This window comes from Rhinoderma darwinii, chromosome 6 (assembly GCF_050947455.1).
Source record: "Rhinoderma darwinii isolate aRhiDar2 chromosome 6, aRhiDar2.hap1, whole genome shotgun sequence".
Lineage (NCBI taxonomy): Eukaryota > Metazoa > Chordata > Amphibia > Anura > Rhinodermatidae > Rhinoderma > Rhinoderma darwinii.
This window is the reverse complement of record NC_134692.1, coordinates 133,232,578-133,295,622: the sequence shown is the minus strand read 5'-3', so window position 1 is coordinate 133,295,622 and position 63,045 is coordinate 133,232,578. Positions and strand designations below refer to the sequence as shown.

Genomic DNA, 63,045 nt, shown 5'->3' with positions numbered 1-63,045 from the left:
GGCCTGGAGATGAGATCTACACCTCCCCGGGAGAGATTCTCGAGCAATTTACACAGTTTTATGATCAGCTGTATGCATCGAAAGTTGATTATAGGATGGAGGAGATGGAGAGCTACTTGGACGGAATATCGTTTCCTTCATTGACAGCGGAGGGGGTGGCAACGCTTGAGGCTCCATTTACGTTAGATGAGGTTTTGGAGGGAATGGCTTCATTGGCTAAGGGGAAGGCTTCAGGGCCGGATGGTATTCCTCTGGAGGTATATTTACAATATGGAGAGCTGCTGGCCCCCCAATTGCTGGCCCTGTTTGAACACAGCTATCGGAATTCCGCTCTTCCGGAATCCATGTGTGACGCCACCATAATTGTGTTGCTGAAGCCAGACAAAAAACCAGAAGAATGTGGTTCATATAGACCGATCTCATTGCTGACAGTGGATTACAAAATCTTGACTAAGATGTTAGCTAGTAGGCTCTGCAGAGTGATAAAAGAGATCATCCATTCAGACCAGTGTGGCTTTATACCTGGCAAGTCCACCTCAGAAAATATTAGGCGGGTACAGGTGGTGACACAGATCGGATGGGAGGAGCAGCAGGACTGGGCAGTGGCATCTCTGGACGCGGCAAAGGCATTTGACTCGGTAGAATGGCCTTATCTGCTGGCAGTACTGCGAAGATTTGGGTTTGGGGAGAGATTTATCAATTGGGTTTCCTTGTTATATAAATCTCCACGAGCACAGGTGTTGGTGAATGGGGCCCTGTCCCCTTCCTTTGGCCTCCATAGGGGCACGAGGCAGGGGTGCCCTCTTTCGCCACTTCTCTTCGCTTTAGCCATTGAACCACTGGCTCTTAAAATTAGGAAGGATCCTGCATATATGGGAATTAGAATAGGAGACAGAGAGGACCGGATAGGATTATATGCGGACGATATGGCGTTGTTTATGGCGAACCCCAATGCCACCCTCCCCAGAGCTATTTCCCTTATTAACGATTTTGGAAGATACTCAGGGTTACTAATTAATTGGTCTAAATCGTATCTGATGCCATTGAGACAGGATAATTGTGGATGGGGCACCCAGTTTAGCGGACTGCCGGTAAGATCAGAGTTCAAGTACCTGGGGATTAATATTGCTAGAGATAGCACTAGATCGTATGGGTTAAATATAGCGCCCTTGGTTACGTATCTAAGGGACAAAATACAGGTGTGGAAGGGCCTGCCTTTGTCAGTAGCAGGACGTGTCAATCTATTAAAAATGATAGTAATGCCAAAGTTCTTGTATGTGCTGGAGCACATGGATGTGTTGGTGCTTAAAAGGTTCTTTAAAATAATAAACTCGTTGTTTGCGCCGTTTGTGTGGGGGGGAGGGGAGATCTAAACTCAAGTTGTCGATTCTACAAAGACCTAAAGATGAGGCTGGGGCTGCGTTACCGGATGTTTTTCTATATTATTTGGCGGGGCAGCTAAGGTATTTGATCTCTTGGGTCTCCCCCCCCCCTAAAGACTAATGCTGAGAATCATCTAGCCCGAGTACTGGGCTTAAAAACTCTATGGCCGATACTGGAGCCGCATGATTTTAGGCACCGCTCTCTGTTACCCTTACATAAGCTGGCTAGACGAGTCTGGCAACAGGCTAAAGATGTACTGGGATGTGTGGGGGTGGTGGCGGAGAGTCCGCTGTGGGATAACCCGAGCTTTTATCATTTGCATGGGTTGGTGGGGAAACGTTACTGGTCATCTAGAGAGGTAGTTACTGTATCACAACTGCTAACGGAAGAAGGGTCAGTGATGACGGTGAGCGAGATTCGGGCAGCATTCAATATACCGCCAGGGGATGAATTATATTGCATACAGCTTCATCATGCTCTAATAGCACAATTCCCATTGAACTCCGTGACATACTCTAGCTGTGACTTGGTGGTGAGGCTGTGCACGCCGTTTACAAGGGGTGCTATTTCCCAAATTTATTCTTATCTAATGGAGGCTAAAATGCAAATGGAGCCCCTGGGGGTGGAGGATAGGTGGCGTGCATTAATCCCACAACTCACAGCAGAGGAATGGAGGGAGGCGCAGGGCTCCCATCTGCTGGTTTCACCAGCTGCAAATAATAAACTTGTGCAACTGTTCATCATCCACCAATGTTATTTAACGCCCGTAAAGTTACATCGTATGGGAAGATTGGAGTCCTCACAATGTCATAGGTGTGGAGAGATGAGGGCAGACTTTATACACCTAATGTGGGGTTGTCACCGGATTCTTCGTTTTTGGGAGGAGGTGGTTGCATTATTAACGGCAGTGATGGGGAGGACGATAACTTGCAGGCCGGAGGTGTGTTTATTGGGACTGCTAAATGAGGAGCAATGGTCAGTATATGAGAAGATCTTTCTCAGAGAAACACTGTTTATGGCAAGAAAGGCGGTGGCCATGAGATGGATGGCGGATAGGATCCCGACAGTAGCGCAATGGCGCAAAATGGTCAATGACATGCTTCCATTTGAGAAAATAGTGTATAAACACCGGGGAAAGCCAGCTAAATTTGATCTGATCTGGGATTGGTGGTGCTCATCGAGCCTCACTCATTGTACAGTCCAAGGGCTGACAGCTGCTCTGGCGCAAGCTGGGGGTGGGAGAGGGTAAAAGACTAGGGAGGATGACATGTCCAGGTGCTCCAGGGTATGATGTACAAGAGGATTGGGGCGGGGTGATAGAATATTGAAATGTGGGAGTATTCCTATTCTCATGATGTAATGTAATAAAAGTCGGGGTGGAATGCATTGAGAATCCTGTATTATGTGTGTGTGGTCTGCGAACCACGGGTTATTATGATGGATACCTGCGAGTAATCCCTTTGTATATATTGAGTCTTCTGACATATGCACTATTGAATGTATAATGTTCTCCTGATGTATGTGATGGATTGACTCTGACAGTTACTTTTAATAAAACGAGTTTAAAAAAAAAAAAAAAAAAGAACAGTAGGACCTGCCCTACTTTTGACGGAACGGCCACACGGTTCCGTTAAAACAATGGCCCGATTGAAATGAATGGATTCAGGGTGCTATCAGTGAAACATCTGCCGATTGAATTCTATGGGTCTTACGGTGTTCTGTGCAGACACGCTTTTTTTTTTTTGTTTTTTTTATTAAGCGCCCGCTGTCAAAAGACGGCGCATAAAAAGACACCCGCTTCAAAGAAGTGCATGTCGTTTCTTGGGACTTAATTGGAGCAGTTTTTCATGGACTCCAATGATAACCAGCTCCAATTACGGTCAGTAAAAGACGCCACGAAAAATGCCTGCACTTGTCAAAATGTCGGAAATTCAGGAGCCGTTTTTGCCTGAAAACAGCTCCATAATTTCAGACGTAATTGGCGTTGCCGTGTGAACATACCCTTAGGGAGAAGTCTTAAGAGGGCCATAAACACAGTTTAGTCCGCAATATTCTCCTAAGGCTCTGTTCACAGCTGCGTCCTGGTTTTCCACTTATAACTGAAACCAGGACACAGTGCCAGATTCATTGTATGGTGGACCCCATTGACTTATATGTGGGGTCCGTTGCGTTACGGGATCTGCGATGGTGTCTCCAAACGGCCCCTCCAACGGCAATGTGAAAATAGTTTTACCCTAAGGCCTTATTCACACGAATGTGTCAGTTTTGCGCGTGTAACAAACGCAGTGTTTTTCTTGCATTGCAGTTCCGTGTGGCATCCGTGTACGTCTGCACCTTTTACGCACATATGTCACGCGTTTTTTATGTCAGAAAAAAACGAAGGCGTTTTATTTTTTCCTCATCATTTTTTAGCAACTGGTGCGTGAAGAACACGGACAGCACACGGATGTGCGTCCGTAATTTTCACGCTGCCATTGACTTCAATGGGTGCACGACGCGCAAAAAACGCACAAGAACAGGAGATGCAGTGAGTTTCACCCAGCGGACACACACTGCGTGAAAAACACAATGTCCGAATGGACCCATTGAATTGCATAGGTCTGTGTGACGTCCGTTGTTTTAACGCGCGTAACACGGACGCAAAGTACGCTTGTGTGAATAAGGCCTATGAATAATCAGCTAGAGCAGGTGCAGAGCCAACACTCGCACCCATACCAATGGCACCTACGGGTCCCTCTGCCACATAAAATAACCCAAGTGGCACATGGTAGGTGGTGGTCCCCATTACAGATTTTACATTGGGGCCCATGAGCCTCTATGGAGGATGGAGATCTCTAGCAACAATCATCTGACACAGAGAGCAAAAAGAAATGGCTAATAACAAACCCCATATTCCGACACAACCTGTGACAGAATGGGCGATGGGGTGTTTTCTGGCACTCCGACTTTAGTCTCCTCTGCAGTCAACAGATATCAGTTTGCGTAGCATGGCGGCTCTGTGGTTAGCACGGTTTTGCAAAACTGGGGTCCTGGAACTGAATCCGCCCAGGCCCAACATCTGCATGAAGACGTTTGTATGTTCTCATGTTTATATAGGTTTTCGTCAGATTACTCCCACTCTCCAGGAATATGCCGATAGGTTTATTGCTTATAATAAAATGGGCCCTAGTAGCTGTATGGGGTAGGGAAATTGGATTGCAACTCCCGAGACCGGCACTAAATAACAAAAAGGAAAAAATGTGAAGACATCTACAGTTCCATGCACAGAAAAGACACGGACAAGAATATTTCTTTTAAATGACAAAAATATATATATTTAAGTATTTCTTTATACATGGGGGTGAGCAAGGGGCTATTTACAAGACATCTGCAACATTTCCATCGCTGTGCTGTGCTTGGTTTTTTCTTTTCACTTGTCTTCGAACAGCTTTGAAATTTGAAGGACTTGGTTGGGGGAAAGGGATAGGAACCAGTTTGCTGTTGGACAGTCCTGGTGTTGGGGTGCAGGGCACACCATTAGGAGATGAGGTAGGGCTCCCCGCACTGCTTACGGAGGAGTAGCCGGAACTGTTTTCTGCACCTATTTTCAAAGGAGGGACAGTGAGGTTTGGTTTTGTGGTCGGCAGTGCTGGAACTTTCTTTGTATCCTCATCACTGGAGTCCTGGCAGAGCGAGTGTTCAGCATGGATGACGGAGAGGTCCAAAATTCCACTGGGTGCGGTGACTACAGCAAAGAAGAGCAGAAGAGACATTGTTATTACACACATTTGGGGAAGTCAAAGAACAAAATTGAAACCAAAGCAAGAAAAAGGACTTACAGCTTACCAAGCAATAGAATTTACCAGGACGTTACTGAAGGACGGGGGAAATCTAGAACTTGTAAAATCACTGATGCCCATGATGGTAACATTACTGTTAGAAAACCCACGGCGGTGCCATGGTAAGGCTAATGGAGCAGCGGTCTATAGGGATTCATTTATAATAGTCTGTTATGGTCTCTGTATACGTTCCAGTCACAAGCGACGTAAAAACACACCGCAAAATTACTTATGCAGATTATACGGCGAATTCGCTAAGTGTTTGTGTTGAGTATTTCAGTGCGGAAATTCACAAAGCATTGAAGTCTATGATAAAAATTCTGCATCCAAAATCTAGCACACATACAGAAAATGTTGCGGAAAGTATTTTGGTAGCGGAAAAATTCTGCACAAAAATTTAAGCCATGTATGTGCGTTGGTGGTTTTGTTTACCCCCCCGCCATAGGAATACAGGTGTAAATTTCCATAGTGGGGCTCCCACTGATCAAACATTGATGTCTTAACGTAAGGATAAAATCTCTACTTGGAGTACGGATTTATAAAAATAGTAATCATCATCGACCCCTGTGTATTAGGGCATGTGGATGTTATTGAGGGGGTTTCTGAGCCAGTGTGGCTGTTGCTGTGGTGGACTTGGCATGACCATGGATTACTATGGGAAAGTGGCCGCACTGAATAGCCCTTAGCAATTTAAGTTGATCCCAGGGACCAGGCCATCGCCAGTCGGTGTAAAATTGGGCTTTAACTCTTCATTAACGACCGTCAAGAGATATTTGTGAATTAGCGGACATTATCTCTATGCTATACGATAGACACAATAGGCCAAAAAGAGAATAAACCCTTACCATCTCCTTCCCGTTCTCCTTCGCTTTCCCGGTCACCTTCATAGCCTGTACAAGAAGAATCGAGACTCCAGTCCAAGAAGTCGCCGAGCAGCGCTTCCTCTTGATTGGACAGCTCTGCAGTGGGAGTGGTCACAAAGCTGCCCCGATCATCTTGTAAGCCATCTTCTCTGCGTCTGTGAAATCAGTTTCGTTATTAGACTAGAGTATTGTCAAACATTAACGCACAAATCCTAACTGTCCTTATTGACCCTCAGTATTAACGGCAAGATCAAAATTAACAGAGCTCTAAAAGTTTTAACAAGTATAAAAAAAATAATTATGCATTATGCATACCGTAATAAAACAAGAAAATACCAAACTTTTTGGGTTAAAAATAAACATTACTCTGTACTATTCACTGCTGTTTGGCTCCAATGTTTGCAATGCTGAGCAGCTCAAGGTGTTACTGCAGTGTCGTTGTCAGCTCTGTTCTGGAACAGTCCGGTGTTGGGAGATTACTGCACACCGTCATCTGTAAAACATTTTTAACCTCTACATCCTGTCTTCTGTCCATGGAGATCTATATATGGCCATTTTCAACGTTAATTGGTTTTCTGTAACATTTCTTCTAATTTTTATGACGGATCTCAAACTTTATTGAGTATAACCCCAGACCACCCTTTAGGATATTTAAAGGGGTAGTCCGAGCATGGGGCAGGTTTTCTTACTGATGACTTATCGACAAAATAGGTCATCAGTATAGGATTGTTGGGGGTCCGACATCCGGACCCTGCACCGATCAGCTGTATTCAAGTGAGTAGGAGCAGAGCTGCAGTAAGGCCCCATGCACACGACAGCAAAAAACGGAGCCATTCACTTTCATTGAACACTGACACCTTTCCGTAGCACTACGGAAGGGTGTCAGTGCCGTGGAAATGTTCCGGGAATTATGGAACATGTCCGTTCTTTCGCATTTTGCGGGCCGTGCTCCCATACTTTGTATGGGAGCACGGCCCGAAAATGCGGCTGTCAGTCAGCGGCCGGCCGTGCCCGCAATCGCGGGCCGTGATTGCGGGCACGGTCGTGTGCATGGGGCCTAACCCAGCACAGAGCCATCTGCTTCCGGCACCGACTACTGCTTAACATCCGGTGCCCGGAGGCAGCTGATCCGATCATTTACCGATTACCTATGGAAAGTCACCCCCAGCCTGGGCAACTTCTTTAATGGGTTTGTACAGAATTAGAAAAATATGACTGCTTTCTTCAAGAGACTGTGCCACCCCTATCCATGGATTGTGTGATTTTGCAGTTCAGCCTCATTGAAGTGAATGAAGCAGAGTTGCAACACCAAACAACCTGTGGACAGGTGTCATTTTTTGGAAGAAAGTAGCCATGTTTTGCTAACACTATACACATTATTTTTATAGTGTCCGTTTGGTGTATGCACCGGAAAAACCGGCGGCGCATACACTGAACGTATCCATAGGCCCCCATTCACCCGATGGATGCCAAAATTGAATTTTTTTTCCCATCTGTTAGGCTGGTATACCTTCTGTCGCTGTATAGAGTGTATAGTCTTGGAATAGTGTAGTCAAGAAGTATAAAGAAACAAAAAATAAATAAATACACTGTATACATTTTTTTTATTTCAATAATGGAAGCCTATGGGCTATGTATGCCACTGTAGGCCTATACAGTGGCATACGTCGGAGGTATAGCTCCAAAGGACACTGCGAACACAAGCCCTAACAAAGGGTATATGTGGAATTTGCAACAAACAATGGTAGTTACCTTTTTGTTTTGTTCCCAGCAGGTGAGCACAGGAAGGGATGGATGTCCACGACACTAGGAGAGGACGACACAGGGCTCTCTATATCCTGAAGGGTCACTCCAAGCAAGGTACACAGCTGGCTGCAGTCCATCACCTGCTGAGAACAGCAATCAGATTGTTATCTGAGCCAAGCACCCACTCCCAGAAGAGTGACCAGCAGCCAGTGATCCAACACCTGCTAAACACACAGCCTGTCAGCTGGACCACCGTACACAGGGCAAATACTTTTGACAATTTTCCAGTACAAGAGTAAAAGCTCATATGCTTGTTCTGAGGAGTTCTGCACATCCAAATCACACAAACAAAAAAAAAAAAAATGAAGCAACTTTACAAATCTACTGTTGTGTATACAGCCCTGTGTGTCTCCATGACAACAGACTACAAACTATGTGTAGTCTGATCCTGCACTTATGGGTTACTCCTTCCATCTATCGGACCTATGCTTTTACTGACTGTAGCAAAAAGCAGAGGTCGGATTAATGGGAGTACCACGAATGCAGGATCACGGGGTAGTACAGGGTTTATTTCTAGTCAGCAATCTTGGAGACCGTTTTGATTAAAATAAAAAATCCTATTTGCAAATTTACTTCAGTTTGATCAGTATTCACCGTTAAATGGGCTCTCCGCTTTGGACAAACCCTACTTGTTAGACGGGTCCCTTGACAATAAGCTGATCACAAAGTGTCCTCCCTGCTAGGACCACAAGGGATCAGCTGTTATCTGTGCTGAAACCTGGCAGTAAGTGTTGTATTTCCCTGCAGCGCCACCACAGGTGAAATTAAGCATTACACAGTTCCCATTCAAATGAATGTGTTGTCTGTGTAATGCAGGAGGACAGGTCCTCCAGAGCGAGAGAGGCTCTTTGTATCTGCCCTCCACTTTGTTCAGGATCCTCATCTCTAGGCCAGAGGATCCCATTAAAGCGGTAGACACTTTTATAATTTCTTACCTTTTCATCACTGATATTGCCATAAAGGTCATTCTGAAACCGCTGCTTCACGGCAGTCAGCGACACTTGCCGGTAATCTTTTGGTGCATCGTCGTGGAAACTGCACAACAAAAACGAACCGAATTAAACCGTGTACTATAAAAATGGATAATGTTTGGCTTGTATTCAACACCGGCAGTCCAGAGATTAGTCATTCTACAGATCTGTAGTAGTATATTGTATGGGAAGCGAACCAACAAGTGACTCACGCCTCAGTTATCAAACATTCTCCAGAGATGTTTATATACACACTTACCATTTCTTATGCAGAAGTAGCACACAGGGGGTTAACTGTTCCAGGGTGAAACTCGTACACTCTACCAACTGCGCTGGCCATGGAAGCGCTGCAGAAAAGGGGATACAATCAATGTAATTAGAAAAGCACATAAATGCATAAATTATACAAATTTCAATACAGCTGGAGAAAATGTTTCATTGCATTCAGGGTATGTTCACACGGCCTATTTACGGACGTAATTCGGGCGTTTTTGCCCCGAATTACGTCTGAAAATAGCGCCTCAATAGCGCTGACAAACATCTGCCCATTGAAAGCAATGGGCAGACGTTTGTCTGTTCACACGAGGCGTAATATACGCGCCGCTGTCAAAAGACGGCGCGTAAATAGACGCCCGCGTCAAAGAAGTGACCTGTCACTTCTTTGGCCGTAATTGGAGCCGTTATTCATTGACTCCAATGAATAGCAGCGCTAATTACCCCCGTAATGGACGCGGCGTTCAAGCGCCTGCACATGCCGTTACGGCTGAAATTACGGGGATGTTTTCAGGCTGAAACATCCCCGTAATTTCAGCCGTTACGGACGCCCTCGTGTGAACATACCCTCAGGGTGATATAATCTTCTCAGAATCATACATCTTGATAATTTTCTTGCCTTTTAAAGCAACGAGTCTGCCATTTCTATGACACAAATTCAAAGTTACTGTATTAAACCCCTTAACGACCAGTCTATTTTTTGTTTCATTAAAAAAAACAAAAAAAAAAACAAACATTTTTATTTTTGCGTAGACATAGCTGTATAAGGACTTATTTTATTGCATAGCACCATTTTGGGGTACATATAATTTATTGATGAACTTTTAACTTTTTTGGGGGCGAATATATATATATATATATATAAAAAAAAAAAAAAAAAAAAAAAAAGAAAACAGCAATTTTGCCACTCTTTTCTGCGTCCTAAATTTCGCAGTTCATCGTGTGGTAAAAATAACAATCACTTTATTCAACGGATCGTTGCGATTGCGTCGATACCAAATTTATATAAATTATTTTATGTTTTACGACTGTTACACAGTAAAAGTACTTTTTTTTTTCTTTCAAAATTTGTTTGTGTGTCTCCATACTTTAAGAGCCATACCTTTTTTTTATTTTTCCGCCGATGCAGCTGCATGAGAGCTTTTCTTTTGCGGGACAACTTGTAGTTTGTTTGTTTTTTTTGTATGATTTTGGAGTAAATGCGACTTTTTGATCACTTTTTATCACGTTTTTTTGTAAGGCAGAATGAACAGAAAACATCAGTTCTGGCAGTTTTTTTATGGCGTTCGCCGTGCGGGTTAAATAACCCAATATCTTGGGGTCATTACGGATGCGGCGATACCAGATGTGTAACTTTTTTTTTTTCACAATAAAGCATTTTGTAAGGGGAAAAATAAAGTTTTTTTTATTTATTATAAACTTTCTGAAACTTTTTTTTAGTCCCTCTAGGGGACTTTACTGTGCGATTATTTGATCGCTTTTATAATACACTGCAGTACTTCCGTATTGCAGTGTATTACTGCCTGTCAGTGTAAAACGGACAGGCACCTGTTCGCGTAATCTCGTTTGACATGACAGGTTACATTGTAATCTCGTGAGATTACGCTTGCATTGCTGGAATCTCACAGAAAAGATTCAGAAGTGTCAGGATTCTGAATAAACATCACGTCCAGGCTGGATGGTCATGCGTATTCATTGTCAGGACACTGCAGTAATGTTATAGTGTGTGTATGTGGCTGCACATAATGATATAACTATATCGCTAGTGCAGTGTAAATGAATGGAGAGGAGTGCATGATGCCGATTGGTCACTGATTGGTCAGCGTCATACACTCCTCTGTACAACGCCCACTTGGTCTAAAGTAAAACATGCCCAGTTGGGCATTAAGAAACTCATTAGCATAAAGCTAAAAATCGCTTATAAAGTGGTTTAAAATAGATCGTTTTTCTAAATAAAAAGCACTGCTGTCACCTACATTACAGCGCCGATCTCCTTATATAGGAGACAGGGCACTTATAATGTGGTGACAGAGCCTCTTTAATTGATTTTTAGGAACAATGCGACCTATTAACACAGTAATTTTAGCATGACTGTATATTATAATAAAAAAACCGAAATCGAAACCAAAAAAATTGAATTTACCAAAAAGTTAGGAAGATTTATTTTCAGTGCACTTTACTGGTCTTTCAGTATAAATTCGATTACTTGCTTGGATTTCTCGGTTAGTAGTGGTTTGCAATTCACAGGTTTTTGGAAAATAAAATCCTGTGGCCAAATCATTTAGAGACATGGACCCACCTTGTTTGTGCAGGATCCTCGCTAGTAGCAGAACGCCGGCAGCTAGTTGAGCTGGAGAATACACAGATAGTTCAGTGTACAGCAGGGACAGCTCAGAAATGTAACTACAAAGGTGCATGGTGCTTCTGTCCAATGAGATGATGTGAGAAAGGACATCCTTGTAGTCGATGACCGTGGGTATCTGTAAAGAGCCACAAAAAAAATTTGTATCGTGTACGTACACACACACACACACCATCAGAATGCATAATAATACAAGGACACTGATCTATGAACGCAGGAATAAGTGGAATAAGGAAGGGATGCCACAGTCTTTTGGGACAACCCCGACTCAGCGGTTGTGTCCAAAGCCACACAGGAGACAAAAAGGAGTGAGCTACCATTTTAAGGTTCGGATAATTCATCATAAGTACTTTGGTGACAAATCCAACAGCGGGATTATACAACGACTGGTATTTCCAGTTTAGATGGGAGAAAAACAAACAAAAAAAAACAAAAACCAACAACCCCTCCTGCATCTCCTGAGGCCACCACTTGCTCAAAGACAATATGTACACAAACCCAAATTAACCCCTTAAGGACGCAGCCTAGTTTTGGCCTTAAGGCTCAGAGCCCATTTTTCAAATCTGACATATTTCACTTTATGTGGTAATAATGTCGGAATGCTTAAACCTACCCAAGCGATTCTGAGAATGTTTTCTCGTGACACATTAGGCTTCATGTTCGTGGTAAAATTTGGTCGATATATTCAGTGTTTATTGGTGAAAAATTACAAAATGTAGAGAAAATTTTGAAAAATATAGCATTTTTCAGAATTTAAATGCATCTGCTTGTAAAACAGACGGTTATACCACCCACAATAGTTACTAGTTCACATTTCCCATATGTCTACTTTAGATTGTTATCGTTTTTTTGAACATTCTTTTATTTTTCTTGGACGTTACAAGGCTTAGAACATAAACAGCAATTTCTCATATTTTTAAGAACATTTCAAAAGCCTTTTTTTTAAGGTACCTCTTGAGTTCTGAAGTGGCTTTGTGGGGCCTATGTATTAGAAACCCCCATAAAACACCCCATTTTAAAAACTAGACCCCTCAAAGTATTCAAAACAGCAGTTAGAAAGTTTTTTAACCCTTCAGGCATTTCACAGGAATTAAAGCAAAGTGGAGGTGAAATTTGCAAATTTCATTTTTCTTGCTGAATTTCAATTTTATTCATTTTTTTTTCTGTAACAAAGAAGGTTTTACCAGAGAAACACTACTAAATATGTATTGTCCAGATTCTGCAGTTTTTAGAAATGTCCCACATGTGTGTCTACTGCGCTCGTGGAATAAAACACAAGCCCTAGAAGCAAAGAAGCACCTAGTACATTTTGAGTCCTCTTTTTTTATTAGAATATATTTTAGGCAGCATGCCAGGTTTGAAGAGGCGTTGAGGTGTCAAAACAGTAGGAATCCACCAATAGTGACCCCATTTTGGAAACTACACCCCTCAAGGAATTTATGGTTGTTGTTACCATTTTGACCGCACAGTTTTTTCACAGCACGTATTTGAATTGGGCTGTGAAATGAAAAAAATGTCATTTGTGATCAAAATTTCTTATTTTCACAGGGAACAAAATACTCCATTTTGTTGCCCAATTTGTCCTTAGTGTGGCAATACCCCATTTGTGGTGATAAACTGCCGTTTGGGCCCATGGGAGGGCTCAGAAGGAAAGGACCACCATTTGGCCTACTGGGGATTTTCTAGTGCGAAGTCATGTATGCAGAAGCCCCTGAGGTACCAGTACAGTTGAAACCCGCAAGAAGTGACCCCCGTTTTAAAAACGACACCCTTAAGGCATTTATCTAGAGGTGTAGTGAGCATTTTGACCGGAGACCTACACCCCATAAACTGTAATATGGGTTCTCCTGGGTACGGCAATACCCTACATGTGGCTGTTATCAGCTGCCTGGGCACACAGCAGGGCTCAGAGGGGAAAAACGAGGCGGGATAAGCTGTGCGGGGGGCGCCAGGGTAAGTAAAATTGGGGTAAATTATAAATCAAGGGATGTATGATAAATTTTAAAACACTCTTTCATACAGAGCTCTGGTTATTCGGGACACGTGTGTCACATTGATATATTGTGTCATCCCTTATAGCTGACTTTGCACCTCTTTTGACTTTTTCCCTTCTTACCAGTTTGGGGAACTTATCCTGGAAAGTGTTGCCGCCCTGGTACGATGCGTGTGGCCCCGCTTCCAGAAGTACTGGGTGCCCCCCCTTCTTGGTCCCTTAAGATTAGGTTCTTGATAATCACCTCTTGAAATTCCAGGAAAGTTCCCGTCTGGCCTGCACATAGACGTAGCACGTACGCATTGTACAAAGCCATCTGTATGATGTGCCCGGCCAGCTTCTTATACCACACCGCATGGCGCTGTAGGGCTTCAGGACTTGATTTGACAAGTCCATCCCTCCCATGTACCTATTGTAGTCCAGGATGCAGTCTGGTTTGGGGGTGGCCTTTCCTTCATATATCCTAAACCTGTAGGTATACCCGGATGCACTCTCACAGCTTATACATCTTCACGCCATACCTTGCCCTCTTACCCGGCAGGTACTCGCGGAATTGAACCCTCACTTTAAAATGTACCAGGGACTCATCAATAGAAATACACGTCTCGGGGGTGAATGCTTGGGAAAACCGGGCACTGAAACGGTCTAATAGGGGTCTCCGTTTATACAAACGGTCAAAACTGGGGCCATCTCGGGGTGGGCACGGCTCATTATCAGTATAATGTAAGAAGCGAAGTATTGCCTCATTTATTTATTTTTTTAGGTTCCAGTTCAGTTCTGAAGTTGCTTTGAGGGGCCCATATATTAGACACCCCTATCAAACACCCCATTTTAGAAACTAGACCCCTCAAAGTATTCACAACAGCATTTAAAAAGTTTATGAACCCTTTAGGTGTTTCACAGGAATTTAGAGCAAAGTAGAGGTAAAATTTACATTATTTTTTTTTTGTCAGAAAATCCTCTTTATACCATTTTTTTTACAACACAAAAGGATTTATCAGAGAAACACAACTTGATACGTATTGCCCAGATTCTGCAGTTTGGAGAAATATCCCACATGTGGCCCTCGGGCGGTAATGGACTGAAGCGCCGGCCTCCGAAGCAAAGGAGCACCTAGTGGATTTTGAGGCCTCTTTTTTATTAGGCACCATGTCCGGTTTGAAGAGGTCTTGTGGTGCCAAAACATTGGGAACCCCCCAAAAGTGACCCCATTTTGGACACTAGACCCCTTGAGGAATTCATTGTAGTTTTCTTGGGGTGCATGCAGCTTTTTGATCAGTTTTTATTCTATTTTTAGGTGGCGTGGTGACTAAAAAACAGCAATTCTACTATTGTTTTTTTATTCTATTTTTTTTACAGCGTTCACCGTGCGCTATAAATGACACATTCACTTTATTCTGCGGGGCGATACGATTACGGTGACACCAGATGTTTATAGTTTTTTTTTATGGCGTTTGCACAATAAAATACGTTTTGTAATAAATCACTCACTTTTTGTGTTACCTTATTCTAAGCGCCAGAAATTTTTTATTTTTCCATCAATAAAGCCGTGCGAGGACTTATTTTTTGCGTAATGAACTGTAGTTTCCATCAATACCATTTTTAGGTACATGCGACTTTTTGATCTCTTTTTATTCCATTTTTTGGGAGGTGAAGTGACCAAACAATTGTGATTCTGGGACGGTTTATTATTATTTTCTTTTACGGCGTTCACCGCGTGGGATAAATAACGAAATAATTTTGTAGTTCAGGCCGTTACGGACGCGGCGATACCAATTATGTATAGTTTATTTGTTTGTTTATATATTTTTATTAATAATAAATGACTGATAAGGGAAAAGGGGGGATTTTTACTTTTAAATCTTTTATTTTCTTATTTTTACACATCTTTTTGTAACTTTTTTACTTTGTCCCACTAGGGGACATGAGGGCAGGAGGCCCTGATCGCTATTCTAATACACTGCACTACATGCATAGTGCAGTGTATTAGAACTGTCAGCTACTCACTGACAGCAAGCATAGTGGGTCCTGACGTTGTCAGGACCCACTAGGCTTCCGTCTATGGCATAGCCGGACGCCATTGTTTGGTGTCCGGTTGCCATAGTCACCATCGCCGGCCGCTATTGTGTAGCAGGCCGGCGATGGCAGCTTAACCCCTAAAAAGCCGCGCTCTCTATAGAACGCGGCTTTTAAGGGGTTAATCAGCGGGGACACAGCGATCGGTCCCCGCTGTAGGAGCTGTGACAGCTGCTGTACGAGACAGCAGCTGTCACAGCTCCTGTATGTGTCGGGAGGACGGCCGAAACGGCAGTTACTCCCAAGACGTACTATTCCGTCAAGGAGCGCGAACAGGGCGCTTTCCATGACGTAATAGTACGTCACTGAGCGTTAAGGGGTTAACCTTGGGCCATAAGAGAAATAATATAGAAAAACGGTCAAGTTGAACCCAAATCTGCACTTTGCGCACAATAGTGGAGAGAGATCACCAGCAGGTGTGAGCGAGCAAAGAAAAGAGTGAGCGAGGAGCGCGAGCAATTTTATATATATATTTTTTTCCAATTGTTCTTTAGTGGTGCCAATATTGGACCCTTTATTGCGATTACATCATATTTGGGTATATGTTGTCTAAAGCAGACAACCTTACTAATTTATTGGGCCTGTTTTGCTAAAAGATGCTCTTTAAAGAAAAAGACCACACGACAAAGTATAGACAACGTACCCTTATCTTTCCTTCCAGTGCAGATATTATCTCTCCCATCATCCGTACCAGATCCTCATATTTATAGGTGTTATCTGTAAGCCATACGGCTTCGCGGATTGTTAGGATCTCTTTGCTAATAAATCTGTGAAATGATGGAGCACGTTATAATGATATAACTAGTGACACAATAACTACCTTAAGTATCAAGGAAAGTGGTTTTTGTTATCGTTTTGCAATTGAGCCTTACCGTGTGCAGATCACCATACAAGCAATGCCCACGAGTTGGAGACGTGCACGTGGAACGCTACGTAGCTTCAAGTATCGATCCACCAAACCAACGGTCATGTGCAGGCAGAGACTGGAGAAGTCTTTCATTGTAGCCACTTCTACCAGCCAGTCTATGAGGATATACCTGGAAGAGGTGATGAAAGTGAATTCAAGCAATAGTCCATAAGGAAATGTACAGTAACCGGATGTAGGAAAAACGACTGTCCCACTGCATTGTGGGAGCTAAGCTGTTGTGCGTGGGTCCAAGAACAAGAAGCTTGTTGATGGTTTCCAATAGTGGAAACAAAAAAACTGTGGAATTATGAATGCAGCTCTTGAACATAGTACAGTCCTGCCCAGTGAAAGATAAGTAATACAATGTATTTACAGTTAGGGGGAGGAAACCTCCAGCTCACCAGTCCTGCGTCCAAAAGTGTTCGAAACGCGTAGGCTCCAATACTATCTACCCTATAGTGCCTCGTTACTGCGTTCGCTTGTTCTATTTTAATTATTTCATTACAATAAAAATGGGAACTCTGATTCCTTTTTAAAACACAACAACAGCGCTGGATCGACTTTCCTTGTTTTTCCCTATTTACAGTTACTTAGCTTCTTATGTAGGTTTTATCTATATACACTCACATACTGTAAAATGGTGATCAATGGTGGACATAGCCTTCAAGTCTCACCAATTGTCATCCGATACTCACCGCATAGTATCATTCATGCCCTTTTGCTTGGTGAAGATGCTAGCTTTATTGATGGGGAGAGATGACTGAAAGACTTGAGATACAAGGTCAGACGTTGTCCTTTCTTGGCTAAACTGATTTTTTTGCCCACAGGATTTAGCCAGAGAAATCTATAAAAGAAAAGCCCATGTGAGGACATAAAAAATAAAAAACAAAAAGACAAAATACGAAAGATAGATATATATATATTTGTAGAACATATACCATGGGACATATGCTCACCTGTGCATCCCAGCAACCCCGTGCCGCATAATCCCGCAATTGCCGGAGGCTCTGTAGGTATCTTCCAGGGTCAGATAACTATCAAGCAAAATAGGATCGAACATTCAGATTATTAGCGGATACATCTCACAAACCCAGGTGGTGCCAGAGACGGTGCCAGCGTCCTCACACAAAGACGGGATAATACAATTTCAGTTTAAATCAAGCAAAACCTAATTATACTCACAGCAGATTTCTGCTTGGATTCCCACAAGAGGAAGGAACTATGCAGGCAGCCATGGGAGGCCGAAGCTTCCAGTAATCCTAGAGCTTCCCTCTTCTTCTGCTCATCCTACAAGGAAGCACATAGGGAAATTTCACATCAGCGCACCGTGTAGTTCAACCTTTCAACACACGTGAAAAATCTCTTCCAACTTCTACTTGTATAGCGCAGTCTGGAGGACAATAGTATTAGGGGTTCCTTTGTTGACAAGAACTTTCCCCCCCATCATACTTAACCCCTTAATGACCGGGTCTGAAAAGACCTTAATGACCAGCTCAATTTTTCTGTTTTTGCCCCTCTGCCTTTCAGCAGCCATAACTTTATTTTTTCGTTGACGTGGCTGTATGAGGCCTTGTTTTATGCGAGAGAAATAGTATTTTTTTCCCCGCAGTTTTTTTACAGCGTGAACATAGGAAAAAGCGATTCTCGCCATTGTTTTTCATGTTTATTTTTTATCCCATTCAATGTTCACGCTAAATAACCAGTTAAATTCTTCAGGTTATCACGGTCATGTAGATATCTAATATGTGTTTTCTTTTTTTTTTCTTTTTATGTAATGTGGGGGCAATAAAATAAATTTTTTGCAAAATAATGACTTTTTATTTATTTCTTTTGTTACTTTTTTGGAAAAAATCTAATAACTATTTTTTACTAATAATGTATTAGCATACTCCTGTATGCCGATACATTACACCGTGTCACTATGACACAAGCTGCTGTTAGGGCAGCACATGGTGTGCCCGAATAGCAGGCAAACGGAACGGACAGCCCTGGGGTCCTTTGTAGGTCCCCAGGGCTGACTGCAGAGGGATTCCCCGGTGTTTGATCGCATCACGGCAATCAAAGGGTTAAACAGCTGGGGTTGGAATGTTTTCCGACCCCAGCTGTGTTCAGGAGGCTGCTGGGAGATCAGGAGCTGTTCGTTACAGCTCCTGCTTAGGGGATGAGCGCTCATAAGCCTGATCTACAACCACGCCAAAAGACGTCGTTGTAGACTGGGGACCTGCACCGACTGACGTCAAAAGACGGTGGGCGGTCGGGAAGGTGTTAAGCTGGGTTTACACAGGCAGATATGTTCCCATATCGAGCACTGACCGCTACAGGTTGATCGTTTAAAAGCCCTTTACAAGGGCCAATGTAGACTGAATGGGACGAACGAACGGTAATAGGCTCGTTCGCCCAATCATTGGCCTTTGAAAATAGGACTTTGGACACTAGTGAGAAAAGTCACTTCTCTTTATGATCTGGACAATTTTCGATCAAATGATTGACTTTATAGGGCATTAGTCACATTATAGGGGATTTCCAGGCATTTTATCATTGATGGCCTATCCTTCGAATAGGTCATCAATATCAGATCTGTGGGGGTAGGACTGCTGGTATCCCCACCGATCAGCCGACTATAGGGGCCACGGCAACGAACCCCACAAGCCTCTTCATAGTTTACCAGGCAGTGCCACACACAAGCATAGCAGCTGTGCTTGGGATTGAAGTTCAGTCCCATTCACTTAAATTGCAATCCCAAGGACAGACGCTATGGATGTGTACGGCACTGTGCCTGGTGGACACCGAAGAAGCTGCAGCACTTGTCGCCAGAGATTTAGAAGCACATTAGAAATGTGAGTACTTACCCCAAACAAGTTTAACACCTTCGCCAAACAATACAGTAAAGATCCTCGGAGAGTCTTAATAATGGGGAAAAAAAAAAAGTATAAAATAAACTAAACTATAATAAGTAAATAAGTAGAACTTAAATTAGATAAAAGAAAGTTTATGGAAAATATCTGCATATTTATGGTATTGGGCCTGGGCTACATAGCGTGGTAACACCGCAGCATTACTGTAACCTGAAAGTTTCCCAATTAAAGGAGATTGGGAACGACCTTCTAAAACTTGCAAAAATTTTGACTGTCTCTGTAATGGCAGGTGACCAAATGTCATTGGTCCATATTTAATATGCAGTTTGCGTATGGAGGAAAAAAAACGTATTCTACAATGTAATGTAAATTTGGCGCAAATCACTTCAAATTCCTCCTTTACTTAGACTTGGTAAGACACGCCAGTCTAGATAAATGTGGGCCATTGTCTAGCCCTAGCTAACCCCATAAAATGTTCTATGAAGGAACAGCGTACACGGAAGGACTGCAGATTTATTCCCGCAGCCTGAGAGCCAAGTCTGGACATGGCCCTGACTCAATCCAATAGGGAGGTACTGATCCCATATACAAAGTGTTTTAGGAAAGAAGTGTAACTTTTTTGACTGCTACCGCAGACAGTTGGGGGGGGTTGGACTTTTTATCATAATACTCACCCCGGTCACAACCTCTTCCTTGGAGTCACCCTGGCATTCCTCCTTCAAGCTGTCAAACACCACAGCCTTACAGCAGCTTCCTGAGGTAGACCAAGGCGGGCGAATAAACAACCAAATAAAAGGCCCTGCTCCGGAGTTCAGCCTTTCCGTCAAACTAAAGAAACGGGAGGCCTTTAATCCGTTCACTTCAGCCCGACCGTCATCAGACATAGACACTAAAACCAAAGAGAAAAACAAATTAGCGTTTATATTCTTGTAGACCGCCGCCTATAATTATTGTACTGAAATATAAAGTAAAATACCCCTAATCCACAAAATCTGATAGTCCAGAATTCATAAAACGACACTATAATGTTATTAGCAGCTTTTGTGAAAGGACCCAGATTTCCATTTGGGCAGTCTTCCTAAGTGTATGTTCACACGACCTATTTTCAGATGTTTTTCAGGGCGTAAACGCCATGAAAAATGGATAAAAATACAGGGGCTGAAAGCCCCCAAACATCTGCCCATTGATTTAAATGGGAAAAACGGTGTTCAGTTCCCACGGTGTGTGTTTTTTTTTTTTTTTTACACGTGGCGATGTTAAAACCGACCGCGTAAAATAAACGCCTCGTAAAAAGCACTTCATGTCACTTCTTAATACGTTTTTGGAGCAGTTTTTCATTGACGCAATACAAAAACCGCTCCAAAAATGGCCGTAAAAAACGCATCAAAAAACGCTTGATGCTTAAAAAAAAAAAAAAAAAGAAGAAAAAAACAGCTGAAAATCGGGGGCTGTTTTCCCTTGAAAACAGCTCCCTAAGGGTCATCTAGACTTACGAGTTTTACATACCGTATCCTTGACTATAAGACGCACCTGACGATAAGGGTATGTTCACACGCAGTGTTTTCAGACGTTATTCGGGCATTTTACGCCTCGAATTACGCCTGAAAAACGGCTCCATTACACCTACAAACATCTGCCCATTGCTTTCAATGGGAATTACGATGTTCTGTTCCCACGAGCATTTATTTTACGCGTCGCTGTCAAAATACGGCGTGTAAAATGACGGCTCGTCAAAAGAAGTGCAGGACACTTCTTGGGACGTTTTTCATTAGTTTTTGCGGGACGAGCTGTAGATTTTATTAGCCCCATTTTTTTGGTACATACAATTTTTTTATCACTTTTAATTTCATTCTTTTCAGCGCTATGGTGACCAAAAAACAACGAATCTGGGGTTTTAATTTATTATTTTTACGACGTTCACCGTGCGAGACAAATAATGCTATATTGTAATAGTTTGGACTTTTACGGATGCAGTGATACCAATTTTTTTATTTTTACATTGTGCTTGGGGAAAAATGGGAAAAGTTTTTTTTTTTTTTTTACACTTCTGAAAATGTATCTAATATTTTTACACATTTTATTAGCTCCCCTAGGGGACTTGAACCAGCAATCATTAGATTGCTGGTACAATACATGAAGGAGTTATGGAAACCGCGTAACTCGCTGAGCTACGTGGTTTCCGTAACTCCCATAGTAGTGAATGGCAGCATGCGGGCTACACAGTTTCCGTAACTACTACTCAGTTCTATGGGACTTACGGAAACGGCATAGATCAGCGAGTTACGCTGTTTCCAAAACTCGACCATGTAAGCAGGAAGTGGCCGGAAGACAGCAGAGCTGGGCTTAGGGGGCCCCGTTCTAGAGATAGATGTGGGTCCCAGAGGTGGGACTTGCATCTATCTGACATATCCTGTGGATATGTCCTTCATGGGAAAACCACTATAAATGCCGCGGTCTCTATTGACCACGGCATTTAACCAGTTAAACGGCCAGGAACAGCGCCATCACTGTTCCTAGCAGTTAGCGCAGCGTCTCAGAAGCTCCATACATCACCCCTTAACTGCTCCATGATGTGCCGGCACATCACCGGTCGGGAAGGGGTTACGTAAGGAGCGGTTAGGGGGCCGGCACTGCCGGGTACCCTGACTGCCGACTATAAGACACAGGGACTTTTTAGCAAGATTTATTCTTGCTAAAAACTGCGTCTTATAGTCCGAAAAATACGGTACTTTTCTATGTAAACCCGATAATCCAGAATTACTGATGGTATAGCGCCTAGAAGGTCCCATCGATCCCGGATTAAAAGGGTTGACAACACGAGTCACACTGGTTTATTAAATAGAGGAAAGAGTGAAAACTCGTTCATCTGCTGATCGCTGCCCTGTTAAGACAGGGCGATTATCGGCAACGAGCATTCTACGAACACTTGTCTGCCCGATAATCGCCCAGTGTCAAGCCCCCTTATGACCACACCTCTGAACTGGAGACCTCCAAGGTTGAACGGTGGACTGCGGCGATTCCATCCATTAGCTCTTAAGATGGTGACGGTCGTGTGTTTCGCCCATGACCGTATATGCGCTGAACAGGTTGAGCTCCGACACAGGAGAGCAGGCAGCCATGTGGGCAAATCACATGATCTCCTCCATCGTAAGAGCTATGGACATCCCCTTCATCCTCAGTTTACATCTCTCAGCCAAAAGGAGAAGGGGACCTTCAGATGCAGTACAGGGGTAAGCAATAGAGGCAAATAAGGGTGCCTGTAAGAAGAGAGTGACCAACCCCTTTAAGAAACTAAAACAGAGTTCTGGTTGCTACGGGCAACAATATTTTATTTTTTTTCTTTCAGACAATATTGATAAGGCCCATTGAGGCCCTGCTCACTTTTTTTTGCAGGTAGAAAATCTGCCTCAAAATTGCAGATTTTGACCTGCCTGCAATTTCTTGCCGCGATATTCGTGCCGTTTTTTTGTCCACGGCCATTGAGCTCCACGGCCAGAAAAACGTTTTCTCTGCCTTACCATTGATTTCAATGAGAGGTCAGAGGCATAACCGCGGCAAGAAAAGCCGCCGCGTAAGAAAATGCCTCCGCCTCCCATTAAAATTAATGGGAGGCGGTTTCAGCCATTCTTTGGGGCGGATTCCGACACTGTTTCCGCGTCAAAAATCTCAGTGTGAACTGGGCCTAAAGGTCCTTTTACACAGCCAGAAACTGGCTGGAAAACCGAGCGCTAATCGACGTTGCAATACGCAATAGGGTTCGGGTGTCGGACCTGCACCGATGATCTATCCGGTGATAGGTCATCAGTTGTCAGAAGGTGGACAACCCCTTTAAGTCTATTAATGAAGCAAATTAGGAATATCTGAAGTAACTATAAAAAAAATACAATAGGTAACTTACAGCCTTCATTGTACAAGTAGGCAATCCCCAGCTTCACACACGCTTCAAAATTCCCACAATCTGCGGCCCTAATTTAATCAAAAGAAGTGAAAATAAAATATCGAACAACAAAGCAATAAAAAAAAAAAAAATAGTTGGTCTTGCGAATGAGACGGAAGTGTTCTTATAATAAATCACAGTGAACAGATGCAACAAAGTCTTTTTACCGTTCGAACAGATGCAGGTTTTCCGGAGACGGCCATACATCTTGGAAGCACGCACGAGCCCAAACACTACTGTGAGTGTCCACCAAGGACCTCAGGTGAGTATGAACCTGCAAAAGATAGACATTACGTGTATTATACCCCCGCCCTGGACCGACGCAAGGAAACGAATATCAGAACAGAAAGTCTTACGTCTCGCATGGATTGTATGTCCACGGCAGGAAGGCACTCAAGGATATAGAGAAGAACATCTTCCGGGAGGCCGAGCAGCGTCAGGAGCCGTGGACGTCGTTTCACTCGCCGTTTGGGAGGGGCTGCAAAACATTTTGAGCAGCGGCAATGCAGGACTGTAAAGAAAAGAAAGTTATTATAATGCCCCTGCTATATACAGGAGCACTGACTTATGTTATATGTGGTCAGTAACACATAAGCTGTCAGACAAGTACCTATGAATAGGAGGTTGTCCATTTATACAGCTTTCAAAGTAACTCAAAATGTGGTAATGAGCCGAAAAGGGTTAAAGTCAATGTCCACCATTTAAAGGGTTAATCCCATCAGAGACATTTATGGCATTTCCACCTCTGGGTACAGCACCTATCCCCGGAACGGGAATGCCCTGACCCCATTGTGGCTATTAGTGGAGACGTGGAAGTAAAATTTTTGGGAGTTACAGAAACAGACGAGCTTGGCTGTTTCCGTAACTCCCGGCCACCTCTCCACTGATTCCCCGCCTGGATGCAGGACTGGGTACCTCGTTCTGGAGATAGGTGCTGGTCCCAGAATGGGGATCCACATCTACCTGTAGATATGCCATAGATGTCCAAGATAGGAATACCACTTTTAATACCACATCGCTTTTAGATTCAGCATTCTATGCAAAATTTTGCCACCACTCAGGGGCATTTAGTAGCTTATTGAAGACGGTTTTATTATGGAGTTCAATGTATAAAAAATATGCAGTGAGCTCCCTCTAGTGGTGAATGCAGGCAGCCTGAATTTTAACTACGTCTGTGCAGGGGATTTGGAGCTCTGTATCAGAAAAAAAATTAACTTAGAAGACTATAAAAAGATAAGGAAATTGATCAACACAACTTTGGACTTCAATTAAGAAAACAAAATGGTATTCAAGGGTTGGCATTTAATTTAAGGGGGTACTCTATGCAGAACAACTCCTGTTCATATACAGCAGTAAAGAATATGGACTACAGAGGGTTGTCCATTTATGCAGCTTTCAATGTAACTCAAAAAGTGGTATTGGGCAACATATCATTAAAGAGGCTCTGTCACCAGATTTTGCAACCCCTATCTGCTATTGCAGCAGATAGGCGCTGCAATGTAGATTACAGTAACGTTTTTATTTTTAAAAAACGACCATATTTGGCCAAGTTATGACCATTTTTGTAGTTATGCAAATGAGGCTTGCAAAAGTCCAAGTGGGTGTGTTTAAAAGTAAAAGTCCAAGTGGGCGTGTATTATGTGCGTACATCGGGGCGTTTTTAATACTTTTACTAGCTGGGCGTTCTGACGAGAAGTATCATCCACTTCTCTTCAGAACGCCCAGCTTCTGACCGTGCAGACACAGCCGTGTTCTCGAGAGATCACGCTGTGTCGTCACTCACAGGTCCTGCATCGTGTCGGACGACCGAGGACACATCGGCACCAGAGGCTTCTGCAGCAGCATCGGCATTTGCAGGTAAGTCGATGTAGCTACTTACCTGCAAACGCCGATGCAGCTGCAGAATCTGTAGCCTCTGGTGCCGATGTGTCCTCGCTCGTCTGACACGATGCAGGACCTGGGGAAGTGACGTCACAGCGTGATCTCTCGAGAACACGGCTGTGTCTGCACTGCCAGAAGCTGGGCGTTGTGAAGAGAAGTGGATGATACTTCTCGTCAGAACGCCCAGCTAGTAAAAGTAGTAAACACGCCCGATGCACGCACATAATACACGCCCACTTGGACTTTTGCAAGCCTCATTTGCATAAATACGAAAATGGTCATAACTTGGCCAAAAATGCTAGTTTTTAAAAAATAAAAACGTTACTGTAATCTACATTGCAGCGCCGATCTGCTGCAATAGCAGATAGGGGTTGCAAAATCTGGTGACAGAGCCTCTTTAAAGTCAATGTCCACCTTTTAAAGGGTTATTCCCATCTTAGACATTTATGGCATAAACCCCTCTGGAAACCGCACCTAACCACCGAACAGGTGTCCCCAACCCCATCCTGCCCATCAATGAAGGCGTAGCCGGGAATTAAGGTAACAGACGTTCTCCCCCCACTGCCTCCATCAGCTATTGTAGCTCACCGGCAAGAGAACTCGGCATACTACTGGTACTGTGCAATACCTACAGGACAAATGTAGATACGCTGCCCCAGTGAGAACTGACGATTGCCGGGGTACCAGCAGCCAGGTCCCCCAGTCCGTTAACCGCCAGGGCAGCAGTCACAATAAAGCCGATTTTCGTATCTGTACTAGAAATGGGTATATTATTCGTTCATGTCAATGCTGACACAGCGTAGAGCCTGTATAAAACTATTATTTGTGTGTTCAGCTGTATGTTCACCACGTATAAAATAAACGGATTGCGAAATTGATCGTCCATACACGTTATTCTGGATTTTACTCTCCAACCAGCCTCAGCCCTCCCTCTGTCCTTTTCCTTCCATTGTAATTTGAAGCCATGAGCAGAAATCGTACTGCAGCCACATAACTTGACCCTTCCTGTGGACCAGTCACTACACATCAGCATTCGCTGTCTATACAATGCCGTGACCGGTTATCGCCTTCTTAGTTATTCTGACATTTTGCCAGCAGCAATTTCTGCCGACCAGAACAACGAGGTAATGTTCTATTATTCCCTGGATTCTTTAATTATTCTGACATATGGCGAACCTCAGCATTATCGTTTTTTTTTGTATGGACACACCAGTGAAAATGCGACAGATCACCGTACAATGAAAAGTCCTGAAACTTTCTAATATACTTTGTGTTTCAATTCCTCACCATTTTCAAGATCTCTGCTTGCTGTCAGTGAATGAAAAACCCATTTACATCCACAGATATAAAACCTGTAAGGACACATTCTGGTCATAAGGCGGTTTTTGCCCACGATTTTCCGAAAGTATGACCACAAAAACTTCTAACCGCTAGGAGTTTGTATTGGGTGGAAATAAAATTTGCCTAGACTAGTAGCAAAGTTAGGCTATGTTCACACGGAGTATTTTGCAGGAGGAATATCTGCCTCAAAATTCCATTTGGAAGTTTGAGGCAGATTTTCCTCTCCCTGCACGCCGATTTTCGCCCCCGGCCATTGAGCGCCGCGGGCATAAAACACCGCGAAATACGCTTTCGCTGCCTCCCAATGAAGTCAATGGGAGGTCAGAGGCGTAAACGCCCGAAGATAGGGCATGTCGCTTTTTCCCGCGAGGCAGTTTTACTGCTCGCGGGAAAAAGACGCCGACGCCTCCCATTGAAATCAATGGGAGGCATTTTAGGGCCGTTTTTGCCTAGTTTTGCGACGCGGTTTCCGCGTCAAAAAACTCGGCAAAACACTCCGTGTGAACATAGCCTTAGATTACTATATTTTATTTACTCAAATATATTGGCATCTTATTTATTTACCTTATTGCGGCAGCCATTTTTGCAGGAAGTTCAGCCATATTGGTTGTCACCTTTGAGTTAGTTGGTCATAAACCGTCTGTAAAACTGCCACGTTGTCACCGACAGAACATGCTGACAATTGTTCATACGCTGTTTTTTTTGTCAAGCAGAAAAAAAATCTGCCACCAAATTTCCTTCAGGATTTTGGGGAAGTAATTTAAAACACAAGCAGTTTTTGAGGAGGATTTTTGGTTGAAAAACATATTCATCTGTAAAATTTGACAAAAAAAGGCGATTCGAGACTCACAGCACCATTTTTTCTGCATTCAATTGGTTTCAATGGCGGTAAAAGAGCGCAATTCGGCCCGAGGTAAAGCAAGACGCTTTTTTTTCTCTCAGAGATTCTGACACGGAAAGTACGTCAGAATCAGCGTAGAAAAAAAAAAAAAAACGACGTGTGAACATTCTTATAGTTCATCGATTTCTGAGAATCTAATTTAAAGGGGATGATCAATATGGCTTTACTTGCTGTCACACAACAAAAATGGCTGCAGCAATAAAACGAAAAGAGAAACGCCAATCTTTCTGGGAGATTTATCAAAACAAGTGCAAGGGTAAAATGAAGCAGTTGCCAATAGCAACCAATTAGATGCCTGCTCATTTTTGAGAGGCCCTTTGGAAAATGAAAGCTGCAACTTGGATTGGTTGCTATGGAAACTGCCCTCTGGAAAATGGAAGACACAGCATGGATTGGTTGCTATGGAAACTGTACCACATTTTCTTTGCGCCAGTTCTGAGAGCAAATGGAATCGCATGATAGTGCAACAAGTACACCAGGCATAACGTGGCACAAGTCGCCCAGCTGCGCCCGACATCTTTCCAATTACCATGGCCGCCTCGGTGCTACTGAATAAACCATGCAGCAATGACTCACTTCAGTCCCCAAGCTCTATCTCCAGTATTTCCCGGCACTTTGACAGGAAGAGAATTAACATTCCCCATCACGCTCCGCGAGCAGGTAATGTTGCGTCTGGCAGATGTATAAGTAATGGCATTGTATTATCCGGGCAATGTTCCTTGAAAACTTTAATTCAAAGTAATATCCGCTTCTTTATGTCATTGTCACATCCAGTCCGCAGCCCGTGACAGGCGCATTTAGAGGAGGGGGCGCAGTAGAGAAGTGGCCTCCAAACTGGGATGCTCCAGCTGTAGCAAAACCACAACTATCAGCAGCCATGTCGCCGGCTGACAGTGCATTCTGGGAGTTGTAGTTTTAAGACAGCTGGTGACCACTACTGTAGAAGATGAATAAAAATATATATTTTATTAAAAAAAAAAATTAAGCCCTGCCACTAAAAAATGGCTTCTGTTGTGAACCAGCTGCTAACGTCTACAATAATTTCTCCATCCCTGTGTTGTATTGCTGGAAACAGACAGTGAAAGCGGCCAACCGCATCTATTGTCACGACCATATGCCGTCAGTTATAGGCATCCTTATAAAAGGAAATCCAATTAAATGTACAAATTGAACATGCTGAGTTTAGATGTTACAGCCATTGTATAGCATACGACTATGCGAGATACATAATATGTAGGTGGTAGGGGAATTTCCCTGATAGAATATCATCTTTGCATATTGAAGAGGTGTTTCACTTTATAGGGGCTTGAACAAGATAAAAAAACACAAAAAAAAAAAAAAAAAAAAAAAAAAAAAGGGTCTGCCTTTCTCCAAAGATACAGCGCCACACTCAACCATGGGCTGTGCCTGGTATTGCAGCTCAGCAGCAAAACCAGACACAGCCTATAGGCAAGAGTGGCGCGGTTTCTGCGGGAAACAGGGGACTTTCTTTTCTAAACCATCATTTGGGCTCCACCGTGACAATATTGTGACTCGCGGACGAACTCAATGTTTCACTATAAGGAAAAAAAGTCATGCAACCGTCTCAAGAACTCCTACATCGTTGCAAGTGGCGATAAGGAAACAGAGTTGCATGCAGGTTGCGGTACTGCTATGATGTTAGTTAGGGTATGTTCACACGCTTAACAAAAAACGGCTGAAAATACGGAGAAATGTTTGACAAACTTCTGAGATGTCATAGTGACATGTCAGAAGTTTGGATTGGTGGGGGTCCGAGCGCTGACCCCCACCAATCGCTAGAACGAAGCAGCTGAAGTGCTCGTGTGAGCGCCCAGCCGCTTCGTGTCTGTTCGGCTTATTCCGGAAATAAAAGTATCAGTGTACGGACTCAATAGAAAGTCTATGAGCCCGTACTCCGATACATCCGCTTTCCGGAAAAAAGCCAAACAGACACGAAGCGGCTGAGCGCTCACACGAGCACTTCAGCTGCTTCGTTCTAGCGATTGGTGGGGGTCTCAGCGCTCGGACCCCCACCAATCCAAACTTCTGACATGTCACTATGACATGTCAGAAGTTTGTCAAACGTTTAGCTACACTTTAAGCATCAGGCGATTTTTTGCGCCGTTTTTGGAGCTGTCTTTCTATTGAGTCAATGAAAATCGGCTCCAGAAACGGCTCAAAAAGTGACGTGCACTTTTTTATGTGCCATTATTTGAAAATGAGGCCCCGTCAGAACAGAACGCCGTATTTCCCATTGAAATCAATGGGCAGATGTTTGCAGGCGTTCTGCTTTAAATTTTCGGGACATTTACAGCCCAAAAAATGGCTGACAAATAAGCCGCGTGAACATACCCTAAGCGATCAGATGCTGCCCTGGAGAATTTAGTAAGAATACTAGGCCTGGTTGTATTTGTTGCAGAATAGTACAAAGTACAGTCCGGCCTCATGAACACGTCCAGAGGTTTTTATCCGTAATTGCGGATAAGATACTGACACATTCATTTCTATCGGCCACAGAAACCTTCCCGTATATTTATGTGTGTCCGGGCCGTAGAAACGAGCCCCTAAAAAATAGCACATGTCCTATTTTTCGCATTTACGGACCGTGCGCCTATGCTTATTACGGTGAGCACAGACTGCAAATGCGGATGACACTCCACGGCCCGTCCGTGATCTACTGACCGTAAATACTACACGGACGTGTGCATGGGGCCTAACAAACCTGCAGTGGATTCTAGACACGCTGCAGATTACAAAAACTCGTAGGACTTTTTCATTACAATAAGTGAAATCTGCAGCCATACCCGCAACGTAATCCGCATATAATACATTTTTTGCGGCGACTGAATCCAAACGGTTTAAATAAACGATCGACTGTGTTCCCCAAAAACATACCAATAGGGAATTTAGATTGTGAGCCACAATGGGGTCAGTAAGGACAATCTCTGTACAGCGCAGCGTAATATGTTAGCGCTATATAAGTAACAGAATAATAGGGGTTTAGGCTGAGTCGACCAGAGCTGCTCTTTGATAGCAGATCTCTACTCTGACTAGTATTTGGGGAACCCCCTATGACATACATGTGCCCTATAGGGGACATCGAGATGGGTTATTTTATTGTGACAACCCCTTTAAGATATGGCGGCCAAGCACAGATCTGCGACATGGTTCTCTTACAACCAGATATGTGCATCTTCCACTATAAAAACGGGACCTGCAGCAACCCAAAAACCTAGTTCCCCCGAGAAAATATAAACGTTAAGTTCCAAAAATGCTACTCAGCCAATAGGGATGTCATTCAGCTTTCCCAAATTCCCGAATGGTAACTTATGCAGCACGTGGAAAATATAGCAACGCTAAACATTACATGTTCACACTATGGTACAGTATCCATGCAATATCTAAAACTCAAAATACTGTACCCATATCAGAAGGTAAAAAAAACAAAAAACAAAGCGCAAAGCCTGTAATTTTAAGGCCTTATTCACACAGTGCAGTTTTGGTAGCCACAACTGGACGTGAATTGTAAATGATGGGGGGGGGGGGGGTATATAAGAAAGATTCCACTTCTCTTTTTTTTTTTTATCCAGTCCTGGTTGTGGCTTCAAAAACGGAGAAGGCTGCACTGTGTGAATAAGGCCTTAACCCTTGCAGGAAATCAGCCCTGATCAATGAGCACAGCTCCCTCCCCTTACAGGCATGGCCAGCTCCTGGAAGTTGATTTTCAAACCCTCACCCGCCCGTCCCACAAGACACTCACAGACAATTAGTCCACCAATCAACTACACATGATAATTGGGTCTATTGAAATGGCAATGACATGGCCCTGGCTAAATCCACAAAGACAATACACGTTTACTGTAAGAATCTGGTGAAACTCCGAGCCAGTGGGGGAGGATATTGACAGGGTGGGAGGAGATATACGGTGTGTGTGTGTGTGTATATATATATATATATATATAGTAAATTGTATCATGTATCCACTCGCAACACTGATCATATATCAGTACTGCCTGCAACATCTGGCTCATGGGCAGCTAAACTACAACTCTCAGCATTGCCTGGCAGCCAGCGTTCACATTTATATTCATCGCTCATAACCAATATATATTTTTAAAAGTCTATACAAAAGTAAAAAAAAAAATGTATTAAATATTTCATACAAGCAATAAATAAATTGTGATATTTATTGTCAGTTTGGACGACTCCCGGAGACAATATAGTTAATAAAAGATAAATAAAACAAAAAGAAATATCTTCAGATCAAAATAAGATAAGACCTGCCATAAAAATATATAAAGCGATACAATGTATGGAGGCATTTCACACTGGAGGGGGCTCTCCCCCTCCTCTTTCTAACTCTCAACTAACTTTGGAGGGAGATTTAAAATCCAGAGAGCAGGAAGTAGCAGATCATTGGGGCAGCAGCACAGCAGGGATCATTTACACTAAATGTAGGAATTCCAGTATGGAATGGCGTACAAAGTGAGCGATAATGAGGCTGGTAACAATAAATAGACGATCCCCAACCGGTCAGCCAAAACGATCTGCGGTTTTAATCAAATTGATCGACAAGTTGGAAAATTCCAATGGATCGTTAGCGGCGATTGTGACGCGTAATCGATAATCTTTCGAATCACGTATTAAAAATTTGACGTACTAGTGATGGTATCGCAACGGATGATCATGAGCGTATGGATGATTCACACCGTTACGTGCAAGCGATTAATTTATACGCCATTCTTCCCTCATATTATAGTGGATTAATTAAAGATTAGAGAATCTGCTGCGATTTAGGATAAACTGACATGAAGGCTGTGGCAGTCTAAACTGGCTCAGCATGCTGGGATTTATAGTTCCACAGCAGCAAGAGATGCCACAGGTGGCCTTATGCATGCCCTACAACAGTCCAGGGAACGTATATGGCAGAGCTCAAGGGTTAATACATTTGTAATGCTCAGAGTACCAGATCGCACTTACCGCCTCCCTTCATTCTGGCAGGTGAATGAGGTAGATGGCCGAACAGGGGTTCAGGACAGCCGCTTGGCACAACAGTCAAACCTCGGTGTGGGTTAGTAGCAGGGCCGCGCTTCCCCCATTCCTAAGGCTACGCCCCCTACATCTTCCCATTCACATCACACACATTTCCCCGCCCACTAGTGTATTTAGACCCCGCCCAACCTGAGACACGCACGGAGGGAAACTAAATACCACGCCCTTAACATCTCTACAGCCAATGCGGTTTCGGGAAACCATATAAAATCCGACCAATTAGCGTTGAATTTTGTTACCATGGACACAGACAGCCCCGCGTGAAATGTAACTTCGGATATTTGGAGTTTTTTTTTACTTTTGGTTTAGCATAAATAGACTTATAATTAGAAACAGCTGAGTTCTCATTAAAGGTGGTTAATTAAAGCTGATTACCTTTTGCCCTTAGTAGTTATGTCGTTTACAGATTCGCTTCCCTTTTTAGAACCGGCCAGTGAGAAACGCGCTTTTTTATCATGTGACTACATAACCACGCCTCTTTTTTACCCAAAGCGCATCGCGATACATTTTTTTGAACCGAGTAGAGTGATAGTATTGGCTTTCATCAGTAGGCTGGGCTTAGACCTTCTGCGTCGCTACGTCACGTAAGGCTAACCAATCAAAGTAAACCAGGAAGCTACTGAGGTTATCTGAGGTCTGCTGCATGCTCTGGCAAGCGGGAGTAGTAGGCGCGCCAGTAGAATTCGAAACACGCCGGACCGCTGATTGGGCGGTGGGCGTGGTCAGCTCTTTAAACTGGGTGGGAGTGGTTTTCGTCCTAGAGATCCCTCCATTTTCTTCGTTGCCATGACGCCAGTTTTTTTTTTTTGTTTTTTTTTACTGGTAAATCAGTATTTATTTGGTAAAATCCTAATAGGGTGGCAGGACCGCAGTTTAGGCTAGGACTACACGGCGACTTTGGCCACGACGCAGCTTTACAGTTAATTGCTTTGCTACCTGCAAGTTGCCACGACCGCACAATCGCGAAAAGTCTAGCGAGTATTTTTTATTTTTTTTCTGTGGTGTCGCGGCTACTTGCGGGTCTTTCATTACGATTTTGGCCGTGTGACCGAAGTCGCCATAGCCTAATGCTGTATCTACACAGACTTTTATGGGCAGGGTTCTCCCACGGCAACATTTTTCGTGCAATAATTGCACGAGCGCATTCACTTTAGAACACTGTGTGATATTATCTGTAATGTAAGTCTATGGGGACGCGTTACATTATAGCGTGCGCTTATGATTCGCAACCGCAAACAAATATAACTGCGTGAATATAGATCACTGGAGGCTTCGATGGTCCGGGTGTCGTGGCCGTGTTTTGGTCCAGCCAATCACAGATTCTGAATATAAGCAGATCTATGGTGCCTATAGAATTCTATGGGATCTACTGCACCTCTGTGCCTCCGATTTTTAACACAGAAGTTGCGCACTTTATTACAGAAGTATTTTCTCTAAGCTCCACGCTGGTTTTATGCGTGCGATTATCGCACTTTACAGTCACAGTAATAAAGCCCAAGCCATTTGTTTTTTTTCATATTCGCTTTTCACTCCCCGCCTTCCAAGAGCCATAACTTTTTTTTATTTTTCCGTCAATGGTGTGAAGTCGTATTTTTTTGCGGGACGAGCTGTAGTTTCTATTGGCACTGTTTAACCCCTTCCCGCTGTGGCCACTTTTGACCTTCCTGACAGAGCCTCATTTTTCAAATCTGACATGTTTCACTTTATGTGGTAAAAACTTCGGAATGCTTTTACCGATCCAAGCGATTCTGAGATTGTTTTCTCGTGACACATTGGACTTTATGTTACTGTTAAAATTTGCCCGATACGTGTAGTATTTAGTTGTGAAAAACACCAAAATTGAGTCAAAAATTGCAAAAATTTCCATTTTTCTAAAGTTAAATGTATCTGCTTGTAAGACAGGCAGTTATACCACACAAAATTGTTACTGATTAACATCCCCCATATGTCTACATTAGATTGGTATCGTTGTTTGAACATTATTTTATTTTTCTAGAACGTTACAAGGCTTAGAACTTTAGCAGCAATTTCTCACATTTTCAAGAAAATTTCAAAAGGCTATTTTTACAGAGGCCAGTTCAGTTGTGTAGTGGCTTTTAGGGCCTTATTGTAATGACGGGGTAGGGAGACAGACAGGTGAGCCCTAATCTACCCGCCACTCAGTCCCTGCCTACTTGCACGGCCTGTCATAGGCGACGCCGTACAACTGGGCGATGGTCCCTACGCTCAATATGTGCACGACAGACAAGGGTACACAGAAGCTAAGGTAAATGGGGCAGTTGCCCACGGCAACACCGTGAGCAACAGGCGTAGTGAACGAGCCGAGTCAAACCAGGAGTGTACGAGGTACCAAACGCAGAGCAGGAGAGTAGTCAGTAAAGCCAGGGTCGATATGAAGCAGAGGTCAATAAAAATAGCAGGAGCAGCAGAGCCAGGAAACAGGACAGAATCACAGGCAAAGACAAGCAGGAAATGAAGGTATAAATAGACCGAGGGCAGGAGCTAGAACCGTCTGGCCAGGCTGTGATAGGTTCTCCCACTCCTGAGCCTACCAGCCTAAGTGGTAGCAGATCGAGTCACTCTATCAGACCTAGGAGAAGGTGCAGACTGATTAACTACGGGCGTCGACACAGAAGCTGTGTCTGGCAGATTCTTTACACTTATATATTACAAACCTCCAAAAAGTCACCCCATTTTAAAAACTTCACCCCTCAAAGTATTCAAAACAGCAAAAATGGGGGATGGGAGGTAGGATCCAGCGCTGTAATGCTTTTAAAATAGAAACGGCGTTTCCAAGTTTAATGTCCTGGTTTAAAAAGGAAAGTCCAGTGGTATAGGTCCAGGGTGTAGATGAAGTGGGAAGAGGGTATCCTCTGTGGCCTACGCGTTTCGGACGTCGCTGCGTCCTTAGACTTGGCTGTAATGGTTTTTCAAAAAGAGCGCGCTGTCTTATATGGGTCATAATAATGGCAACAGCTGGTGAGTAGGAAGTGATTGCGTTCCACGGTTGTGATGTGGTGGAACGCACAAGTCGAGCGTAGATTTCTAACTACCGTACATGAATACTTGGTGAGTATAGCAAAGAGATAAAGTTGGTTACGTTCACGATACATTCACTGTGACTGTTTATTGATTTTCTTTTCTCTTAGGTATGTTTGTAGAGATGTGTGTTACTTGAAGGACTTCTCAACTCGCAAACAAATAATTGTCTTTTGTTAAAGTTTTAATTGGTTTATTTGCGTTTCAGGACTTTTTAGGGAGATGATGTAACGATGTGTAATTGTGTTGTGTTATTAAAGTTTTGATTGATTTGTTTGCGTTCCAGGCCTCGCTCTGGGAGACGACTCCGGAACGCAGTCAAACAGAATGACTTCTCATCTTGTCCTGGCATGTCATCGCGCATCGGTAAGTAAATTATTTTGTGGAAAATAAGATCTTATGTGGTGATAATCAGTGTGTGGAACACCATTTATTTGGTGAGGTATAGTTTTTGCTTTGTTTATTCTCTTTTTTCACGATCGGTGATGACGTATGTAAGTGTTGTTTTCCTTTAAATTTTTAGCTATTATATCTGTTACGGTAGGAGTACATTATACTTGCTCTGAGACTATGTTGATTATTTAGAGATGTATTTCATAATATTATTTTTATGTCAATAAATATTGAAATAAGTTTTAAAATTGAATTGTGAAGCTGTATGCTGAGTTTAGAATTATTGACCGTAAGAACGGGGCTCTGATTGTCATTGACGAGGATAGGGATGTGGGGAAGTGTAGATTGGACCACAACTATTCTGGCATCGTGAGGGAACTAACACTGACATGGAATAAAAAATATTTGGGGGGTATTACTCGTGTGTACAGAACAAAAAGCACATGTTATGTCTGTACATATGGTGGAGTGTATGGTTAAAATTCCAGAAATGGAAATGTATAGATACCTCGTATTGGTTTGGAGATAATGGCTTAGATTTAATTCACACAGCATAATGGCATTTGAAAACCCAATGCGGTATGGATGAGTTAATAGAGATACATCAATTCTTTCCTTAGATTTAGGCCTTCTGGGTATCTTGTATTTAGCCTGTATATCCAAAACGCTTCTCTTAAGTGAGTTTTGTGTTTAATGTCTCCACCTCGCTTAGGTGGCTGTATTTTTTCAATTGCATAGCAATCTAATAGAATGCACATTATGTAGACTGAAATATGTTGGGTGCACAATCAGAAAATTCAAAACGAGAATCTTAGAACATCTGAGCTATATCAGAAATGCAAATATTATTAATATATCAAATGCGGCCAAGCATTTTATCACCAACCACAACAGATCTACCAATACTTTCCGATGCTATGCAATTGAAAAAATACAGCCACCTAAGCGAGGTGGAGACATTAAACACAAAACTCACTTAAGAGAAGCGTTTTGGATATACAGGCTAAATACAAGATACCCAGAAGGCCTAAATCTAAGGAAAGAATTGATGTATCTCTATTAACTCATCCATACCGCATTGGGTTTTCAAATGCCATTATGCTGTGTGAATTAAATCTAAGCCATTATCTCCAAACCAATACGAGGTATCTATACATTTCCATTTCTGGAATTTTAACCATACACTCCACCATATGTACAGACATAACATGTGCTTTTTGTTCTGTACACACGAGTAATACCCCCCAAATATTTTTTATTCCATGTCAGTGTTAGTTCCCTCACGATGCCAGAATAGTTGTGGTCCAATCTACACTTCCCCACATCCCTATCCTCGTCAATGACAATCAGAGCCCCGTTCTTACGGTCAATAATTCTAAACTCAGCATACAGCTTCACAATTCAATTTTAAAACTTATTTCAATATTTATTGACATAAAAATAATATTATGAAATACATCTCTAAATAATCAACATAGTCTCAGAGCAAGTATAATGTACTCCTACCGTAACAGATATAATAGCTAAAAATTTAAAGGAAAACAACACTTACATACGTCATCACCGATCGTGAAAAAAGAGAATAAACAAAGCAAAAACTATACCTCACCAAATAAATGGTGTTCCACACACTGATTATCACCACATAAGATCTTATTTTCCACAAAATAATTTACTTACCGATGCGCGATGACATGCCAGGACAAGATGAGAAGTCATTCTGTTTGACTGCGTTCCGGAGTCGTCTCCCAGAGCGAGGCCTGGAACGCAAACAAATCAATCAAAACTTTAATAACACAACACAATTACACATCGTTACATCATCTCCCTAAAAAGTCCTGAAACGCAAATAAACCAATTAAAACTTTAACAAAAGACAATTATTTGTTTGCGAGTTGAGAAGTCCTTCAAGTAACACACATCTCTACAAACATACCTAAGAGAAAAGAAAATCAATAAACAGTCACAGTGAATGTATCGTGAACGTAACCAACTTTATCTCTTTGCTATACTCACCAAGTATTCATGTACGGTAGTTAGAAATCTACGCTCGACTTGTGCGTTCCACCACATCACAACCGTGGAACGCAATCACTTCCTACTCACCAGCTGTTGCCATTATTATGACCCATATAAGACAGCGCGCTCTTTTTGAAAAACCATTACAGCCAAGTCTAAGGACGCAGCGACGTCCGAAACGCGTAGGCCACAGAGGATACCCTCTTCCCACTTCATCTACACCCTGGACCTATACCACTGGACTTTCCTTTTTAAACCAGGACATTAAACTTGGAAACGCCGTTTCTATTTTAAAAGCATTACAGCGCTGGATCCTACCTCCCATCCCCCATTTTTTCTATTTGAATCCGTGTGCCGACACGAGGAACCGGGCGCATGCAACGACACACAGGAGTGTGTCAGGTGAGCTGGAGGAATCCTCCACACGCTTTTTTCTTTTGTATTCAAAACAGCATTTAGAAAGTTTCTTAACCCTTTAGACGTTTCATAGTAATTAATCCAAAGTAGAGGTGAAATATACACATTTCTTTATTTAATTTTTTTTCAGAAATTCATTTCTGATAAAAAAAATTTGTAACACAAAGTTTTACCAGGGAAACGCAACTCAATATTTATTGCCCAGGTTCTGCAGTTTTTAGAAATATCCCACATGTGGCCGTAGCGTGCTACTGGACTGAAGCACCAGCCTCAGAATCAAAGCAGCACCTAGTGGATTTTGGGGCCTCCTTTTTATTAGAATATATTTTAGGCACCATGTCAGGTTTGAAGGGCTCTTGCGGTGCAAAAACAGTGGAAATCCCCCAAAAGTGACCCCATTTGGGAAACTACACACCTCAAGGAAATTATCTAAAGGTATAATGAGCATTTTGACCGCACAGGTTTATTGCAGAAATTATTGGAATTCGGCCGTGAAAATTAAAATATACATTCTTTCAAAGAAAATGTAGGTTTGGGCAGAGTATATCAGGGGCATAGTCAGGTGATATAAGAATGGGGTAAACAATAAAATAATCCATAGATGTGTGTTACGCTGTGATCAATCCTTTCTGCACAGGCCGGTGTCGCAATGATAAATGGTGTAGTTTCTTATTACGCTTTTGGTCCACACTCCGCACCTTTGCAGTTTGGGGAATTTTGCTGAGAAGTGTTGTCCTGGTATAATATGGGCACCGTCGCTTCCAGCAGATCTGTTTGCCCCCCCCCCCCTTCTTGGTTCCCTAATTTTAGGGCCCCGATAAATCGCCTCTTGAAACAGAAGAAATGTTCCCATCGGGCCGGCACAACTGCATATTTTTCTTTCCTGACATACTGGAGCCTTAACTAATTTTATTTTTTCATAGACGTAGTGGTATGAGGGCTGTTTTTTTGCGGGATGAGCTGTAGTTATTATTGGTACCATTTTGGGGTACATGCGACTTTTTGTTCACTTTTTATCCTATTTTTTTTGGGAGGCAAGATGACCAAAAAACAGCAATTCTGGCATAGTTTTTTTTAGGTTTTTTTTTTATACAGAGTTCAAAATGCCTTATAAATTACATGTTAACTTTATTCTGCGGGTCAGTACGGTTCTGGCGATACCTAATTTATAGGACTTTTTTATGTTTTACAACTTTTTACACAATAAAATTACTTTTTAATTTTTTTGTCGACGGAGCTGTATGAGGGCTTGTTTTCGAGACGAGCTTAAGTTTTTATAGGACCCATTTTTGGATATATGCGACTTTTTGATCACTTTTTATTTCAATTTTTGTAGGGCAAGTGAACAAAAAACAGAAATTCTGGCATTGTTTTTTTAAGTTTTTTTTTACGCCGTTCACCACGTGGAATAACATACTATTTTTATAGTTTAGGCCGTTACGGTTGCGGCGATACCAAATATGTATGGTTTATTTTTATTTTTCAATAATAAAGGACTTGATAAGGGAAAAAGGGCGGTTGTGTTTTTATTTTATTACTTGAAACTTTTGTTATATCTTTTACAACTTTTTTTTACACTTTTCGTTAGACCCACTAGGGGACTTGAAGGTCCAAATGTTCTATTTTTTTTCTAATACATTGCACTACCTATGTAGTGCAATGTATTAGATCTGCCAGTCATTCACTGACAGCAAGCCGATTAGGCTTCGCCTCTGGGCGGGGCCTAATCGGCTTCCATAATGGCAGAGCAGGAGGCCATTGTTAGGTCTCCTGTTGCCATAGTAGCAGTCGGCAGCCGTGCCATTGCAGGGCACAGCTGCCGATCTGCTGACAACCACAAAGATGCAGCGATCCCTGCATCTAAGGGGTTAATGGCAGGGATCGGAGCTAGCTAGGAATTGGAAGAAAACAAAATTCCTCCATTTTTTTGGGGGTCTTGTTTTTATGTCTTTCACCGTGCAGTAAATACGACAACTTAATTTTATTATGCACGTCAATACGATGACAGCAGTACCAAATTTATGTCATTTTTATTATGTTTTACCACTTTTACAAAGAAAAACTGTTAGTTACAAAAAAAATAAAAAATGGTGTCGCCATATTCCTAAAGCCATAACTTTTTTTAAATGTTTTTCATCAATTGAGCGTTGTGAGGGCTTATTTTTTTGCGGGACGGGCTGTAGTTCTTAGGGTATGTGCACACGACAACGCCAATTACATCTGAAATTACTGAGCTGTTTTCAGGAGAAAACAGCTCCTGAATTTCAGACGTTATTGCATGTACTCGTGTTTTTCGCTGAGTCTTTTGTGGACGTAATTGGAGCTGTTCTTCATTGGAGCCAATGAAAAACGTCTCCAATTATATCCCAAGAAGTGTCCTGCACTTCTTTGACGCGGCCGTAATTTTACGCGCCGTCTTTTGACAGTGACGCGTAAAATGACAGCTCGTCTGCACAGAACATCGTAAGACCCATTGCAAGCAATGCGCAGATGTTTGCTGACGTATTGGAGCCGCCTTTTCAGGCGTAATTTGAGGCGTAAAACGCCTCCAATACGCCTGAAAAGAGGTCATGTGCATATACCCTTATTGGTATCATTTTTTTGGTACATACGACTTTTTGATCACTTTTTACTACAAATTTTGTTAGTGCTAAGTTGACCAAAAAACAGCGATTCTGGTGTTTTTTATTTTTACGAGTTAAGTAAAAGTATATGGTAATAATTCTGACTTTTACGGAGGCGACGATACCAATTGTTTCTTTTATTTTTTACATTACTATGGCGCAAAAATGGGAAAAAAAATGTTTTAACTTTTAATATTTTTTTTTTAAATTTGTACACTACTGAAAACTTTATTTAACTATTCTTCCCACTTTTCATTAGTGCCCCTAGGGGATTTGAACCAGCGATCGTCAGATCACTGGTACAATACACTGCAATACTAAGTATCGCAGCGTATTTTCATTTTTACAGGCTCCTGTTAAGCCCTGCCAGATTCAGCGTCGGCTCCCCGCGATGGCGTCACGGGGGACTGATGGGCTGTCGGAGGTCCGTCTCCCTCTTTCTAACGGCTTAGATGCCGCGTTCAATAGCGACAGCCAGGATCAGAGTTATCTATGTTCCTGGCCATTAGTGCGAGGTGACAGCGTGAGCCCGCTCAGTACTTCACCCACCGCACCAGGACGTATGGGCACGTCCTTGTGCGTCAAGGGGTTAATGCTGCTGATGTTAACCTATGGGAGTTGCATGAAAGTGCTTCTGTACCTGCTGTTACATGTAGTTGCAATTTGGGGTCACCAAAAATCCAACAAATAAGGTTGTGTATCAAAACGCAACATCAACTAGTATACATACTTGACCCACTGTATTGGCTTGATTGTATACCTGTAATCTATATGATTCTAGTCCTGATTAGGGCCTGTTCACATCACGTTTTGTTCCTGTGCACACAGGTGTGTAAAATCAAACACAGCCATGCAATCTCCATAGACAAACCTTGCTAGTAGTATTGGTCGTACTGAAGAGCTCAGTGACTGCTCTATCGTACGATGCCAACCTTTGCAACACGGCAGTTCATGAAACTTTTCATCTGCTAGATCAGACCCGGTCACCTGTAAGTGCTATTGTTGCAAAGTGGAAGCATTTAGGAGTAACAACAGCTCAGCCACGAAGCGGTAGACAACGCAAACTCACAGAGCTGAAGCGCGTGGTGTGTAAAAATCGCTGTTTGAAAAATTCCGCAAGAAGTGACATGCCGCACTGGCAGGGACGGCTCTGCCTGATTTCTTTTTATATTATTTAGCAGGCCAACTGAAAACTTTAAGTTCCTGGATGCCTGAAAAGGACCTTCCCAACTCAGAGCACCATTTGGCTCATGTACTTGGGAGTCAATGTTTGCTCGGTTCCCTTGAAGTAAATTCTCTCCCCGCCCATATTAAACCCCTGCCCTTACACAAGCTGGCCCGTGTGGTTTGGAGACAAGCAAAAAAGCAGTTGGTATACAATGATATTGTGTCTGAAATGCCTCTATGTAACAATGCTTCTTACTTTCCTTTAATGCCCCCACGGTTATCTCCAGCTATTGGAACTATAGGGGACCTATATGAGGATAATGTCCTACTTTCTTTCACTCAGCTGCAGACTAAGTATGACATACCACGCACCCATTTTCATAGGTATCTACAGACCCGACATATTCTACAAACCCAATTCCATCACTTGAGAAATAACTTAACAATCTCTTCCTTTCCACTGATAGGGATTCTTAACTCCCAAGGTCCACGAGGCCTGATATCCGCCCTCTATACCCATTTGTTATCCGTCACGGTGAATTCCACACCACTTGCTATAGAGAGTAGATGGAAACGATGGATTCCTACCATCCAGACAGATGAGTGGGATGATATTTTGGAGTCTCATCTTCATGTTTCCCCATCCGCAAACAATAAAATGATCCAATGATCCAATTATATATAATACACCAGGCATACTTGACCCCGGTTAGGATATTCAAAATGGGACGTTTGTCTTCCTCAGAATGTTTGAGATGCCATGTTCCGGAGGCAGATTTTTGGCATATGATATGGTCATGCACTGTCATTAGGGACTTCTGGAACTATATACTATCCCTGTTATCATCCTTATTACATGTAGGTATTCCTTTATGTCCTAAGATATGTTTGTTTGGTATACTGGATGGGGAGACATGGAATCACCACACTAGAATTTTCTTGAGAGAAACTCTGTTTCTAGCACGGAAAACCATAGCACAACATTGGATGAATGATCGACCTCCATCCATTGGTTATTGGAAGGGATTGGTAAATTCTGTAATACCTTTTGAGAAAGTTGTATTTCTAAATCGTGGTTGTAGTACTAAATTTTCTAAGGTTTGGGATATTTGGAATAATTCCCCTCTGACAGTCAACCCCGCTGCTGGTTCACCAGATACTGTGAGATAGTAATATAGGTGACCCGCAAATTTTTATTATGTATCTCCATGGACTGGCTGTACCAGATCTATCAGTTTCTCATGGGTAACTTGGGTCCTAGGTTGTTTTGTTTTCCTGTATATCTGTTTTTGGTTTGTGTCTTTGTTGAATTGTCATTCATACGTCCTAGCAAACCAGTCTAAGCGCCATTATTTATGGGAAATCATCTGTTTGTAATGCTTTATATGTACTCATTACTTGACTTGCTATTTGTACATATCCTTGATCCAATGTGCCATATATTGTAATTAGCAATGTGTGACTGTTTTTATACTTGTTACTGTAACAGTTCTTAATAAAACGAGTTTAAAAAAAAAAAGAAGTGACATGCCGCTTCTTTCTATGAGGCATATTTTTATGTAGCGTTTATGAATTCAGGGGCGTAAAAATACTCCTCGTCTGAACTACTCAGTGTATTTCACATTGAATTCATTTGGAGCTTTTTCTAGGCGTATTACAAGTGTATTTTGAGGCATATTACTAGGCATTTTATGCTCCGAAATACGCCTGCAATTTACTTGTGTGAACATACCCTAAGATCACCATGCGTAGTGCCAAACGTCAGCTGGAGTGTTGTAAAACACACCGCCACTGGTCTCCGGAGCAGCGTGTTCTTTGGAGTGATGAATTCTCACTATCTGACAGTCTGATGGAGGAATCTGGGTTTGGCAGATGCCATTTGGTGGAGGAGGGTTGATGGTCTGAGGATGTTTTTCAGAGTTTGGCCACTTATTTACAGGGACCAAACCCTGAAATTTGACAGCTTTCAAAGACATTTTAGACAATTGTCGCTTCCAATTTTGTGGTAACAGTTTGGTGTTCGACCCTTTCCTATTCCGGCAAGACTGTGCCCCTGTGTACGCAGCGAGTTCCATAAAGACATAGTATGAAAAGTTTGGTTTGGAAGAACTCGAGTGGCTGCACGGAGCTCTGACCTCCACCCCATACAACACCTTTGGGATGAATTGGATCGATGATTCCGAGCCAGGGCCTCTCCTCTAACATCAATATCTGACCTCACAAATTCTCTTCTGGATGAATGGAAAAAAATTCCCATAGACATCCCAAAATCTTGTTAATCTCCTTCCCAGAAGAGGGGAAGCTGATGTAGCTGCAATAGTGGCCCAACTCCGTATTGACGTCCATGATTTTTTAATGGGATCTCCAACATGCTCATGTGGGTGTGATGGTCAGGTGTCGACGCACTTTTGGTCAGGAATGGAGTATTTATTTATTTCAGAATATTGTGTACATAGCATCAAAGTAACAAGAGGGTTGTTTTTTTTTTGTTTTTTTTTATCTGGACCAATATTTGAATGGAAAGTAATCCTTCACTTAAACTCCAAGTGACATTCGCTAATCTCTCTGTATATATTTCTTGTAGGGGGTCTTTTACAAAGTACTGTCTCTCCTTCAGGCTGCATGACTCACTGGCGCAATGCTTTCTCCAAAAATGAAGATAGACAAGGCCGCGCATACACAATAAGGTAATCTCCCTCACGACAGACAGAGAGCCCAGCAGGCGAGCATGAAAGACACTGAGACGCCTCAGAAATTTACAGTCAGTGATTCATCTAGCCGTGCTGTCATTGTAACCCACTGTGGTTATCTGAGGTGCAGGTATCAACCATCAATAGCCTGACATAAGGAAAAACACTATTAACACAAAAGAAGTATAGCGGGCCCGTAGACATAATGATATGATGCATGAGTGGGGTCACAGTAATATTAATTGGTGCAGTCAGTTTTAAGGAGTTTCATATTTTGCCGCAAGGGCTCTTCACATTTTTTTGAGGTTGTGCAACATTTTCTATTCCACAAAAATGGTGGCAAGTCAACACCAGGTCAGGTAATCATAAAAACATTAACGCGTGCCACCAATTAAGAAATAAAAAGCAGTAATACAGGAGGGAACAAAGGGTAAATGAATAAAAACAGTTTAAAGAGGCTCTGTCACCAGATTTTCAAACCCCTATCTCGTATTGCAGCAGATAGGCGCTGCAATGTAGATTACAGTAACGGTTTTTTTTTCAAAAACAAGCATTTTTGGCCAAGTTATGACCATTTTTATATTTATGCAAATGAGGCTTTCTAAAGTACAACTGGGCGTGTTTAAAGTTATGTACAACTGGGCTTGTATTATGTGTGTACATCTGGGTGTTTTTACTTCTTTTACTAGCTGGGCGTTGTGAATAGAAGTGTATGATGACGAATCAGCATCATCCACTTCTTTTCGTTAACACCCAGCTTCTGGCAGTGCAGACACACAGTGTGTTCTCGAGAGATCACGCTGTGACGTCACTTCCTGCCCCAGGTCCTGCATCGTGTCGGACGAGCGAGGACACATCGGCACCAGGCGACAGAGGCTACATCGACTTACCTGCAAACGCCGATGCTGCTGCAGAATCAACTGTAGCCTCTGGTGCCGATGTGTCCTCGCTCGTCCGACACGATGCAGGACCTGGGGCAGGAAGTGACTGATTCGTCAGCATCATACACTTCCATTCACAACGCCCAGCTAGTAAAACAAGTAAAAACGCCCAGATGTTACACATAATACACTCCCACTTGTACTTAACTTTAAACACGCCCAGTTGTACTTAAGAAAGGCTCATTTGCATAAATATAAAAATGGTCATAACTTGGCCAAAAATGCTCGTTTTTGAAAAAAACAAAACGTTACTGTAATCTACATTGCAGCGCCGATTTGCTGCAATACGAGATAGGGGTTTGAATATCTGGTGACAGAGCCTCTTTAAAAGGGGTTTTCACTAATTAAAGAAAAAAATATATATATTTGTACTTTTTGAGATACAGCTGCTTCGTATCCTGTATACAGAGCAGCTGTATATTGTGTTGAATCCTGTATCCGTCAGGTCAATGGGACTGACGGGTTCAGTGACAACGGGTCCTGCTTGTCCCTGACACGCAGGATCGAGCTGTTGCCGATCACATCTAAGTTCGTAACTTAGATGTGATAGATAACAGGTGGATCCTGTGTGTCAGAGACAGGCAGGACCCGCTGTCACTGAACCCGTCAGTCCCACTGACCTGACGGATTCAGGTGTCAGCGCAAGATACAGCTGCTCTGTATACAGGATACAAAGCAGCTGTATCTCAAAAAGTACAAATAATTTTTTAATAAAAAGTCATTACAAAGTTGCACCAAACACACTGATGCACAGTTTATTTATTTATTTTATTATTTTTTTAAAAATTGGTTCAAAAGTGTACATAGCATTTAAGAGAAAATGGCTTGTAGTAAAACCATTTTATGGGTTGAACAATCCCATTAATATCATATGTGATCTGAATGAATGATTCGGGATCAATGTGAGTGACTAAGCAAATCATTAAACAAACTACAGGAGTAATCAATACCTATAAAGTCCAGGCCAGACAGAAAACCTGTTTCAGCAATAACATCCATATACGTCAATACTGGATATAGAATACCTATGAAGACATATATAGACAACAATACTAGAAGTGTAAATAACCATAGTACAAGTAAAGCACAAACCAATATCGAAAAAATATCTTTATTTGGAAAATATTGAAAAACCTACATAGACCATCACATACAATATAAAACAACACATAATAAAAATGTGGTAGTGGTATCAAGGAGCAACAAATGTATCATATTATACATCCATGGAATCAAACAGTGTATTGTCAAGGTATTGACGATACTGTACAAGAATACCTCAACAGTTAACGGCGTACTAAATATGTACACCCTGGACAAAAAATACAAATCACAGTGTCAGAGAGACTGATCCAAGATATAAAAAAATATATAAAATCGGGATCAGATCCATGTCAAATACCAACCCATATTCTGCATGTCTGCCCCTAAGGGTATGTGCACACGAGGGAAGTACCGGACCGAACACAGTGCAGGGAGCCGGGCTCCTAGCATCATACTTATGTACGACGCTAGTCCCTGCCTCGCTGCCGGACAACTGTCCCGTATTGAAAACATGATTACAGTACGGGACAGTTGTCCTGCAGCAAGGCAGGGACTCCTAGCGTCGTACATAAGTATGATGCTAGGAGCCCGGCTCCCTGCACTGTGTTCGGTCCGGTACTTGCGGCCGAAATACGTCCGTCAATTACGGACGTAATTCCCTCGTGTGCACATACCCTAAATGAGTCAACCACAGACCACACCAAAACACCCCGACGTACGTTTCACCGTCAGCTTTTTCAAGGGGACCCTTGTATGTGATGGTCTATGTATGCTTTTAAATATTTTCCAAATAAAGATATTTTTTTGATATTGGTTAGTGCTTTACTTGTACTATGGTTATTTACACTTCTAGTATTGTTGTCTATATTTGTCTTTATAGGTATTCTAAACTACAGGAGTAAGATGGTATCAGTAGTCGACTACGCTATTGATTCCGCAAAAAAACAAAACGGAAACCTTACGGAACGAAGACAAACGTAAACCATTAGCAACTGAAGCATTACCATTGAAATCAATGGTAATGCAAACGGAAAGCTATCGTTTCCGTTTGGCTTCCGTTCATGGGTTCCTCCGACGGAAAGGTCAGACGAAACCCATGAACGGAACCCGACGCAGATGTGAATGAAGCCATAACAAAGCTTTGGCCACTTCTGCATTTAGTCTCCTGGTCCTGGGTGTGATCACCGGTGGCTTTCTTTACTTGCAGAACAGAGATAATGGGACCCTCAATCTAATAAGTGGGGTCCCAGAGGGTGGAAATCCTGTCTATCAGACATTTACATGGCCTTAGAACCACACAGCAATAATACAATGTGACTTCTTAAATGAATAATTCTTCCAACTATATTAAAAAATGACCATAACAAGTTTCTTACTGCCAATTAAATTGTGTCAGTGAGGAGATAGAAACAAATTACTCTGTCTTGATGGATCCCTTGTTATGGGGTTTTGCAAGTGAAACAGCAACAGAACGTTTTGGGTGTAGTTATTTCGTCTCAAGATTCCAAATTTTATTACATCGAATGTAAGAAATGATGGAAGACAAATATCTGGTGAGAAATAGATGACTGTGAATGCCACTCTGGGTGTACTAGAGAAGTTAAACCTCTACAACAATAAAAAGTGATGTATTACTGCTTGTTTATCTGCAGGATCGACTATGAGCATTAACTGTTGAAGCACTGACTAGGTCTCTCGTATATAGGGCCCAAGGAGTGCATGATGCTGGTGTATGTACTGAGGAAAAAGGGGAAAGATGCAAACTGGCAAAAAAACAGATATACCGCGGGTTAAAGGTTTAAAGCGGTTTTGTCAGGTCTCCCATCTGAGAGCAGCACAGGACAGGGCAGGAGACGCTAAATTCGGGGATAAAAATTTTTATGGTTTGATTCAGTATTTTCATGTAAAAAGCTGTTTAAATACTGTCAGGATTCATAGAGAAAGCCTGTGAGTCCTACTAACCCCGCCCACACACAGTGATTGACAGCTCTATGTGTATACAAGCTCATACAAGGAAATCAGTGTGTGGGCGGGGGAAGCAGGACTCACAGGCTTTTCTGGTAATATTTAAGCTATTTTTTTTTACATAAAAATACTGAATCAAATGATAAAAAATAACAGATGGACCCGCTTACACTGAACCCGTCAGTGCCGCTGACATGACGGATAAAGGTTTCAGCGATAGATACAGCTGCTCTGTATACTGGATACAAAGCAGCTGTATCTCAAAAAGTTAAAATAATTTTTAATAAAATGTATTTAGAAAGTTGCACCAAACACACTGATACACATTTTTATATCAGAAAAAACCCACAAAAAACGATTTCTAAGGTGTACATAGCCTTTAAAGGGCCAGCACGTGCCAATTTTGAAATCCACCCCTCTATTAAACCCCTGCCTGTTCTGCTATTCATTGCCAGAGCAATTTGGTTCCTTGTGTGTCTAAGTTTTCCCTGCTGTCTAGTTGAATTCCTGTGTACTGACCTACCCTATTTTCGACCAACCGTGACTGCCGCCTGCCCTGACCTATTGCTACGTTTACCGTGACGAGCCTCTGCCACCTTTAGCTCTTCTGAACGGTCTGCCTCTGCTAATATCAGCCGTCACCAAAGGGAGACAACTCCTGGGGTAGCAACCTGGGGTTCCCCCGCAGCGAAGTCCACATCCCTGTACAGGGGTTACAGGGTGAAGACCGGGGGTTCCCTTAGACTCCGCTCCTCGGAGTAGCCTCAAGTCAAAACCCTTGGTAACAAGGTGGGTTCACATCGCCCCCTGCTGGACCTGCTACAGCCCAATCCTCGGGTTGTTACAGTCAGCATATGAGTATGGTTTGCAGCCAGACAGCAAACCATGGCGCAATTAGATTGGCCATGTTTCATTTTCACATCTGTTTCTATTTCTTTCTTTTGAGATAAGCGGCATCAATGGCAGCTGCTCATCCCTTCTCCCTCCCTAAGGGCCCATTCACACGAACGTGAATCTCGTTGTTTCAGCGGAGCGTGTGAACGGTCTGTTGAAAAATAAGACATGTCCTATTTTACTGCGTGTCACGCATCCCTCCATAGACTCTAGTCTGTGGGGGATCTATGACAACGCGTTCCGCACGGGTCCACCTCGGACGTGGAAAACGGCACTTTTGAATGAAGCCTTAGATTTAAAATGTTTATGGGACTTCATCAAACATTAATGTTAATAATAATAATGGGGGGGGGGGGGTGATCGTTTTGAATGACGGAAAAAAACCACACCTCCCAAACAATAATAATTATTCTAATTTATTTAGTGGGTTTCTTATTTGGTTATTTTGAAACAAGAGCGTAAGAAGGAATGACCTTTATGTTGGTTTAGAGATTTAATTTAACCCTTTCGGCCACTTCACTTCTTTGGTAAGTCGTGTTTTTGTTGTTTTATTGTGAGCATAAGCAGCAGAAAAGCCATCTCTCCTGTAAGAGACCCCATTGAAATACCCCACCCTGCAGTACTTCATTACTTAACTATCATAATTGGTACGTGAGTGCATGTTCTCGTAAAATTCAAGTTGTGCATTAAACACTCAGGATTAAAGTGGAATTATTCGCTCGTAATTACACGGTATATCAGCCTTTAGCTGCTTTGTTACTGAACAGAGCACTTTGGGCACACATTGCAGAATAAAGACTACATGTAGAGATTAATAGAAGCATATCATAGGTTTTGTCTAAACAAATAAAGCAGAATTTAACAGCGACCTCTTGTGTTTGCAGTGGTTAATGCACATTACAGCTCATTAAAGCGTGCTGATTGAAAAAAAAAAAAAAAGGATAGTGTCATGCCCCACCCATTATTTAATCTCTTTACATTGACTGTGAGGGCATTTCATTAAAGGGTAACTAAACTTTTAAAAAAAACTTTTGACATGTCACAGTGACATGTCAGAAGATTTGATCGGTGGTGGTCTGAACACTGAGACCCCCTTTTATTTCTAAAGCAAAGAAGCAAAAGCTCTCGTGTGAGCGCTGTGCCGCTTCAATTCTGATTTTCATTGGAAATCTGAGCCAGCGGTGTACAAGCTTATATACTTTCTATTGAGCCTGTACACCACTGTCTTGGTTTTCCGAGGAAAGCCGATCAGAAACGAAGTGGCACATCGCTCACCAGAGCGCTTCTGCCGCTTAGTTTTAGTGATCAGTAAAGTTTAGTTACCCTTTAATGCAATCTTTCCAAACACATGCATGCTCAGATTGCCCAGGTGTTCCCATGTATGCCCATACAAGGAAGAGATTGGACACAGTAAGAGTCCACACAACCGTTCCTTCTCAAGTCTGAATCTCATGGAAACCACACAAGTTCTCTAAAACCAAATACTTGTATAAATGTTTCCAATCCCAACTTTTCCCAATTTCTTTCCTCATTCTTCTTCTGTCTTATCCCCGTTTCCTTCTCTCTTCATCGCTGCTGTTTCCCTTTCGTTAGCTTTTCTCTCCCACTCTCCTCCAGTGTATGACTCTGCGGGAATGACACATCTCTGCGCCTCTCATTTGTCTATTTCAGCTCCGACACGTGCTGTATGGATGAAATAACAAAAGGGATTCTAGCAAAGGAAGGCAACTCTGAGCACAGAGGACTACCACCTTATACATGTAGCATATTTGGGGCGTTTGTACTTAAAGGGTCATTCCCAACTCAGACATTTTTGGCATACGTCTCTTGATATAGGTGTGGGTCCCACAGCTGGGACATGCATCAATCAGATGTTTATGGCATATCCTATGGAGTTGGGAATAATCCTTTAAACCCTTTTTCACACTGTATGCACTGCGCCCTAGAATCAATGAATAAATAGTAATTGTGTACCATCAGGTGCTGTTGTGTCCCATAGGAAATTATTGAGTTGGACTAAATGTGGTTGATACAACTGCGACAACTTTTTGTAGTAATCACCTATCTTAGTGACAGGAGTTCTCACAAGTAGAGTAAAAACTCAATGAGATGCTATAATATTGTCATCTAGTATGACTTATAGGTCTCTAAGGGCATGTTCACACAGAGTTTATTGCAGGCATGAAAATCTGCCTCAAAATTCCTTCAGGAATTTTGAGGCAGATTTTGACCTGCCTGTGCTCTCTTTGCCATGTTGTTTTGCAGCGTTTTTTTCCCCGCCGCGGCCATTGAGAGCCGCAGGGGAAAAAAAATGCGTCGAAAACCACCTGAAGAAAGGGCATGTCGCTTTTTTTTCCGCTCGCGGAAAATCAATGGGAGGCGATTTCGCCCGATTTTTGCCGCGGCTTCAGCGTAAAAAACAGCGTAAAAAAACTCAGTATGTTTTGACCTCTGGTGACCATATGACTAATGACAGTCCTGCCTTCTGTTTGGGTTTTCTCAATGGTATGCCCATAATATCTGTGGTTTTATCAATCCACCTTCTTGGTCTCCCTGTTGTTCTTTTTCCTTCAACTGATTGACTTCGATGGGCCTTCTCATAAATATCTCCAACATTTAGTCTGGTCAGTTATGCTTCATTTGGATGGCTTACCAAACCTAAAATAGAAATTGTCGTATAAGGACATACTAATAGCTCCTCATATGTCAGCTTTCTGCACCTCTGTGAGTGTGACATTGGGAAATGGGGTACTGGGGTTAAATACCACACCTGCATTTTTCGATTTTCAGTTGAGTTATACTTTAGGAGCACACTGATTTCTGTACGCATTTTTGGCTAAGGGTATGTTCACACGTAGTCAACAAAAACGTCTGAAAATCCAGAGCTGTTTTCAAGGGAAAACAGACCCTGCTTTTCAGACGTTTTTTTACCAACTCGCATTTTTCGCGGCGTTTTCACGCCGTTTTCGCGGCGTTTTTTACGTCCGTTTTTGGAGCTGTTTTCATTGGAGTCTATGAGAAAACAGCTCCAAAAACGTCCAAAGAAGTGTCCTGCACTTCTTTTGACGAGGCTGTATTTTTACGCGTCGTCGTTTGACAGCTGTCAAACGACGACGCGTAAATAACAGGTCGTCTGCACAGTACATCGGCAAACCCATTCAAATGAATGGGCAGATGTTTGCCGACGTATTGGAGCCGTATTTTCAGACGTAAAACGAGGCATAATACGCCTCGTATACATCTGAAATTTGGCCGTGTGAACATACCCTAATGATGAACTGAGAACTCAAATTAAAGGCAAGGTCCCACTTTTTTATTGTTCCAATGCATCTAAAATGAAAAATGAAGCAACTTTGCATATATTTTTAATTAAAAATCTCCAGGTGTTTTGTGTATACAGCTCCTATGTATGGCAGGAATAGAACCCAGAAACTCCTGTGTCCCAGGCAGTAGCTCATATCATTGGACTATCTGGCACATTGTATATCTCCACTGGTAAAGATGTTGTCTAGATTTTCTTGATTCTTGCCTCCTGAGATTCCTTCCTTGATAAATTGATTAGTTTCATCCGTTTGGCTAACTATATAAGCCTGACTCTTGCACTTTCTCCTTACTAGACTTTTGAGCTTCATGCCTCTAGTCTAGTTAATTGCTGCCTCCCTACAAACTGTTGCTGTTATTTGTGTACTTAACTTGGATTGTTTCCTGGCCACGTCTCTGCCTTACTCTACAAAATGTTGCTGTTTATCTGTGTATTGAACTTGGATTGTTTCCTCACCACGTCACTGCCTTACTCTACAAACTGTTGTCGCTTATCTGTGTATCGACCTTGAATTGTTTCCTGACCCCGTCTCTGCCTTACTCTACAAACTGTTGTCCCTTGTTAGTGTACCGAACCTGGACTGTTACTTGACTACTCTTGTTATCATCCCCTACCAACCAGATTGTTTCAGCAACTGGACTCTGAATCTGCTTTCAGACCTTTACAATATCTATGTGTAGTCTGATCCAGCAGTCATATTGCTATCCATCTGTCCCCACTTCTTGCTAACCTACCAAATGTATGAAAGTAAGAAGTAGGAGACAGATGTAAGAGAGAATGACTGCCGGATCAGACTACACAGGGTTGGTTTGTGGTCTGTTACCATGGAGACACATAGATCTGCCAAGGAGCTGAAGTCACAAAACCGTAGGAGGTTTTTAATTAAAAGTTGATTCATTTGGTTCTGTTTTAAATGCATTGGAACGATAAATACAACTGGTTGCGAAGGTGGACATAGCATAGGTATTATTGCCTATGGTAGTGTTGATGTACAGGCTTGTATATATCTTATTCAAACTGTTCTGATAACTTTATATATTCGTGTCATACAGCTGGAGATAATTCAACACGGAAGAAGTACTTAAACTCTACATAATCGCATGGTAATCCCGACTTGCTTTATACATTATTTGCACACAGCAAAATGAATATATTAGACCACAGAAGCTGTATGTGTCATTCTTTTGGTTATGCAGATGACACAATCTGACAGTAATGGCTTATTACAGGAGATCTCGCCCGAGATCCATACAGTTCACATACACTTTCACAGTTCAAGCCGCATTGCTTAGTCAGGTAATGGTTATTCCTGAGAGAACCCTATTACATCCATTATTCTATGAAGGATGGTTTGCTTCGGCTAAGTATTATCTAGAATGTAAAATAATGCCTTTTCTCATTTTGTGACACGTCAATCAGATATTTAATAAAAGTCAGATCAGTGGGAGTTTGGCAGCTGATACCCACAACCCTAAATGTCTGGCCACCAGGGGGCCCATCGCAGCCCGAACCCCACACTATCTTAAAAAACTATGCAGCGCTGCCGCGCTGCCCGCTTCCAACTAAATCGGCGTCTGCAGGACGCAGATTCATTTGGGTTGAATGCTGGAGCCTCGCTCCAGCATTCACTCTGCCGTGAGCGGCTCGGTGCAGGCAGGCGCGATGTAGTGACGTCATCGCGCCTGCCTGCACGGAGTCACTCACAGCAGAGTGCAGAGGAGGAGAAGCATCCCCCACCGTCGTGGGAACCGGGATAGGTAAGTAATTATGTTTTTTTTATTTATTAGGTACGTACATATGGGGCATTATACTGTGTCAGCTATGGGGCATTATACTGTGTCAGCTATGGGGCATTATACTGTGTCAGCTATGGGGCATTATACTGTGTCGCAGCTATGGGGGCATTATACTGTGTCGCAGCTATGGGGGCAATATACTGTGTCACAGCTATGGGGGCATTATACTGTGTCGCAGCTATGGGGGCATTATACTGTGTCGCAGCTATGGAGGCATTATACTGTGTCACAGCTATGGGGGCATTATACTGTGTCGCGGCTATGGGGGCATTATACTGTGTAGAGGCAGCTATGAAGGGCATTATACTGTGGGGGCAGCTATGGGTGGCAATATACTGTGGGGGCAGCTACGGGGGACATTATACTGAGCAATTACAAGAGCTGCAGGTCCAAGGGGGAGACGCTGTGTAGCACTATATACGAGGGGGGATTGTTGTATAGCACTATATAGAAGGGAGCGCTGTGTATCACTATATCTAAGGGGGATTGCTGTGTAGCACTATATACAAGAGGGGGAGGGCTATGTGACGCTATTTACAGAGGGGGAGGACTGTGTAGCGCTATTTACAGGGGGCTGTGTGTGGTGCTATCTACAGTGTTTGACACAATTATATTCAGGGGCGCAGTCTATGGTGCTATAATATTTAGGGGCACAGTGTTTGTACTATTTTATTCAGGGGCGCAGTGTTTGGTGCTATTATATTTAGGGGCACAGTGTGTGGCACCATGATAATATTATCTTTGTTTATAGGTGTGGAAATGTTGGAAAAGTGAGGAGCCAAAGACATCTGAGTGGCAAATTCTGCAGAAATGGGTCATGGCCGGGAAAAGTCGTCATGAAGTCTGGAATGGATGGAGAAGAGGAAAAAAACTACGTCGTCACCTGTGAGTCACTAGATTTATAGACAATCTGTCGTCTCTACTGACATGTTTATTATAGGAAATCCTTGTATTTCACAAAGTCTTTGTGCAGTCCAGGACTGATAGACAAATAAGTGTTACTATTCCCCTTGTCAGGATAATGTGTCCCTACACGGTGCGATACTGTCAGCGATGGTTGGAGACTGTCAGTATGTGGGGACACAGCCTTTTGACAAGGGGAGTAGTAACACCCATTTGTTAATGTCTGGACAAAAAGGAAGTTTTTAACAATAGTTACAGGGCGGCGGTGGAGAAGGGGGGCCCAACTATGGGTAACAGCCCAGGGCCCATGGTCTACTTAATCCGCCACTGATGATACATATGCATGAATCCAGAGGGATTCAGTTTAGAGGTGTTCTGCCACAGTAAGTGAGCATCAGCACACATGTGCAAAATTTTTTTTGGGGGACGACGACATAACTTCCGTTATGAACGGAAGCCACAACGCAAATGTGAACATAACCCAACATGTTTGATTGGCATGTCTTAAAAAGTGTTTTTGGGACATTCAATTTGGTGCTCATGCACATGACCAATCTGGTATCTGTACAAGCAATGCTTCTTGGAGGCACCTCATGAAGGCACCATATCGTGGCACAGGGAGTGCCTATAGGTCCATAATACCCATAGAGGTTCCGTTTGCTGCGGTACAGAGTCCGTTTAGGTTCTCATACGTTTTTCACTCATCCAAATCTGTGTTAATTGGTAACTGATGATTTTTTTATAAAACCACTGGTGATCCCACTACACCACCCATGAGGCGAGTTGCGAACTACACCTGGAAGGGCACCCTACCCCGACAGCAGGGGGCACATTATTGCTTATATACAGTCCATCTCTAGACGTTGTTCATCTCTAATTTTACTGGTTCACTTTTAACATCAGGTAGCAAAAATGCAACAAGCACAGTGTCATAGGCAGGCAAAGAGACAAGTGAAAGAGAGCTTTGGTGTGAGGACCCCACCAAACAACATATGTCAGCTTCCTAGACCCTTGAGAGTGTGACATGAAAGAGTTAGATTGGGGTTGCGCAAATATTGAGGTTTTGAGTGGAGTTAGGCCTCATGCACACGACCGTTCATTTGCGGCCGCAATTTATCCGCATTTTTGCGGATAAATTGCGGACTCATTCTTTTCAACGGCCCTATGCACGCAACCGGGTTTGCAGATTCACCAATACTGGTGAATTGTTGTGGATCCGTGAGTTCAATGCACAACAAGGGTTTTTTGCTGTCCAATGGACAGCAACGGACCAGTGGTTTTGCGAACCACAAAACCAATACGGTCATGTGCATGGGACCTTAGGCTTTAATACGAACCCTGAAATTTCAGCTAGTTTACTTCTATAGCCTGTAGGGGTCACTGTTGCTGCTGCCACCCATCAAAAAGCCTGAAAGCACCATCAATCAAATAATGGAATTAAAGCAATAAACGGTTTCTAATGAAAGAATATTGCAAATGACATTATGTTTTAAACATACAAATAGCATTTAATTTTAACGTTTTACTCTAAAATTGAGATTTGTAGGTGTGACAAGAACTCTTGATGTTTAGTATGAGTCTAGCTGATATTGTCAATGCAGTCAGAGTCTACAGAAGGTGTAAACGGTTAAAACCAGACCCTTAATATGTACATCACGTGGAAATTTACAGAAGAATAGGCCTCTAATGCAACCAGAAAATGACTAAAAGGACTCTCAGCATGTGTCCAATTTGCTGCATGGCTTCCTTTCATTTTAGTAACTCAGAAGTCAAAGAGTTCTAGACCAAAAAAATAATTGGGAGAATATATCTAAAGGTTTACGCCAGCTTTCTGGCATAAGAAAGTAGAAAACGTTGGCGCATGCCACAGTTGTGCAAAAATGGCCTTGTCCCTAAGGGGTTAAAGCCCAAATGCAGCTGGTGGTTGGTTGAACAGTGATTCATTTATGTGTTATCAGCAGCAGGACATTGTAGTAATATATATTTCAGGCCTATGCGTCAGACTGGTAAATGTAATTACAGTCTGCCCACTAAACCTACAATACAAATTGGCCTATATAAAACAATATATATATATATAGTAGTAGTGAAGCTACTGGACAGTGCAGAAACTCAGGTTTTAAGCAACCAGGGAGCATGTACAGCAGAGAGGGTTTTCTCTGCTATTGCTTGGGTGTAAAGCCTGGAATAGGGCCTGGTTTGCTGGAGTGTGAAGGAAAAGGGCGGGCTTCCACTCCATACAGACAGTCCATGTCTTGGGCTGTCTGATGAGCCTAGTTAGGCTTCACCTGAGACGGCTCTTTAATTCAGGTGTGTGCTGTTCACACAGGGCTCTCAGTCTGGGGAAGACAGGCATGCTAGCCTGTGAGAGTCACCACCGTGTGAGGTAAAACTGTGAAGGTTTTGAGGTGCTGGGCACAAGGCTCAGTGTCACATAGTGAGGGACGGCCTAGGGTTTATTTTGTATGTTTATTGTTGTACCACTGATTGCTGTTGTGAAGACAACAAAGCTAGCTGCTTTTACTCAAGGAGTTGGAGTGAACTTTCTATGTGTGCCAACCATCTCACCTGGGAGATGGCGATCCCATGAGCTAAGTGGTCCCCAGGTTGTCACAATATATATACATACATCATATAAAGTTAATTCCATTAAAAGACTCTGTAGTCAGATTTACAGAGTATTTAAAGGGACACTCCAGCCAAAGCTAAACTTTCCCATGTATACCATTCTGGTATTCCATGTGTCAGTCTCTCACCTGTTATCTTTCTCTATATATCAGACTGGGATGGTTGCTTAGCAGCAGTGTGAATCCGGCTCGGTGATACGCTTTCTCTACTTGAGTCTATGGAGATCTATGTGTCACCCATCACAGACTTCAGCAGTTCCTGTATCACACTAGTTTTGCACAGGGGGGGACAGAAACTTCTATCATCAGCTACCACTGATACTTAGACAGGTTCCTATAATGTAGACGAATATATTGCAGCCTTTTGATAAAGTAAAAAAATATATATTGCAGCCTCTCTGGCTGTATACTTATGGTTTCTCAGCTTATTTACGAAAATATAGAGAGAATGATAATCACAGTGTCCATGCAGAAATGGTATAGTCTTAGTTCGTCATGTGATGCTATGCTGAAGCATCATGGGATTGATAGCAAAGCAGAGAGGAAGAGAAAGCTGGGGAAATCTAATAATCAAGATGGAGGCTTTTTTAATGCATAGCATGCATGGTTCACACTGCATATCAACAGTAACTAGATGAAGAATGCCACCAAGTGCCCAGATCAATAGTGCATTCAGTGCCCTTAGACTTACTATGCTTGAACAGGATGATAACTGCTGGAAGACCATGATTATTATGTTATTGGCACAAAAGTCTATATATATATTTTTTTTATACGGAAGACAATGAGGACCCTTTGGACCAAGATATAAAAGTTATCTACCAATATAAAACAAGGTCTTGCTGTAGATCACTCGGTCTTCAGGAACACCTGGCCTTGAAAAAAAAAATCACCTTTCCTTTATTTAAAAAATGTTATCCAAAGGCAAAAAAATAGATAACCTCTAGTGTACATTATAAAGTTTTTAAGGAAGAACCAGAGCCAGATCCTACAAGGCCAACACATTCACACAATACAATACCAGCACAGCGTTTAGTGTAGGGGGACACCGTAGAATAGAAGAGGTTACATGTATTCTCTAATTGATGTGGAATCCAGAACACTGCGTACTTGCAGCATTTATCAGATGAGGCCCTTGGCATTTTTATCACATTATGTTCTTTGTAGTCAATTTGTATAGCACCGAGAAAAGACCTTGGGGTGTAATGAAAACACAGAACTAATGTTGATTCCGTCAGTGGAGGAAGAAGAACCGGGGACACAATGCAGAAGAGACAGAGGAAAGGTCAGGGGAGCAGAGATGGGGAGATATTTGTGCAGGTGATGAGCAGAATGAGTCAGGCTGGGATAATAACATCATCTGTCCTCGTTACTGGAGCCAAAATTGGCTGTCTTATCCTCTGCAATTACACTGTCACTTTGTCACCCTGCAGTGGCAGGGACCGAGTGTATGACATTTCCACTTCTGCCCAGACACTGCAATTGCCCAAGAATTATATATGACCTGCCTTCTGTTAAGGTAACCTTTCTCTTTAAAAATAATGCTACATAGATCCTGAGGTTGGTATAGTCCTATTTATATAACTATAGAGAACATCGCCACCTATTAGCCAGTATTTCACAAAAATGTGCATAGTAGTATCAGCAAATAATTTTAATGAGCCCTCATCTAAAGGTACAGTATTTTTAGAAAAATCTGATTAATAAAGCAGGATAAGATGGGAAATGGTATGATATGACAGCTACCGAGTCGCTTTCCCCTCATTTTGGATTGAGGGCTTTCTAGGACTATACTACCTAAAGGCTTTTATATGTGATTATCTAGCAATACATCTTATACCATTCAGACCTTCAGCTCAAGGCCAAACTGAACTTAGGGCAGTGGGCATGATAGTACTCATAACAACTTCTTTCCCTATTTTATACTGCCATAGTAATCAGATTTTTGTAAATTATTCAATTGCTAAAATTAAATAGCTCTCCTTGTGGTTAAAGGAACAGTGTCATCACAAATTATTTTTTTATATGTTAAAGATGTTAGTGCTTTATTAAAAACGTTTATATTCATTTGTGTGTTTGTGTTTTACTTTTTCTTATTTTTACACTTTTTCTTCCCTATGGGGGCTGCCATTTTTTGTTCCATTTCTGTGTGTGTCGATTAACGACACATACAGACATGGAATACGGCAGCCACAGTCCCATAGGGACTGCGAACGGCTCCCGTCCCATTGACTGCAGTGTACGGCGTCTGTGTGGGAACTGCGCATGCGCCGCTCCCACACAGTCCTATTCGAAATTGGCGCCGTCCGGCGCCATTTTCCTGTGGACCGGAAGTCGCGGCCGGACAGTAATATTACTACTTCCGGTCGCGGCTTCCGGATTTGTGCACTTGCACCAGCGGCAGCAAACGGAGCGGACGGGCCGGAGGGAGCCGCGGCGGCAGGAGCAGGTAAGAGATTTCAATGTATGTTCGTGTTTGTGTGTGTTTACTACTGTATGTAAACCTACTACACTGTGGGTTAGCTCAAAAAATGGCGACACACAGTGTAGGAGGTTACATCGTTCAAACCCCTCGTTTATCCCGGCACTAGCCAGGATAAAGGAGGGGGGGGATGCTGAGAGCTCACTAGAGCGAGGGCTTTTAACCCAATGCTGCAATGCTGCAATTTTGGGAACAGCTCCATCTAGTGACCAAAAATGGGTAGTATTATAAATTAGAAATAATTTATAATATTTCCTGGACTCGTGCAAAAAAATAAAAAAAATTTGAACAATGTTTAATCACCCACACACTAAATGTTTAATTTTTACAAAAAAAACATGTTTTTCTGGCAACACATTCCCTTTAAATTAAGAAAAAAAAATAGTAGAACACTGTACTTGATTAACCAGACATTTTGAACAAAACATCCATCAATCTGGGGGCCACAGTGATATTAGAAACTAGAAGGTAATGAAATAAATGCTGTCCTTTTAAAGAGTCTGTGTGTTTATATATTTCTATAGCTGTCTCTATAAGGGCTCATCCACACGTAACGGAATTCCCGCGTTTTTTCTGGCCGGAGAATACGCAGCAGAATACAGTAGCAGCATATTGGATGAGATTTAACAAATCTCATTCACATGCTGCGTAAAATTTCCGAACCAAAATTGACCTGCGGTGGGGTGCGTATCTTTCGGACCGCAGCTTGTCAATTCCAGCTACGGAAAGTGGGCAGAATTGCTGCTTTTTTCATAGGAGATGTCTCCATCTCCTAACATTGGGAAAAACGCAGCAATTTACGCACCATTTTCTGCTGCAAAAACCGCCAGAAATGGCGAGTTTTTGCTGCAGCGTAAAGCCTTTCACTTTCAACGGAATTGCTGCAGAAATTTTCTGCAGCAATTTCGTTGTGTGTGGACAAGCCCTAAAAGTACTTAAAGAGGCTCTGTCACCAGATTTTGCAACTCCTATCTGCTATTGCAGCAGATAGGCGCTGCAATGTAGATTACAGTAACGTTTTTATTTTTAAAAAACGAGCATTTTTGGCCAAGTTATGACCATTTTTGTAGTTATGCAAATGAGGCTTGCAAAAGTCCAAGTGGGTGTGTTTAAAAGTAAAAGTCCAAGTGGGCGTGTATTAGGTGCGTACATCGGGGCGTTTTTAATACTTTCACTAGCTGGGCGCTCTGAAGAGAAGTAACATCCTCTTCTCTTCAGAACGCCCAGCATCTGACAGTGCAGATCTGTGACGTCACTCACAGGTCCTGCATCGTGACGGCCACATCGGCACCAGAGGCTACAGTTGATTCTGCAGCAGCATCAGCGTTTGCAGGTAAGATCGACTTACCTGCAAACGCTGATGCTGCTGCAGAATCAACTGTAGCCTCTGGTGCCGATGTGGCCGTCACGATGCAGGACCTGTGAGTGACGTCACAGATCTGCACTGTCAGATGCTGGGCGTTCTGAAGAGAAGAGGATGTTACTTCTCTTCAGAGCGCCCAGCTAGTGAAAGTATTAAAAACGCCCCGATGTACGCACCTAATACACGCCCACTTGGACTTTTACTTTTAAACACACCCACTTGGACTTTTGCAAGCCTCATTTGCATAACTACAAAAATGGTCATAACTTGGCCAAAAATGCTCGTTTTTTAAAAATAAAAACGTTACTGTAATCTACATTGCAGCGCCTATCTGCTGCAATAGCAGATAGGGGTTGCAAAATCTGGTGACAGAGCCTCTTTAAAGAGGATAGCTGTTTTTTTGTTTTTTTTTAGAAGTGTTCCCCGATGAAAAGGTGATACCAAGGTTTTCTGCTCTGTGTGTGATCCGGGAAGTAAGGGTTGGGTTCCCCTGCAGCGCCACAGCAGGAGAAATAAGGCATTACACAGTTCCTATTGAAATGGACATGCCAGGTCCTCCAGAGAAAGAGATTGTAGCTGCTCTCTACATTTCTAAACCAGACATCCCCTTTAAGACAACCTGGTATCTATTCTTGTATTACTGCATGTGAATGGCTCTCTATTAACGTAAATACATTGCCTAGAAAAGCAAATAATGAGGTTAAAATTAGCCTTAATTTTTGGGTGAGTTGCGTGTCTCTCCCACGCATGCGACATCTTCTGAGACCCCTGTACTTAAGATTGGGGGAGACAACAGCCCACGCAGTGAGCTTCGCTTCGGAGACAAATAGCGTTTACCATCTGCAGTGTCATATGCTGCCATCACACACACAGTGATGGGCAGCCCTGCTCCGCTACCGGTCTTATGAGTCTTTTCATCTTCTGTGCCAGTCTGATCTTT

The 63,045-nt window shown here is 42.5% G+C and overlaps 1 protein-coding gene across 2 annotated transcripts; it reads right to left on the bottom strand.

Moving 5' to 3' along the window:
- Nucleotides 1–4,670: 4,670 nt before the first annotated feature.
- On the bottom strand, nt 4,671–32,511 carry CCNF (cyclin F). Of its 2 annotated transcripts, none has more exons than XM_075831434.1 (17): nt 32,348–32,511; nt 23,601–23,755; nt 23,412–23,518; nt 23,206–23,273; nt 19,982–20,196; nt 19,302–19,355; nt 17,635–17,739; nt 17,409–17,486; nt 17,148–17,296; nt 16,418–16,582; nt 16,189–16,312; nt 11,414–11,594; nt 9,101–9,188; nt 8,806–8,905; nt 7,817–7,953; nt 6,047–6,219; nt 4,671–5,107 (listed from the first exon to the last, which is right to left on the bottom strand). In XM_075831434.1, exons 1-17 carry the CDS (start codon nt 32,358–32,360, stop codon nt 4,740–4,742), a joined length of 2,280 nt encoding a protein of 759 aa, XP_075687549.1. In that variant the 5' UTR covers nt 32,361–32,511; the 3' UTR covers nt 4,671–4,739. The 2 variants fall into 2 exon arrangements, with proteins under 2 accessions (XP_075687549.1, XP_075687551.1); XM_075831436.1 differs by having other exon boundaries at nt 7,817–7,950.
- Between the last annotated feature and the right edge of the window lie 30,534 nt (nt 32,512–63,045).

Excerpts from the sequence above, each read along its gene's own strand:
- CCNF (XM_075831434.1), bottom strand. Across the intron at positions 17,297-17,408 it reads GGGGTTGCTGGGATGCACAG|ATTTCTCTGGCTAAATCCTG; the intron begins GTGAGCATATGT and ends TTTCTTTTATAG. Across the intron at positions 5,108-6,046 it reads AGGAGAACGGGAAGGAGATG|TCACCGCACCCAGTGGAATT; the intron begins GTAAGGGTTTAT and ends TCTTTGCTGTAG.